General features: G+C 52.5%; 1 protein-coding gene and 1 long non-coding RNA gene across 4 annotated transcripts; both read left to right on the top strand.

Moving 5' to 3' along the window:
* The first annotated feature begins 13222 nt into the window (after positions 1–13222).
* On the top strand, positions 13223–18259 carry LOC132246453 (uncharacterized). 3 transcript variants are annotated; one of them, XR_009457743.1, is made up of 3 exons: positions 13223–13286; positions 14420–14570; positions 16033–18259. It is a non-coding gene; the product is annotated as an uncharacterized LOC132246453 (long non-coding RNA). The 3 variants fall into 3 exon arrangements; XR_009457741.1 differs by having other exon boundaries at positions 13241–13326; XR_009457742.1 differs by lacking the exon at positions 13223–13286 and adding an exon at positions 13380–13442.
* Positions 18260–20422: 2163 nt separating this feature from the next.
* On the top strand, positions 20423–31985 carry LOC132246444 (maestro heat-like repeat family member 5). Its single transcript, XM_059719571.1, has 13 exons — positions 20423–20544; positions 21168–22116; positions 22653–23152; positions 23552–23661; positions 24003–24125; positions 24503–24585; positions 24962–25067; positions 25169–25264; positions 25782–25889; positions 26326–26461; positions 26800–26900; positions 27634–27786; positions 28020–31985. The coding sequence occupies exons 3-13, from the start codon at positions 22654–22656 to the stop codon at positions 28161–28163; spliced, it is 1659 nt and encodes a 552-aa protein (XP_059575554.1). The 5' UTR covers positions 20423–20544; positions 21168–22116; position 22653; the 3' UTR covers positions 28164–31985.
* Positions 31986–70350: the final 38365 nt, after the last annotated feature.

The following is a 70350-nucleotide window of genomic DNA, read 5'->3' on the forward strand; positions in this document are numbered from 1 at the left end:
CAAACACTTGCCCTTATCTGTTCTACTGCACAGAGCCAGCAATTCTACACAAAGCGGTTATGTCATCTTATAACTAAAATAATCAAAGTTTAAGGCATATATTTTTTCTGATTCCACAGTGTCAACTTCTAGGGCTTTATCCCCAGTGCAGTGAAGCATGACTGCAATTTTATAATCCTCTGCCTCTTCCGCAGCCTTTGTGACTGCGAGGTGTAATCGAAGCCTCTGTTCCCATCTCCTCCAATCTCCCCAAGATTTCCAGTGAAGGAGGATGCTGGTGGAAGTTTGAAATGCTCCATTTTTTTCTTTGAATGAACGCTGCAACCCCCTTAATCAGGATGCCCGTGACTCGACCGAGAGACGGGTCACTTGTGACACCGTACAGTGTTTGCTGTATGCCACCGGATCCCAGGGACGGGGGACTCGCTCAGACCTCTGCGCCTTTGGGGCCCCATCCTCCAGTCACCATTCAGCAGAGACCGGTGGAGTGGTAGACAGCTTTATCTTGATTAGGAACAGGATTCATCAACTCACATGCTCACATCGTGCAGGGAGAACTACAACTCCCACCACCACAAACCGCACCTGCAGGGCATCACGGGGAAAGACTGGGTGGTCCATCTATTGGCCCCTTGAAGGTACATATCATATACCACAAACAATGCTCGCATCCAAAGGGGTGTGATGGTGAAGCCTAAAGAGCTTGACCAGGTTTCCCCAGCAGAGACGGGGAGGCCTGGCCAGGGACAGAGGAGTGCACATGCCCTCTAATCTGTCCCAGCCTCCCCTGGCACACTACCTCTATGCAAATCCCAATTCGATGCTGCTCAAGGACCTGCCCGGGGGTGCTGGGGACCACGGCCCCAGGAGCTGAGCTTCCACGCTGGGCTCTGGGCTCCCTTCCTGCAGCACCATGACCACCCTAGTCAGGGCCCTGCTCGTCCCACACGAGTGCTTGGGGCAGGCCTGGGGCTGGCAGCAAGGGTAGAGTCAGGAACCCTGGTGCCCAGTGCCAGGTGCCCCAGAGCCAGGTTGGGGCAGCTGAGGGGGGCTCCTGGAGGCTGTGGGGAGAGACCCGCATCCCATGGACATCCCCCTGCTCCCCACAAGCAGTCCAACCCTAGCCCTGACCCTCCAGCCTCAGTTCAGGCCACACCAGCCCTCTGGGCCACCTCTAGCCCCAGCTCCTTCTCCTACAGCCCAGCCCCTGCAGCTTCCCTGCCACCAGCACCCTCTGCCACTGAGGCTCTTTCCTGGGCCTGTCTCCAGGAGTGGGAGGTGCTGGACTGTGAGGGGACCGTGTGAAGGTCAAGTGAGGCAAATTCAGAGCCACAAACACCTGATATCTGCTGGCATCTTCTGGCCCCGCCAAGGCTGGGGCTGGCAGGGGGTATCCAGGGGTTTGGGCCCCCACCAGCCCTGTGGACCAGCACTGTGCAGTCCTGGGGGAAGCTGCTCTTGCTTCTCACCGCCCTGCCAGGTAAGTCCACGTCTCAATGCCCTGAAATATCCCGAAGTGTTGAGATCCCAGAGACCTTGGCACAGGGTGAGCCTGAGCAGGGGATCCTCAGGGTCCCTCAGCATCTTCCCAGGTGCCCAGGCAAGGACTGGCACGATGCTTATTCTTACCCTTTCTTTGTTATAGAAACCTGATCTCGGATCTGGAGGGGGAGTTCAGATGCCTGGCATTGGGTTAGGGTTTGGGGCCGGGGGTGGAGGTGGTCTCTGCACCTCTCTGCAAAGCCTCTGGATTCACCTTTGGCAGCAACTCCAGAAACCAGCTCCAGCAGGTGCCTGGGGAGCGGCTGGACATGAGTGGCCTGAGAGCGGTGGACAGAGGGTCTTCCCAGCTGCCATCAGGAGGTCATCACAACTCAACACTAGCCCTGCTCCCCAGATCGGGGTATTTTGGGAGTGCCAGGCACATCTACACGAGACGTTTACTGCGCACTTGCCTAATGAACCGCACAGCCTGTCCGTGCGTCGTTGAAAGAGCACCAAACTAATCAACTCTGCTGCAGGGTAGGACTTGTAAATACACAGCTGCAGAGTTTTTTTGTGCACAGCAGCACACAAGTAGACCTGTCCAGCTGGCTGTGGCACGAGGGTGCTTCTGTGCTGGGGCTGTCTGCCAGCGAGCCCCGCGCCGAAGCATCCTCATGCCCCAGCCAACCCCTCTGAGCACATTGAGCCCAGTCGACCCCCTGGCTCCCCTGCCCCCTAGCGCTGCTGTGACTTGGCTCAGTGTGCTGTGATCTGGGTGCACTTGCAGACGCGCACCCAGGAGCTTTGCCCCCTAAAGGCCTGGGTAGACGCTCCCACTGAATCTCCTATGCTGTAGACAAGACCTCCTGTCCCGGGTCTAGGGGAGTCCTTGGAAGCAGCACATTCATTTACTAAAGCCTTGATATTGCTCTGCCTTACACCAAGGCTAGGGAAAGGACCTGTATGGCTCCATGATACAAGGAACACAGTAAGAGAGGAAATGAGACTCGGGCTGCCTGCCTTCTCCAGGACAAATCCATTTTAATATTTTAAGGTTGGTGGCCTGTAGAGATTTGGACAGTTCTCCAGCACCTTGGCTCCCTGGCCTCAGGCCTAATTTAGGATGGAGATGTGGTCCATGTCTTTACAGAGCAGAAAGATCCCAACAAAAATGGCAAGAAGCCTTTTGCATGAGACGAGCCATTGCAGCGCTGGCTAGCTGTGACAACAAGCCTTGAAAGGGAAACCGCTTTAGCATTCTTCAAGGCACATTTTGTTTCTTAAGGACATTTTTCACGTTCCAAGCCAAATCAGCCCAATGAAGTCCAAATCAGTGAGTCAGTTCAGACCCATCAGTGGCCCTACAACCAGCAGGCCCAAGCACGGAGGCTTGGGGTTCGATGCCCCCAAGTTTTGCCTGTCCTCAGCCATATGGCTGTAGAAGCAAGCGAGGGAGGAGCCTCCCATGTCCATAAAGTGGGCTTTAAGCTGCAACACGTTGGCGGGTACTAAACCACGCCAGAAGAACAGTTATCCCCCAGGAACGCTTAAGGAAAACTGCCTGCATGGACCCAGATCCATGGTGTTTCCCCTGCCAGGAGCAGCCTCTCTGCAGCCTGCTGGAGCACCCCATGTGCTCCCCCTTCCTGGGATCTCTGCCGGTATCAGGCCGGGGAGCTGCACCTCAGAGGGCAAAGCTCCCACATGGACAGTACCTGCGTAGAAAGAGGAATGGGATCTGCCATCTGAAACCTGAGCCTGTTCCAGCCTCAGGAAGGGCTCAGCCTCCTCTGGCAAGTAGAGGGGAAAAACCCTCGGGGAAAATGGAAAGCAATGACTAGGTAAATGGGCAGAAGGAAGTGCTAAACCAAACCCAAGCAGCTTCTTTGCAGTGAAGGCCTTAGGTGAGTCCACAGCAAGTTTCAGAAGAATTTGCAGCACTAATAAATTCTCCCGTCTTTTTATTACATGTTACACACCTACTCAATGGTGGCTTTTACTAACACGCACGTAGCGGGAGATACATTCTTCCCCTATGTGTGCAAAACTGTCCATGTGGCAGGGGCCGCCGAGTGACTGATCTGTACTGAAGGTCACGAAAGTGGGCACTTCTGTTTGGAGCTGACGTCACTGTGTGCTCTGTCCATTTGGAAGGCAAGCATTTCCCAATCATTCTCACTGAACCAGTCCTGAGGTTTCTTTGTGAGGAAGCCTTGACATTTTTGGCACGCCTCACGGATGCCTTTCTCAAAGCTCTTCCTCGAGCGGTCAGTGGCATCAAGGGCTTCGGGGCAGTTGGCACGATTCTCTCGGAGGCGCTGCTGGAGGGCATGTTCCTTAGCAGGGCTTTACAGCACTTGAGATTGAACCTCTTCCTTGGTTGCGTCTTTTGTTGACATGGTTTTGTGGCCGTACGGATGGAGACGATGGAACTGCTCAAACAAGGATCTATCCAGCTCCTTTGGGGCTGGTCTTCTCCTTGTCTTCTTCTCATGCCCCACCTGAGAGGGCTGACGACAGGGATTCAGCAGAACCGGAGGATTGTTCAAATTGGAGTGGGCTGCGACTTTTTCAGCCTCCGCAAGAGAAGGTTGAGAGGCGAGCTTGTGGCTGCCTATAAGTTCATCACGGGGGCACAGAAGGGAATTAGTGAGGTTTTATTCACCAAGGCGCCCCCAGGGGTTACAAGAAACAATGGCCACAAATCTAACAGAGAGCAGATTTAGATTGGACATTAGGAAGAACTTCTTCACAGTTCGAGTGGCCAAGGTCTGGAACGGGCTCCCAAGGGAGGTGGTGCTCTCCCCTACCCTGGGGGTCTTCAAGAGGAGGTTGGATATGCATCTAGCTGGGGTCATCTAGACCCAGCACTCTTTCCTGCCTATGCAAGGGTTCGGACTCAATGATCTATTGAGGTCCCTTCCGACCCTAACATCTATGAACCTATGAAGCTATGGATTTACAAAGCAGCTAGTTGTCCACCCTGTTCAATGTAGTCTAGCTCTGCCTTAGTTAAGGAGACCCAGGAGGTTTATATGTGGGGCCTGTGATAACAAATGTATTAATGAGGTCAATTGTCTTGCATTGCTGAGTCCATTTGCCTTGATATCAAAGCTTTCGTGTTTCAATTCCTTTCCCACGCTTTTCAGTTCTTTTCCCACACTCCGAAATGGCCTTCTTGGACATAAGCCTTGGCCTGGGGTGGGTTCATCAAGTTCCTTAAACATTGGTAGTGAATTGAATATAGGCAGTATTCTGTAGACTCTTTCTTTAGCCCTTTGATGTCGAGGCTGAGGAGGAGGGGTATGAGATAGAAGAGACAGCCAAGGAACATGAGTGTGTCTGCAAGTACCTGTCATCATTCTCAACGCTTCATTCAGTTGCTTTGTGACGATTAGATCACGTTGTGCATGCTTGTTCAGGAAAAGAAATCCATGCAGCTCTGCGCACAAGTGCTGTCCTTCAATCGAGTTGGGCGCTGTTTGTGCTGTGCGCTAGGGTGTGGACAGTCCAGGTTGCCAACCTCAGTTCTGGATTCGGACAGATCCCAGGCAGGTGACAAGACACAGGCTCTTTATTGTGCCTTTTCTAGTGCCCTCCACACACAGGAGAGGACAGTTCATCTGAAATAGGCTTGCTCGGGCATAATTGCAGCTGCCTAATCACACTCCTGTCTCAGTTCCAAGTACAAAATAACCATCGTACGGTCATTGTCTCGGTATGCAAAGGTCCGTGACGAGAGGCAGGTCCGTGACTAGGGGCTTCGGGTAATTGCTAGAGTGTGCCCCCGTTGCCACTCACCCATCACTGTGGGACTTGCTATTGAAGCAAGAGGCTTGTGCACGCCTTCTCTTAACGTGGGGATGAAATGGCACAACAGCAACCAGACAGTACTTCTCAGGAGGGAAACCTGAATCCCATGCCAAGGAAAACCAAGAGCACTGAGGATATCTTCTGCTGATGCCTACATCTGCCTCTGCCACCATCGTGAAATAGTCTTGCTTCGTCGGCATGCTCCACCATCAGTCACTTTTATCTTGATTTTTGGATCACTCTTAGCCTGGCAAGCTCACTCTTCACTTTGCGAACACGGGTGACCCTAGTAGAAGTACAGAACCGCAGACAGCATCGCTCTTGATGTCAACGATAGCAGACAAGCCTCTCTCCATCACATCACAGTTGCGATCCTTGTGAGGATGCCTTGGCAGGACAGACCTCTGCCTATAATCAAGAAAAAGAAAGCAGAACAAAAAGCCCGCATGAGTGAAATCCCCTGCGATTTCCACATCAGGACAATGAAGCCCTTTCTGCAAGGCACTTGGGTGGGCTCATTCTGTGCAGCTTTCTTCATGTCGCCATTGTTAGTAGCCAACGTATTGCAGACTACATGGACACAGACACTTTGCCCATCACTCTAAGCTTTGGGAAAGGCTCTTGTGGGGTTGGTGCTTGCAGGAGGAGAGGCCAGAACTGGAGCAGGATACTCAGCAAAAGAGAAAAAGTGAAAAACACAAGCTCCTCTCCCATGCCAGCCACAGCCTTCCCACTGTAAGCTTTGGTCACAGCTTAAACAGTGCCCCAGTGTCCCTCCCCAGCCCACTTGAGGGATGAATGCATGCCCGTGTGCAGGGTGGGACTGGCGGTGGCAGGGCTAACTGCCCTGCCCAAAGTCTGGCGCCTTGAGTTGCAGCACCCCACTATGACTGGGATTTCCTCAAACTGCCCATGCAGCAAAGTGCATGTGAGGGGAGAGCAAAACTGACAGAGGATCAGCCTAGACCCGCTGTGCTGCTTCAAGCTCTCCAGCCTACTTGGGAAGACCTGAGACACTGGGCAACACTCCCTCTCCCCAGCAGGTCCTGTCCTCCATGGTCACGTCCATGTTAGTATGTCAGCCTAGCAAGTACTGTATTTTTCAAAATACAACATACCCGCTTTCCAAACAAAAAACAAAAAACCAACACTGCTGGCAATCCCACTGCTTGTTACGTGCAAGCCAGAGGGTGAGAACAGTTCCTGCCAAAAGCAAAAGTCCACTCTTCATGTGATCTCCGGGGTGCGGAGCAATGAGTGGGCTCAGGCTCCGTACCGTGCTCCCCACTTAGGTACTACAAGTCACGATTTTTATTTGCACCATCCTGCCTGACTTGAATGTCACTCATTCTGTACGTGAACCTTTCCAGATGAAAAGACCAGTGTCGTTGAAACACACGCAGCATACTTTTGGGTCAGGTCAGCAGAAGCTTTTATTCAAAAGAAACTACAGCTGTAGGGGGGATTCCAAAGTGACATGGATTTCCCAAGCACTTGGAAGGGGTTCTCCCCCAAGAGCAAAATCAGGAGGCTTATATACTTTTTAACAGTCGCTTACAACTCACATGATCATATAGTGAAATTAACATGAAAAGCGGCTATGACATTACTTCATTACTTCTTTGCTGTAATCAGGATGGGAACTTATGGGGGAGGCGAGGTTAGTTCACAAACCTCCTTCTTGCACCTGGAAATCAGAGTTGTACATCCTTTTTGCTATCTTCAAGGCCGCGGTGAGTGAAGCAGTTGCAGAGGAGTGACAAAGAAAAACACTTTCCCTTATCTGTTCTACTGTACAGAGCCAGCAATTCTCCACAAAGCCGTTATGTCATCTTATAACTCAAATGATCAAAGTTTAAGGCATTTATTTTTTTCTGATTCCAGTCCCCACTTTGTGACTCTTTAGTCTCACTTTAGCCTTAAACTTCCATTCTCATGAGCCCCTCTATTTCCTCATGCAGCCTTTCATGTTTTCTTTCAATCTGCTCGCACTTTTGTAACACCATTATTCTAGACTCTGCTGTGGGTTTTCTTGCCTTGCTAAAGCTTCTGTTGTGGCTGAAATGTTAATTATGGCTAATTCCAATTCTCTTACTCCAAGCCACGGTATGAAGGCTCTCACAAATTGATGGAACCCAGAGTTTCTGGTAGCTAAGGGGTGTAGTGAGCATGTTTGTTATTACCCTGAAATAGAATAGTTTTCTGATAGCATACTGTTAGGTTTACAATAATTTGGATTATTAAGAACTATTAGCTTTACACCTGAATACAAGGCATGACCTGTGGCCTAGCAATGCGGCTGACCACAAGGCAGAATGATAGCTAGGCCTTTGCTTGTGTCATGTAATCATTTTAACTGTACCAAGCATTTTCTGAGTTAAAAAGTGGATCTGTGTCTGTGTGCTAAAAAAATCAGCTACAGCAAGAAATAAGATAAGACAGAGAAACCATTGTTCTGGGTATACTAGTTGCGTCCTTAAAAAGTATCTACTACTGTGTAAGGTTTTGCTAACACGTTATAATGTTACTGTTACTTAACTTTTAGCTTTTAATAAGTGCTAGTTCAGCTTAATAAAAATATGCTGTTACAAAGATTACAAAGCACCGCCCAAGTATTGCTTTTTGTTAACCATATAGTCTTGCTTTGTTATAAAAAATATAAAAGATCACCTCACCCTTGAGGGGGGGGCATTTTGCCTTTTGCTGGCTTTATGGTCTTTGCTCGAGCAAATAAACAGCTGTCTTTCTTTACCCGCGTTGTCTGTCAATCAAATTACAGCTAGACAACGGACCTTAGGGAGGTTTCTCCCACCACAATGAGGGTCCCCATCCTCAGGATTTGGAAGTAAAGTGGCTGGATTTAGAACTGTACATCGCTGAAGTTACACATTTTTTGCTGCTAACAGCAGTACTTCGTATCTGTTCAGACGCTGGTTAGAAAAATGTTGGGTGTTGTGTTGTAATAGGAGAGCTTTTATCGCAGGAGGCACTTGAACCACAGGAGGGTGTCCTAGCACTCTGACACAGAGAACGGCTGCCCTCGCTACAGGATCTAGCTGAGCAGAGCAGTATGCTATGGGACGGTTGGAAATTCCCCACGGCTGAGCTAAGACACCTGAAGCAATGCCTCGATTCTCATGAGTGAATAAGGTAAAGGGTCCCATCTGCACTTGCGTCTCAGCGCCACGGGGCACTCGCATAGATTTCCCAGTTACTCCCATCATTTTTTTTTCAGTTCCTGAGACCGCAATTCCCGCCCTTTTTGGAGAGTCTCCCAGTGAGGATAAATCTGCTCCCGTATCTGTAAGACACTTATACATTTTTCCTGCTACTTGAAGTGGGACATAAGGGGATGAAGGGGCACAGGTATACTCAAAAGATGAAGATTCCCCCAGATGCATCATGTGGAAGAGTCCCCCCTCATTTCATTGGGAGTCATCTATGTCCTGTTGCAAGCCTTGGATCCAGGGGTCTGTAGGATCGGTGCTTGCAGCCCAGTTATTTCCCAGGGTTCCCCCCTTTTTTCCTCCATAACTCTTCTTCAACCTGCGGTCGTAAACTCCAATCACAATACAATTTACCAAATAAGACACAGGTCTGCCGTTAAGCTTATTGATCATGCTTAGTTACTATGGGGGAAGTTGTGGGCACCTGAAGGTGCAAGCTGTGCTTCCTGTGTTGCTAGAGAAGGAAACCCTCTTCTCTGCGCACAATTTCTAACAGTGTGCAGATATAAGGACCAAGGCAGCTCCTATTTGGAACAGCTGAGAAAGGCGTAGGCCAGCGATCAGTGGAGAGGAAAGAGAGAGTGAGGGGTTTCAGCTCCTATCCAGGCTCTGCTGCTGGCTTGCTGCTTTTCTTCCCAGCTTTTCCACCTGCAAAGTGTGCTGGCTTGCAGGGCTGGAGGGGGCTTGATATTGGTGCAGCTCTTCAAAGACAAGAACGATCATGAGAATGATGCAGCGTCCTCGGACGTGTTTCTTCTCTGTCTTTTCAGTGTGCCACGTGGCGTTGATGCACTTGCATTCAACCGTCGGTCCTGCTGGATTGCTTTGCCCAGTTGAACATTAGGCTTTTGTACATCTCAGAAAATAAATGGAGTTTGCTGTTAGACAGCGCTGCTACAGACTTCTGAGTGGAGTCATTATCTGCCACCTATATCCCTTGTGAGGACTGAGCTCTCCTCCTTCCTCCGCGCTTGGACACAAGGCCATTTTTCATCCACCCTTGATCCTCCCGATCTCGTCTCATCCAAAATGTGGAAGAAGCAGCCATGCTAGACTTGTGAGCTTTCTCCTACAAACTTGCTCTGCCACGGCTGTGATTCACCTCAGATGGGATGAGAAGCTCAACAGTCTGCGTTGCAATTTGCTTTCCAAGGCCTGGAACAGCCTTGCCACGAGGCAGCTCCTGAAGAGGCTGGAGCGCTCCTCTGGTCTGTACGTGGCAGAGGGGAGGTGGGCCTGGGCTCCGTCTGGCTCCCGGTTCTCTGTTCCTACCATTAGTATTGCCAGAATTGGGGCTTTTGGTCTTTCTGTCCGTTCTGGCTGCGAAGACTGACTGGGTGCAGCCCCAGCCTGGCTCCCGGCCACGCTAGGCTCTAGTCCCTTCCTCCCCTCCTCCTCCTCCTCCTTTCCTGGGGCAGACAGCAGAAGCGAGTGGTGCTGGGAAGGCAGCAGGGCAGGTGGGCGGGCAGGAGGCAGGGGCGAGGAGGAGGCAGGGGGAGCGGGGCCAGGGCACTGGTATCTTGCGTGGTGGGGGAGCCAGGCTGGGGAGCTGGACCCTGGTGCAACTGCTTGCAGCATCCTGGCTGCCTGCCACAGCCGGCTCAGGTCCTGGGCGGGCCCCTGCTGCCCATCACAGAGCCCGGGCTGCTCTGAGCAGGCAGCAGGGAGGCTGCAAGCAGGTGCCCCAGGGCCCCTGCAACCTCGGCCTGGCTTGTTGCCAGCAGCGGGCACATGCAGGGCTCAGGGCGGATGGCGGGGAAGGGACTGCCTCTGCAGTCGCACTGCTGCAACAAGCATCGGGCCCTGTGCTGTTCCCCACCATCTGCTCCGGGCATGCCGACATCTTACAAGGTGAGGGAAGGGCCTGCATTGAGGAAGGGCCAAGGGGCTCACCCCAGCAGCCCCGCGGACAGCACCCTCACATCCAGGAGGAATTGCAGGCTAGAAAGGTTTATGCGGGTGGGTGGGACCTTCCCCAGCAGCCCATCAGCTCGGTGCCACAGACCCGGGGACCACATTACCTGCTGCCTCACTCCCAGTTGGGCACCGGGACCCATGCAGGATGTTTGTCCCACGGTGCAAAGTCTTCCGCGGGCCTGGCCCAGGCTGCCCTCTCCCTCGAAGGTGCCCGTGGAGATTTCTGCCATGAGCAGGATCGGGAGGCACATGCAGTAAGGGAGGATGCTCCATCATCAGCCCTTTCCCTCCTGCAGGTGACTGCTTGCCACCTTGTGCCAACGTGTGCCAGGGGGAAGGGTGGAGAGCATTCCCCAGAGAGGGTCTGGGGGTTACGGTTTGCCCAGAGCAGCTGAGGAAAGGGCATGGAGAGCGTGTCTCCTAGGACATGCCTTCTGGCACAGTCGGGCCAATGCGCGCCAAGGATGGAGGGGTCATTTGTGGCGTTTATAGTCTCCTTCTGGGCGCGCTGCTCGAGAAAGGCCATTGGCACTCTTCTTCCGCTGAAGTCCCGCTGTGCGTCGGGAAGGCAGGAGATGCGGCAGCTCCACCGCGCGGTGCCTCCCAGACTTTGCTCTGTGTCTGTGCAGGACAGTCTCTGTTTTCTCACCCTTCACCTCTGCAAGACCCCGGCAGGAGGCGCGGGAAAGCTCATCTCAATGGGTGTGTGAATGTGCAAAGCAGGTGTAACGCCCCCACGCACGCTGCGTTGTGCGTTGTGTGTGTGTGTGGGCAAGACGGCCCGGTTGTTCTGGCCACGTGCTCAGCACACGGCAGCCCGGGCCCTGCATCTGGGAAAATATGTAAAACCCTCTGGCCTCACTGGCAGATGAGTGAGAGAGAGGCTGGACTGCGGCACTCCTCATTGGACGAGGCTTGGGTGATGTCACACCAGGTACGGCATGCACGAACAGCTCAAGGTTTCTACCAAGGTTGCCACGTCCTCTTCTAATAAGCAGAAAACTGGGCTTGTTTTTTTTAGAAGTCACTTGACATTTTTGAGAGTCGTGTGTTGCGGTTTTTCTGGTTTGTTTGATTTGGAGGGTGCTTATTTGGGGCTTTGTTTTGTAATAGGTGCTAGTTTAAAACCGGTTGTAGGAGTGGTTGTGGTGACTGATCGGTGTCGATGTATATGCATGGCATTAACATTTTAGACTCATCCTATCACCCTTCGTGCTGTTGTGAAAACACCCCCCAATGCGAGGACTTTTCTGGCTCGCCCACTTGCCGCTTCGCAGGCCCATGGTCCGCGCTAGACGCCGTCTCGAGGCAGGGAAGGGGGATGTAGCAGCGCAGGTAAACGTGCAGAGGTCCCCGGGGGGTCGGACGTCGGCAGGTTGTGGCGTGTCACAGTTGCACCGTCCATGATGAGTGCACGAGTCTCCTCACCACAACTGAAGCCGACTTCCTACAGCTCCAAACACAAAACCTGCCACCACTGGCCAGTGCCCCCACCCTGCTCACCCGGGTCTAGCAGACGAGCGTGCCCAAGCACCTGTGGGGCACGTGCCTCACAAAACCTCTGTCTCCAGTCTCTCCAGCCTGATCCTGAGAGGGAACAACTGACAAACTCCCTGCAGAGCTGGCGCAGTCGCCTCCCCTGGGAATCTCAGTCGGAGACTGGGCGGTCACCTGGCCGGGCCCCCCTGAGCCCAGTGCAGGGGCTGGACCCGAAGACCTTGCCAGGTCCCTTCCGGCCCCTGACAACCGATGACACTAGGAGGTGGCAGTGCCCTGTGGTGTCCTGCCCAGAGGTCGAGCCAGGAGGAGGGTGCGCAGCTCTGGTGCAGCACGGGGTGTGAAGTGCCCCACCCCTGTGGAGGGGCATCAGGGGCAGGAGATGGAGGGGCAGGAAAGCAGGGCAGGGGAAGAGAGCTCTTGGCAGGGCAGGAGGGACCTGGGGGAGGTTTGTGGCCAGGGGTGTATTGCAGGGAGACGGGCACTGAGGGGTCAGGACGCGTGAGCACAGCTGGGACCCTTGCTTGCTGTGCTGCCGCCGGATCCCCCGTGCTGCACGCGCCACAGGTCCCTGGTGTCCTGAGCACCCTTTTCCCCTGGCACCCCTCCCCTTTGCCTGTGCAAAGCGCCCACATGGCTGCAGGGTCCCCGGGGCCGGTGCTGGCTGTGGGAAGGGCATGTTTCCCAGTGGGGAAGGGCAATGGGCCCCACGTTCAGGGGTGCAGGCAAGCCTGCTGCCGTGCTGCTGGGGCCGAGACACCTCCCAGGCCGGCCCGGGGGACGTGCTCGTGGTCGCGGGCGGCGGCGGCTGTGGCCAGGGGGGGAGGGGAGCCGGTGGGGCCAGCGCTCCCTGCGGCAGTGCCGGGCGGGCGGGCGGGCGGGGCGCGGTGTCGGCACTGCTGTGGATCAAAGCAGCTTTTGCCCCTGGCCCCGCACGCCCTGCCCCTCCTCCTGGAGCCCCGAGGAGCGAGGCCGGGCGGGGGTGGCCGGGGGGAAACTGAGGCAGGGTCCGGCAGGACGGGAGCCGTGTGTGGGGCGGGGGCGGAGTAAACGGAGGCAGGGGAGGCCGAGCAGGACGCTGCAGGGTCCGGGGCAGCCGGGGCCCTGCCTCAGTTTCCCCGCGGAACAGCCCCGCCCCCCGGGTCCTGCGGCAGCTGCTGCCACCAAAGGGTTAACGCGGGGCGGGGCGGCAGCAGGAGTGACGATGAGTGCCGTCCAATGACGTCACGTGTGTGACGCCATGGGCGGAGGCGGGACGCTGCAGCGGGGGGGGGGGGGGGAGGCGGGGCAGTGCACGGCTCAGGGGCTGCGGGGCAAGAGCTGGGGGTTGCGGTGCAGCAGCTTTGGGTGCAGAGTGAGGCGCATCGGCCTGCCTGGGCGGGCAGGGGTGCGGTGAAGGGGCGGGGCTGCGAGTGAAGGGGCGGGGCTCCGGCATGGGCGGGGCTGCGGGTCGGGAGCGCGGGGCACCGCGGGGCTGTGCGGGACGGGGCCTGCAGGCCCGGGGTTGGTTGGGGAGACTGAGGCTGGAGCTGGGGCGGGAGCACTGCTGGGAGCTGTGGGGGGTCTCCCCGGGAGCGGGTGCAGGGCTGCGGGGTTCAGGGGAAACTGAGGCAGGCACTGGAGGGGTGTCTCCTGGCCTTGGAGCAGCTCCGCCCCCTCTGTGGGTCCTGCAGCGGTTACTGCCACCAAAGGGTTAATGCGGGGCGGGGCGGCAGCAGGAGTGACTCCCACCTGAGGGTCTCTGATGTCACCTGGTGAAAGGAGCCAGGGCACCTGTGGGTGGGCAGTGCGGGGCACCAGTAGGGCTGGGGGGCAGGGGCTGCGGGTGGGGCGTGCGGGGCAGCGCGTGGCCTGGCGGGACATGGACTGCGGGTGGGGAGTGAGGGGCTCGGGGCGGGGGGGCTCTGGCAGGGCTGGGGGGCAGGGGCTGCTGATGGAGACTGGCAGGGGCACAGCTGGGGGAGCAGGGGTCGAGGGTGAGGGGCAGTGGCAAGGTTTGGTGGGGCAGGGGCTGCGGGCGGGAGTGGAGAGGTGCCGGGCGGGAGGCCCCACTGGTGTCTGGGGCTGTTGGGCCACGCTGCACAGGCCAGCCCTGCCTGGCCGTGGGTGGGGGCTGTGGGGTGCGGGGCCCAGAGCAGGGCACTGTGGGGGGCGGTGGGGGGGCTGTCCCCTGTGGGTGCCGTGGGGGAGGGGAGTGGGGGCAGTGGAGGCACCTAAGGGCAGGGCCCTGGGCTGTGCTGGGTGCAGGCGGGGGCTGCAGGGCCTGGCAGAGGCCGGGCAAGAGTGAGGAGGGGGGGTTTGGTTGGGTGTTTCTGGTCCGTGCAGCCTGTGCGGGGCAGGAGGGGAGTGAGGACGAGCCCGAGGCTGCTGTGCGTGGGGACAGTCGGGGGCACAGCTGGGCAGACCTTGGGGCAAGGGCAGGGGCATGGTCCCGTGTCTCCCATCCTGTGGTGACGTCCCTGCTGTCTCCTTGCCCGCAGGCCCCGCAGACCGGACGCTGTGGTGCGGCACCATGTGTGAGCGTAGGGGAGCGAGAGCCCAGGCCCTGGTGCGGGGAGGCCTGTCCTGGTGGCTGTGCTGGAGCCCGTGGCAGCCGTGTCCCTTCCCTTGGCAGCCCTGCTGCAGCCTGAGGTGAGGCTGGGGGATCAGGACCCAGGGGGGCATCAAGTAAGGGCTGAGGGGGCAGGAAAGGTCCCTGACATTGTCCCTCCTGGGATGGGCTTGGGGGTGTCCCCACGGTGGTCGGCACCACAGGCAGTAAAGCAGCAGCTGCAGGAGGAGCTGGTCCAACAGTGGGAGACCCGGGGACAGGAGATGATGCACACTGTGCAGCCCCCTTCCCTAGGCCGATTCCCTCAGAGACCCCCAGCTGCACCGCGGATGAGCTCCCCGCCCCAGAGACCTGGTGTCAACACTGCCAGGGCCACCGCTACCTAGAAGCCAAGGGGCCGCGGGACGTTTGGAGGCGCCTGAGGGAGCTGTGTCTGCGCTGGCTGTGGAGGCCGGGGGAGAGGGAGGAGTGCCATGTCCCAGCCAGCACAGCAGACTGCTTCCCTTCAGTTTTTCTTGTGCCGTTGCCATTCCCTTGTTCTCCCTGGGACTCTTGCTTTCCTCCTCCTGCTCCCTCCATGCCTCTTCAGTGACCTTCAGGTGCAGTGTGCCACATGGGCCACAAAACTGAAAAGCCTGTAATATCAACCCTGGGGACTCGCCCTGCTCTCCTAAGTGAAAAGGTCACATAGGTTTCCCGCTTCTGAGCCTCTCTGTAGCAAAGGGTGCTCACACTGAGCCCCTCAAAATCTATACCTTAGGACGCTAGATCCTTTCGAGGGAGCCGGGGGTACCACACCTATCAGCACCATTAGGTGGGCAAATCTGATTCGCAAGATGCACCCAGAGATTTCAAACAGAAATCCAGAGTTGTGGTCTTTTTGAGTTCTTTGCAACAGAAAACTGCTGGGTTTTTTTTTTCAGTAGTTAGAGTGAAAATGAAGAGGTGATGTTTTCTGAGGGGTTCCTCCGATTGATCCAGGTTGAGAACCACTGCATTAGCTACATCCAGTTCAATTCGCTACCTCTGTAGTGACCATTTCTGCCAGTGCTGGAGCAGGGTCTGGGCTAGATGGACCGTGGGTCTTTTCTTCTTCTGCCCCTTTCAAATCCCTGATTTTGGAGCTTCTTAATTGCTTCCATCATGTTTATTTTTTGGTTGCTGATGGCAAGCCCCTTCCCCATTTTATATGCACACCTCAGCTCCCTATTCTTGCCCCACAAACTTCCTCCCCTCCCGAGTACTGCATGCACGTGATGTCAATGTGTTAATGCATGAGGGAATGTAATCATGAACTACCAGGGCAGAGGAAGATCTTAGGTGAACAGAAATGGTATAACAAATAAAGTGAACGAATGAAAATACATACTCTGCAGTCCATATTGTTCTTCTAACTAATAATATACATGAACAAACTGCAGAAAGATCTTGGGCCAAGCAGAAGGTCTCTGAAACATCATCAGCATGAGTATATGGCAGTCATTTACTGTAAAACCCCACAAGTAGATGGCACCTTGTTTTTAATGCTTGTTCTATTTGCAGATGTACAAGACACTTAATCTTCGTATTGTTCTGCTTGGAACTGAGACGTGGACAGAAATGGACATTTACTCATTGGCTGGACCATGCTTTTCACTTTTTTACTCCATGGACTAGATAGTTCCTTAAACCCTGCATACATTTTGACCATGCACAATTACTCCTGTAAGGTACTCTTTCATTTTCATATGGCTGTAGATCAGGCTTGTCCAACACGCGGCCTGCCAAGCCATTTTATCTGGCCTGTGGCAGCAGCACTGCTGCCGCAGAGCACAGCCGCAGTGGCAGCGCACATTCCTCCACTTTTATGAAAGCTTTAAAAGGCATTTTAATTTATGTAACCAAACTTGCTGTTTCCAATATTGGGATGTTGTGGTTTTGCATCTGAAACGAGGAGAGTTCAGACTTTCTGTGCCTGCAGAGCTGGCTTTGTTTCTTTGAAGGAATATAAGAACTGCCCCACCACGCTATACAAGCCGTCTCTCTAATCCAGGGCTGTCAAAAATACAGCAGCATGGGTCCAGCCTTCGGAGCCATGTGGTCTGGCCTGCGGGTCTGGGTCCTGGGTGGTGGGGTGAGCAGTGGCAGCATTAATATCCACAGCTTCGGGAGTTGCCGCTCGTCCCACTGCCAGATTCCCAGCCTCGTGGGCTGGATCCAGAGCGCAGCGCTGTGTCGCGTGGCCTGCAGGGCTGCTTGTGGACCAAACGTGATGTCAGGACAAGCAGCGGCCAACGTGGCTCTAGGAACCAGAGCAATTAATGCTGCTTGACCCACCACCACACTTCTGCCCTGCGAGCAGCCCTACAGGCCAGATGACGCGTCTCCACTCTGGATCCAACCTACTCCGGCACCCCTGGGGCAAGGTGAACGCGATACCCCTGCTTTAATCCAACACTGAAGATCACTGGACATTTCTGAGGAAAGGGCAGGACCTGTGCAGTTATGAGTGGCTTCTTCCTAAGGAAATGGTTACTTTTTAATCCCCACTTAGATAACCTTGGGTTATACCCTAAAGCAGGCTTGTCCAACATATGGCCCAAAGGGGGCCGCTTCTCGTGTGCTGCTGGGGATGAGAGGAGGAGTCTGGCCGGGTCTGCACCGGCCAGCAGAAGCGGCGGTGGAGCCGTGTGCCGCTCGGGACGGGACAAGCCTGCACCGGTCAGTCCCGAGCGGCACGCGGCTCTGCCGTTGCTTCTGCTGGCTGGTGCAGACCTGGCCGGCTTCCTCCTGTCCCCGGCAGCACATGGGACGCTGGCTTCAGCTGCATGCTGCTTTTCCTGGCCGGTGCCGACCCGGTTCTGCCCAGGCGGGTCCTGCAGCACCGTGTCAACCCAGGCATGCATGCCTGTCAACGAGCACTTTCTGTCTGAGCACTTTCGTCCCTTCGGTGGGCTCATTCAATGCTCTCCCTTTGCATGACATGACAGTCATTGTCATTAGTTCTCCCCTTTGTACATTGAATGAAGTTGCCAAGCTGCTGGGGACAAAGAGGGACAAGACATAGCAAAGACAAGATGTAACCAAGAAACCCCCAGAGCAATATCTCACTGCTTGGTCACATCCAGGTCCCTGATGGCTTCAACTAACACGACCACACTCACCGCTCCACACGCTAAATAGTTACAACAGATTGTTATTGCACCATCGACCATGTGTTAATATTACTAATTTCACTAAGGTACGAAAATCCACTAACCAAAGCAGTAAGGCAAGCGGTAATAATGTCATGTCATGTCATGTCATGTCATATACTTCCCTGAATGCCTGTGCTGAAATGTCTAGAGGTAAAAACAATGTTACTATATAGCCAACCTCTTGAGCACCTCAGTCTTCAGGAAACAACAATCTATCTCCTAACTGCTAAAAGATTTAAAGTGGCCTTCGGTATACGTATAACTGACTAATGACACCTAATTAAAGACTCCTTGTACAATTAAAGTAAAGAAACCCTGGATTTGGCTTCTTAGGTAATTAGCCCAAGAGTCCTCCTCTTCAGTAACAGCGGTTGTGAAGGCTTAGCAGCTGCCTGCTAAGCGGCCTCACAAAATGGAGGGGACGCTGCCTCTCGGCATTGCACAAAATGGAGGGGACGCTGCCTCTCAGCAGCCTCACAAAATGGAGGGGAAGCTGTCCCTTCAGTGCCTCTGGACTCCAGCAGCTGTATCTCACTACCACAATACGGCACAACTAATTAAAGAAATAATAAATAAATAGACACAGAAACATCTTCTTCAAGAAATCGTCACTCTCTCCCTTCATGTTAGATCAGGACAAGATTGTCATTCCATGTGTCTGAAGGACAAATGAAGCGTTTCTCCTTTCCCTCCAACTTTACGGGAAAAGTTGTGCAGTATTTCAGATCATATTTGACACCTGATATATGAAGCACTTCCCTTAATTCTTTGCTGCTCAGCTGTTTCAAGAAAGCTGGAAATAGTGAGATCTTATGAAGGGGAGGAGGGAGGAACCAGGAAACTATAGGTCAGTTCGTGTCAACACTATCCTTGGGAAAACTCTAGAAAAAGTCATTAAGGATCACATTTATGGGAGCCCAGCAGGGGACATGATGCTGAAAGGAAATCATCATGGATTCATTGCAGGCAGATCCTGCCTGAATAACCTGGTTTCTTTTTATGACCAGGTCGCAATATGCTTAGACGCAGGAGTCGAGGTAGATGTCATCTACCTAGGCTTTAAGAAGGCCTCTGACACCGTATCTCATTCTGTTCTCGTAAATAAACTGAGCGGCTGTGATGGAGATGACTACACGGTCAGGCGGGTGGCAAATTGGCTGAGGGGTCGCACCCAGAGAGTGGTGGTGGACGGGTCGATATCGACCTGGAAAGATGTGGTCGGTGGAGTCCCGCAAGGCTTGGTCCCTGGACCGGTGCTATTCCATGTCTTCATCATTGACTTGGACGAGGGCGTGGAGAGCACCCTGTCCAAGTTCACAGATGATACCAAATAACGGGGCAAAGTTAACACACCAGAGGGTAGGGAACGGATCCAGGCAGATCTGGACAGGCTGGAAAAACGAGCAGAAAGAAATAGGATGCAGTTCAACAAAGACAGGTACAGAGTGCTGCACCTGGGCAAAGAGATCCACCAACCCACGTACAGGCTGGGGGATGACCTTCTCTGCAGCACAGTGCCGGAAAGGGAGTTGACTCCAAGACGGACATGAGTCGTCAATGTGACGAAGTGATCAACAAGGCTAACCACACTTCATTATGCATTAGGAGGTGCATGACGAACAGGTCCAGGGAGGCGATGCTTCCCCTCTGTGCCGCACTGGTCAGACTACAGTTGGAGTACTGCGTCCAGTTTTGGGCGCCGCACTTCAGAAGGGATGTGGACAACCTCGAGAGGGTTCAGAGGAGGCCGCTCGTATGGTCAGAGGCCTGCAGGCAAGGCCCTACGAGGAGAGACTGAGGGACCTAGATCTCTTCAGTCTTCGCAAGAGAAGGCTGAGAGGTGATCCTGTGGCTGCCTATACGTTCATCAGGGGAGGGCAGCAGGGAAGAGGACACGCTCTATTTACGAGGGCACCCCCTGGAGTAACTAGGAACAATGGCCACAAATTGACGGGGAGTAGATGTAGGTTTCAACTCGGGGTTTCAAAACAACAGGATTGTTAAACAGACAACACACTACACAGCCCCATGAAGTTATTGGTTCACACTCTCTCTCTCTCTCTCTCTCAAAATGGCAGCAGGAGAAAGACTCAGTGGAAGGGCTGGAGTCCAGGTGGGGAAGAGAAGCAGAGTGCAAGTCCCTGGTGGAAGAGGGGGCAGGGGGGATAGCTGCCTCTCCAGGCTGGGAAGGGGTCCTTGTCTAGTAGGTGTTGTCCAGAGCAGGGTTGCTACTAAAATGAAATGCTGAAGCTTATCCTATGTCTTAGCTCACTTATACATATCTATAGGGAATAGAGAGGGGGGGGAAATGTCAGAAACGGTTAGGGAAGGGGAGGGAATGCATTTTAGAAGAAAAAAAGAAAATCTGGGGGGTTTGCTACATATTAAAATAAACAGACACGTAAAAATGTTGTTCAAGGAATTGTGATTCTCTTTCTTCGTGTTAGATCAGGAGAGGATTTTTCCAGCTCCTTCCACGTGTCCGAGGGAGAAAAGAAACATTTCTCCTTTCCCTCCAACTTCACGGAAAAAGTTGTGGAGTATTTCATATCATATTTGACACCTGATATATGAAGCACTTCCCTTAATTCTTTCCGGCTCAGCTCTCTATCCCTTAGAAGTAATTCACTTGGGGGTCAACTGATGTGCTCGCAGGACCGCGGGCCACCGGGGAGCGTGCAGCGTGGGCGAAGGAGGAAATGGGTGTGGACCTGGGGGCGGGGGAGCCTGGCGGGAGGGGGAGGGGCCTGGCGGAACTCATCCCCGGGCGTTGCCGCGGCAGCGTTCGTATCATCGCGCCGGCGCCGGGGAACGGCAGTCAGTTGCAGTCGGCGGCCGGAGCGGTGCTGACGGCTGTTCTCCATCTGGAGAGGAGCGGGTAAGTGAGGGATGGGGAAAGCTGCCCCCTCTTCTGCCACAACATGAGGTGAGCAAGGCTTGCAGACAGGACTCAGCAACCCCTTCCTCAGGCAGCATCAGCCCTGTTCAGACCATCCCATACACACCATTAGCCGAGCCCTGTACCAGCCTGCTCTCAACCCTGCCACAACACACACCTAACACCCGAACCTTGACAGAGGTGAAAGAGGGGAAGCACGGCAGTCAGTGTCCTGCCTCTACGAAATGTTGTCAACGTACGCTCAAGAGGTCTGACGTAGAGGGCCATGCCCCCCGTGGTTAAATAGGGCAGCCAAACATGAGCGCCACGTTAGGATCACACCTCAGATTACCAGGTTGTGGCTCCAAAGGATGCAGTTTCGTCTAGGAAATGTTTGTCTTCCTTCCTCCTTCTGCCTGTCACATCCTCAAACTCACCCATGAAACTATTAGCTAACAGCGTAGACAGCTCCTAACATTGCAACCCACAGAGGTGTCGCTCAATCCCCACCCTTCTTCACTGATCGCACTGAAGGATTCACTTCCTTTGTTGCCCCACAGTCAACAGATGCAACTATTTCAGACAAATCCATGAGAATGAAAGACACTTTTTGTTGTTGTTAGTGATTTTCTTGGTGACCGTCGCCGAGTCCCAGGAGAGCCTGTTCCAGAGGAGGATTTCTTTCCTGTCACCTTTCCCCTGCACAAGCAGCTGAGGATCAGGTAATGAGACAATGCACCCTGAGGCGCAGGTGGTTGTGAAGCTGGCATTGAAGCAATGGTCTTTTCTGACTTCAGGTTGGGGATTACTAATGTTTTCTCCCAAGCGCATGAGCAGTGCAGAGGAGCCCAAGTCACTCTGGAGGCCAAGCCCTGAATAGCACATGATAGGAATTGCTTGTGCTTTAACCTTGTCTGTGTATTTTATTTTTGATTCAGACCATCTCTGCCTGCCCTGGTGACTCCAGGCTGCCAAATCCTTCCTGCTCCAGGTCCCCCTATCCAGCCAGGACGGATGGCATCTGGCACCCCACCAGCATAGAGGCAACAACAGTTGTTGGTTAAGGAGATATCATGCTAGATGTACTTAGGGTGCAGAACATGGGTACAGGCCTAGTCGGGAAAAAAGGAACTGGGTAAGAAAAGGTAGAGGGAGCGCGCCTTTTGAGAAGAGAGGCCAAGAGCAGACATGAGGGGCAATGGACCTGTACAACTTTATCCAGTTTTGCCACCGAGGGCTGTAAGGGGAAATCAGGGAGGGGCAGTTATGCCTGGGAGAGAGCAATGGAAGGGGGAAGGGGGAGGGATGCAGGAGAAAGGGAAGTGTTTAATGTGTTTGTAGGGGAAGGGGAAGCGCACGACGGCATATTCCAACAAGTCTCCTAATACATGGCAGAGTCCCCTTCCAGGTACAAGACACATCCACCTAGCTGCATCTACTGAGGCGCCCAGCAGCTTCAGAGACTCCTGGGAGGCAGGACCCGTTGAGGCCAAGGACCACAGAAGAAGGCGAGGAACCCAGCCAGAGGGACTGCGAGACTCTACCTAGCAGTCCGCCAGCCCTCCAGGGCAAGTGAGTGGTCCGCAGCCTGTCCCAGCCGCCTTCCCATTTCTGGCCAGGGAGGAGCAGCTGTGGGCGGGAAACCATATCCCCAGAAGTGATGACATCTCCTCTGGGGCTCTCCAGCACCATCATCAGTGTGTTTGCAAACATCCCCAAGGAGTGGAGGTTCCAACACTTTCCTTGCCAGGGGCCATTCCCCCAGCCACGTGTCCCAGGGGGCCCAAATCTGTGGAGTTTCTGAGTGCTCACAGCTCCCAGAAAAGGTGCCCTACTTCCCAGGATGTATCCTGAGTCCCAACGTTCAGTCCCCCTGACTTGAATGAGGAGAGCAGGCAAGGGCAGGAGGAGGGAGTTGTTAGTCCAAACTAACTGAAGGTCTCTGGTCCTGAGCCAACAGCTTGCAAACCTCTGACAGCCAATAGCTGGCACCCAGTATTTAGGGGAAAGCATGGGATGTGGGGGAGTCACCCAGCTCGGGGAAGGGGCAGACAGACAAGTAGGGAGAGACAGCTTTGAACCCACACTCCTAACTGTTTCTGTGTCAGGATGGAGAGGCTGAGGCAGATCCTCAGAAAGAGGACGGCAAGAATGGCCCCGGGACAGGAGAAGGACAGGAAGAAGCCTGAGGAGGAGGAGCAGGGCGGCCACCACCAGGCAGAGGCTGCATCAAGGAAGGGCAGGTGGTGGCACTGTCTCGTGGGCTGGAAAAGAAGGGCACCTCCAGCAGCCACGGAAGAGCAGGGAGAGGAGCCAGTCAGGCCCCGATGGAGGTGGCCCAGGATACAGCTGGGCAGGCAGGGCCCAGCACTGCCAGAGAGCCAGGCACAGCCCCCGCGCAGCTCCAGCCCCAAACACAGCAGCCAGGACCCCAGCGCTGAAGCCCAGCCGAAGGCCACTCCTCACGTGGCTTGGGAGGAGAAGCCAGGCTCCCCAGGGCAGGAGCTGCACAGGCCCTGGTTCAAGCTGGGCTCCAGCTCCTCCAGGGAGGACAGCGACAGCTCCCAGGAGGCTGTGGGCCTCCAGCAACATGCTGCCACCGCCAGAGGTGAGGTGACACCCAGACGTCCTGTGCAAACAGGGCAGTGACCCCTGAGTGCGGTGAGTCGCTCTGTGATGGGGCCGGGGGATCCCAGGCAGAGCAACAGCCTGAGTGACAGGAGGCCTCGCACCCCCAGTGTGGGCCACAGACATGGTCCTGGGTGGGGAGCGGGAAGAGGGAGCCTTGTACGTGAGGGTCCCCAAATCTCCCAGAGGGGCAGGCACCTCCCTGGGGTGCTGGGACAGGTGGGGCCTGAGGCAGTGCATGGAGAGGGGCCATATAGCACTTGGGCAGCCATGGGGCCATTTCCTGGGCTGCAGGAACGTGGACACACCTCTCCTCTGCATTGCCCCTCTGTTTCCCCTCAGCAGCAGCAGGCATCACAGTCTCTCCCTCTCCCTGCAGATACAGTCCTGCCCTTCTACAAGGCAGAGGAAGAGCAGAGGGAGGACTTCACCTACCTGGAGGAAGCCGCCCTCTCAGTCATCCTACGGCACCTCCAGAGCACGGACCAGGTAGGAACATCCCAGAGCTGGACCAGCACCAGCACCAGCCCGTCCACTCTCCCACCATGTGGCCCTCTGGGAAGGAGGAACCGAGTGAGCCACAGCCTTTGATGGGCACGTGCAGCCCACGTGGGCTGGGACCCTCGTCGGGGGTGCTTTTGTCCCAAACAACGTGGGGACCCCTCCCCACAGAGACCCCATCCCTGTGCCAGACCCCATTTGCCCAGGAGGAGATGTGGATTGAGAACGGGGGATACCACCAGATCTGAGCCCCACGCTCCCCTTGGGAGGGCAGGCAGGTTCCTGGCTATGAGCCGGCCTTTTCCCATTGTAACTTATGGTGTATGCAGACTGTGAATGAAGGGCTCACTTTCCTCCGTGCCGTCCCCACACTGTGCCTGGCTACAATGAAGAGGGGCGAGGACACCCTAGAGCCGCCCTGCTGCAAAGCGGCACTTGTGGAGAGGATTGTGGTGAGTTCAAAAGAGCACTGGCTGCTTCGTGTCAGACGTTAAGCAGCCAGGAGAGGATGTGTGAATGGGGACTGGAGTGAAGAGGAGAGGGCAGGTGTTGCTAGGTGTGTGGATAGGGGGTAGAGAAGCGGGACATTGTGGGGTGAATGAGTACAGGGTGGTAGGGGAATGAGAGGGCTGGAGGACAGATGTGGGAGCGGGTGGGGAAACCGGGTGACCAACAGGTTGTTCATGAGCATGTCGGAGGGAAGAGGAGAGCCGTGTTCAGTGAGGGCGGAGGAGAGAACTGGTAGGGGGGGCCCAGGTTGGCGGTGGCATCCAGGTGCCCCAGGAGCACTGTGAGGTCTCCTTCTCACGCTCCCCCATGCGTCTCTCAGGTGCTGATTGACAAGCTGTCCGACTGTGAAGAAGAGCCCAGCACCATCCTTCCTTACAGCATGGCTGTTGTTTGCATCCTCAGGTACTTGTTCACTTGCCCAGCTGCACTAACTGCAGCACTGCTCAGCTCCAGAGATTTCCCCTGGTTTGCCGACGAGGTGGGAATATGTCCTTTCCCCTGGTTAGGTACTGAGTTTCCCTGTAATGATGACACAAGGGCCTTCAGCAAAGGGCCGACAGTGTGGATACTGTAGGAGGGTCAAGGATCAGTGGGACGGGCAACAGAGGGGTCAGTGGGCCAACCCTGACCCTTGGGTGCTGGCACACTTCAGCCTTCCTTGAGGTTTCAATTCATATTGTCGCCTCTGGGTGCCTATTTCCCTGTCGAGACCTGCCCACATCAGAGCCAATGCCAGCCCCACAGAGCTCCATCCAGACAGGCTCCTCTTTCCTGACAGCAAACTGAAGCCAGCCCTGGAGCCAGCCCTGGAATCGCGCCTCCTCTACACCGCCCTCCACAAGACCTTCCTGATGGCCACAGGGCACAACAGCCAGCACATCCAGGTACCTCTTTCTCTCACTGCACAGTCCCACCAGCCATCCCCTGGCAGACATGGCACAGGACTTTCCAGCACTGACCCTCTTGGCTCTCTGTCTTCTTCCAGGGCATGCAGCGGATCAGCGTGGAGTACCTGGAGGCCACGCTGAGGTGTCTGCTGGCAACTGCCCCCAGCCTGGCCAGGCTGCAGTTCATCGGGCAGGTGAGCACCATGGGGAGAGGCTGGGTTTAGGATGGGGGCAGCTTCAATGACCTGTGCACTGCAGGAGCCGGTCCTCAGAGAAGAATCCCTGGCTCCTTCCTTGAGACAAGAGTCTGGTGCAAGTTCACCATGCTGATCCCTCAGGGATTACCCACAGAGTGGAGGATGCCCCTTTGGATTTGGGCTTTGGAGCCTGGCACAGATACAGGATTTTTTCTCCTTCCTGTCATGCTGTCTATGTTCAGGGAGGAGAGAAGCAGCCCTGAGACAGAGTCTGGTCCCAGCTTTAAGAGACAAAAACCATCCCTGAGATGCAGAGGGAGGGGTCGGGGCTGGGAAAGGGCGTTTGGGGGCAGGGCCGTGCTGGATGCAACAATCCCTTCTTACAGAGTTTGGCCCCCTGAGGCTGATGTTTTACCCTGGGCTTAAAGGGTCAGCACTCAGGAGGGGGTGGGGGTGGGGATCATTGGTACAACAGGAGCACGTGTCCACTGCCATGAACTTCTTCCACCCACAGCACTTGACCTTGTGGCTCCAGTTGGAAGATAAGAGGGACAGAGCCACAGCCATCAAGATCACCACCAGCCTGCTCTGCTTTGCAGTCTCCCTCCTCCCACAGTTTGAGGTAAATGAGCCTTGTGTCAGGTCCTGACTTTAGGCAGAGGCAGGGCTGGTGAAAAAGCCTGTGGGATAGCAGTGGCAGCGGTAAGCGCGGGATAGGAGAGAGGATCCCTGCATGGCAGAGTGAGGGCTGGGAACTGGCTGTGCTTGATTCAAGGGCTTGTGCTCCTGGCTAAGAGCCCCTGTCTCAGGAGAGGGCAGCAGCTGCCATAGAGTGCTCCAGGCAGATTCATGCCTGTCTCAGGAGCCCTGCTGCTCCTCCTGGAGCAACAAATGCAGGGAGTCCTCAGGGGGGCCCGCTCCTAGACCCTGGGCTCCCTGCTGTATGGCAGGCAGAGATATTTATTTCTCAGGCTTCAGGAGATGCACACGGCCCAGAGAGCCTGAGGTGATTGCTGGTCAGACATAGATGGACTCCCCTGTCCTCTGCCTTTCCTTAGGACTCGCCCAAGGTGCCCCTGGTGGGTGACCTGGTGGCCCTGCTGGGTCTGTGCATCAGCGACCCAGTGGAGGAGATCAGCCGCCAGGCCAAGGAGGGCCTCTCCCACCTCTACAAGATCTTGATGCATCAGAAGGGTATGGAAACCTTGAGTCCAGCTGTGGGAATCACCTAAGAAAATCAGCCTGTCCAGGGTCTGCAAGCGGGGAAGTTGACATAGGGGGAGAGTTCACGGAGACATGAGGGCAAAGTGGCCTCAGGGAGGGCAGGAGCAGTAGCCTTGAACTCAGGGGAGGGACTGTAGGGTGTTACGTAACCCTTGGGCTACAGCCTGGCTTCAGTGAGATCGGGAGGTTCCCCTCTTAGACATCATCTGTACCATGGCACCAATCCCAGGGTCTGCAGTTCAGAGCGCTCACATGTTTTCAGTTCTGAAGCCAGAACAGCAGCTCTGACCAGCCTCTCTCTGTCCTAGGGCAAGACATCCAAGAGGCACAGGAGCTGTGGCCCATCAGCCAGCACCAGCACCACCTACACCGAATCCTCCTCTACATCGATCTGGCCACAATGGGAGAGGTAAGGATGCTCTGCCCATTCTGTACACCAGCTCAGGGGATGGGGCTGTGTTCCCCTGGAATACCTGCCTCCTGCCTTCAGGAGGAAGGCTCTACCTTCAGCCCACAGCACCCTCTGTCAGGCTTAGAGCGAGGAGCAAGGGTGCATGGTTGTAAGTCCGAGTCCTAGCCACGTCCATGGTTTGTATGTCTTGCATGGTGTCACGCTGATGTGGCCCAAGGACAATCCCCTGGGAGGGAAGTTACTGCAGGACCCCACTGTCCCTCCCTGACTGACACTGGAGGTCCTGAGCTGGGCAGCTCTGACCTGGGGCTGGCAAGCAGCCAGCACACACCCACCATTGCTCCAACAGATCCTTGCAGGAAGTCCCATTCTGTGCAGAAGCGCAGACATGCTGTGCTCTTCTCTCCACAGTTAAAAAGCAGAACCACCCTCCCCTTGGGTTTCAGTAGGCAGCACTGTGAGCTTCCATCCCAGGCTACTTGACAGCCCCATGTGAAAGGCAGGGAGAAGGCCAGGGCAGGAGAGGGGAACAAGACCTGAGTCCTCCTCTCCTTATCTGGACTTTGCATCCGCTGAGAGATTTGAAAGGCTGTCGAGCAGAGTGACCTGCAATGGCTCCAGCCAGGCTCTCATCCTCCCCACAGCCCATCAAAAGGGCAACGCATTCCAGTTCCTTGACGGGGAGCCTGGCTCTGGGATGCAACAATGCCTTGTGTCCTGTGGGTTTCAGGCCTTCAGGAAGATCCTCTCCGAAGACCAGAGGAGAGCGTTTGCACAGAGGGCACTGCTGGGGATCCACCATGTCATGCTGCACGTGAGCCAGGCCGGGGTGGTTCTGCTCTATGCCATCCTGGGGCAATCTGGTCACCTGATGGGGGCAGAGGTGAGCAGCATGGTTGGATTCAGGAAATGAGTGGCAGGACACACTCTCTCACTTCTAGCCAAGGAGAGGGTGATTTCTGGGTAGGGAAGCTAAAGACGGTGTGTGTTTGGTGGGGGACAACGCGTCTGGTAGACATGTCTTTGGGCTGGTTTGGGATTGTGCTGGCTCCAATGTCATTACCTGACTGTCCCTGGTGGCCCTGGAGTCCCTGACTGGTTTCTGTACCCTTGCAGGAGAAGGAAATTCCCGTCAGGGTACTGAGGAAGCTCCTGATCCTGAAATGCTTCCATCAGCTGCCCAAAGAGCTGCAGAGGCACAGTCATCTGGAGAGTGCCTCAAGGATCCCCATCTCTCCGCAGCAGCGCCATCCATCCTGATGCAAGCAAAGGCTGGGTGTGAGGCCACGGATGCCAACTGCGAGGCATGGGACACGGTGTAGGGGAGGTCGGAGCCGTGTATATAAGCCCTAGGTATCAGCGTGTGGCAGGGCACTGCTAGTGCCTGCCACTTTAAGGGCTGGGTCAGGCATCCAGCAAGTGCCTGATGGCAGCAGTCATTTTGACAACTTTGTATATAAAGGCTGCAGTCTGCTGCTGCCAGCCGAGGCAGAAACATTGCCTCGCTGAGCTGCAGCAGGAACAACCAGGCGGTAAGGGAAAGAGCTTATGGGGATGGCTAGGAGGCTCTTGGTCCTGGGCACGACCGAAAACTGCACCCTGCCGGGAATGGGTGGCCTGGTGGGGCTCCTAGTGGCGTGGGAGCCCCCAGGAAATGCCAGGCCAGTTACCACCCCGGTGAAAGGCGGGTCGGGGCGCCTTAATAACCCCAGCTCCCACAACCAGGTGGGTAACCCCATAGTAGGCCTGAGACGGCGGACCCCTGTGAGAGAGCGGACTAGATGCTCACAATCCTGACTTGAGGCACCCTCAACTGGTCAGTGCTGGGGCCAGGACCAGAAGGGTCAAAAGGGCCAGGGGCCCACTGTGAGGGATGCCCAGAGCCAAGGGCCTGGGGTTTCTAACTGGCCTTGGAGGGGAGGCCAGGGCCTGTGTGGCCAAAGGTCCCGGGGTGTGGGGCACACCTGAGAGGGGGAAGAGTGCAGGGAGGTAGACAGCCCAGAATGAGGGCGGAGTAGGCCGCCTGATTGGAAGGAGCCAGTTGGGGTCCAGACTGGAGGATTATGGGGCCCAGGATGGGGCAAAGATGCTAAGAACTGGGATGCCAGCTGTGAGACATGAACTGCAGCATAGGGGAGGATTTGGAGCTGCAGATAACATCCCCAGGCATTCGGGCAAGAAATGGACAGCCTACCGCTTAATTAAGAGCATCCTTTTATATTGCCACGGTGTGGCAGGAAAGAGAGGTGGGCGCTTAGCCCAGAAAAACTTGGGCAGGAAGGGCCTCCTGTTACACAGTGCAAGTAAATGGGCAGCTTCCTGCCATGTTCTCATCTTTCACCTGTATCATCAAGGTTGTGGCAGGTGAGGGAGGCGGGCAGTTAGCCCTGAGACAAGTGGGTGGGTCAACGATTTGACCGGCCCCAGGATGCCCACTTGTTACCAGTGGACAGGAGGATTAAGGTTCAACCAGACTAACCAGCAGCACTGGTGTTGCAGGGGACTCCTGCTTTGGACACCCCTCTGAATTTGGTTGGTGTTTGTGAGAGACGCACTGAAATTAGATTAAGGGTTCAAAAACATTAAAGGGATTGCTTTAGGACTAAGAGGAACATGAGAATAAAGAGGATAAAGAGTGATAATGGCAAAGCAGGTAAACAATGGGAAGCACACACAATAATACCGATGTGGTACTTTACTAAATATCACAATCAGCTGGAAGGCCCAAATGAAATAACAGGAAAATGGAAAATGGCATCAAGGAAGCAGACAGTTAAGAACAGGGCAGATAATTATGGCATCCAGAGGATGAAACCAGTCTGTCAATCCAAGGTGGTTCAAATAGGTTGGAAGGTCACCTGGGACTGGGTTGTTCAGCACTATTGCCTCTCACCCTCCATGTGGAGCAGAGATTACACTCACCAGTCTCTTAGAATCGGATGCAGCCAGGCACAGCTCTCCCACAACTCCAATCATAGCACCTTTGCCAGTGTAGTGAGAGAACAGCTGCTGATGAGTCAGGCAGTTGTGTGAACTACCCGAGGCCAAAGTACCCTTTATAGAAATTACCTGTACGGCATGTATCAAGAATGGAATCACCTTACTACGTCTTAGAGCTCATCATGTTGTGAGAAACTGGTTATCAACTTTCAATATTGAGATTGGGCGGTAGGCTCCACATGTTAAACCTTTCTTTCACTTCTTGAGTAGACAAATAGATAAAGCTGTTCTTGCTTCTCTAGACAGAATTCCATTTTCAACTATTTCACTGTACATAGTTTATAATAATTGTTGCCAGACTTTTCCGGAAAGTTTTCTAAAATTCAGATGGAAAACTGCCAGAGCTTTCCCCTCTCTAAGAAATGCAGCACCTCCGTAACTTTCTGTAACGTGATCTCCTTCTCTAGTTCAATTGCTTGACATATTCAAGTCTACTTCATATAGCTTCTAATCTAATACTGTATTATCATTGGAGGTAATTATTGCAGAGATCTGCTATTTGATGCCTCTGCCTAAAGTCTTCTAGCCAATAACTTACCTGCCTTGTCACGCCACTCATAGTCATGTTAACTCTCTTGACCTGACATGCAATCCCATGTCAAAATGTTTATGTATCATCACAAGAGACTTATTCTGTCTGTCTGGAGCACTCTGATTAGTTGTCTTGGCAGCCAATCGCAATGCTGAAACTGAAACAACCAAAAGTGCAGACAGAATAAGACCATTTCAGACAGATATGTAGACAACTTAGAGGTAGAACGAAGCACTGGGGCGCTCTGCTGTGGAGTGGGTAGGGTCCGACGAGGGCACGGGGGTGAGGGGGCAGGGTTGAGAGGTGGGGAAATAAAGCAGTGAGGGGCCCGTTCCCCATTTTTCCCCTCCAGAACCTGCCTGCCTCTCCTGCAGCCAGAGGGTGAGCTGCCAGTGGGATCTGAGCTGCTGGGGGCCTCCAGTGCTTCCCTGCATGGTGATGGTGCCCCACAGGACTGCCGGGCTGGGTGTCAGCGGGTGGGTGCTGCCCATGCAGTGCTGCCACCACAGCGGGAAGCACTGGAGTTCCCTGCAGCTCAGGGGCTGCATGAACCACTGGCAGCTCACTCCTCAGCCACGGGAGATGCAGGCAGGTACCGGGAGGAAAAAAAATGAAGATCAGGCCCCTCACTGTTTTTGTGGGGATTTTTACTTGGCAGAGCCTGCCTGCATGAGTTGCCACTGGGTCTTACAGCCCCTGAGCTGTAGGAGGGCCTTGTACTTCCCGCAGCGGTGGCAGACCCCCACTGGGCCGGCTGGGCAGGGTGCTAGCTGCTCGGGTGCAGCCCCAGCTCTCAGGCAGTATCTGCCAGAACCAACGGTGCATGCGGCACTGGAAGCCTGGGTGTTTTCAGGGAAACTCAGGCTTGGTGGGCTTCCAGCACCCCGTGCACCGTCCCTGCCACCTTCCCACCACCTGGAACCACCCGGGAATGGGCTGGCTGCCCCGGGATGGTAGTGGGATGGCAGCTGGGTGTGATGGCAGCCAGAGAAGGTGTCAGGGATGGGGTACGGGGCAGTGAATACCCACCAAGCCCAAGCTTCCTCCAGCACCCTCAGGCTGCCAGCACCCCCAGGCTGCCAGCACCCCATGTACCATCCCCATCGCCTCCTCCAGATAGGGCCCTTGTACATGTGAGGAATAGCGCTGTAATATGTTATGAAGAAAACTAATACACATGGGATGTGTTTTACTTTGCTATGTAAAAACTCATTGAAATCTTAACATGCCACCGAACCTGTACATCATTACACATTTAAATGGTTAAAAATGGGCAACGAAGCCACTTAAATGGGCTATTTCCTCACATATCCAAGAGCTGTTAGTCACGTATACAAGGGCCCTCTTATTCTATGAGTGTAACCAAGTCACAAGGTCAAACTTTTGACAAAATATGTGCTTGTATTCCTAAGCCTGTGTTTACACATGGACAGCTTTACGTAGCCATTTGAAGGGTGAGAATTTTTGATTCTGTTAAAGTATTCGGTCAATCACTATCCTAAAATCCTGTATTTAAAGTAATAATTTTGCAATAAAAATGTAATCACAAATGTTTTGTTGGTTTCATCTAGTTTTGAATTATTGTTATTTTAATTTACATCCTTGGGGATCTTACTGCAATATTTAAACAGAAGTAAAACTCTAGATTCCTTTCATGTCATCACAGAAATACACCAAAGAAACCACACCAAAGCAAGTAACACATGCGCTGCGGGGGCCCAGGTGCTTCCCTCGGCAGCAGCGATTCCCCTGCAGCCACCCGGCTGAGAGCTAGGCGCACTGGTGCAGCCCCAGCTCACAAGCAGCACCCACTGGATCCAAGGGTGCACGGGGCGCCGGAAGCCTAGCCATGCTCAGGGAAGCTCGGCTTTGGTGGTATTCCAGTGCCCCATGCACCGTCCCCGCCAGTAATAGATTGCAGTAGACTATCGATTCTTGGCAGTCAGTCACAATGGTTAATGACAGGCAGAATAAGCAGGGCATTATAATAGAAAATTTTAAAATGATGGAATAAGAAGATTTCAGGAAAGAAAATTTAAGTCTGGAAGACTTCGAAGTCCATCTAGTGAACATGAATATGACAGAATGCGAAACAGGCAAGCAAGAGAAAAAGGAATTGGCTGAAGAAAGAAAACAACCTTTCGAAGCTGACTGAAGAAATCATTTAGCAGTACTTGGTCAAAGGATTACTAAAAATCCTGTATTTAAAGAAATACTTTTGCAATAAAAATTTAAGTGTGAATGTTTTGCGGTTTTCAGCTAGTTGGAGTTCTATTGTGCTTTTCTGAGGGATCTAAATATATTTTCATTTTGTGGAACTAGTTTACGTGCTCTTTCATGATGTGAAATATCTTGCTCTGCTGCAAATAACATTTGAGACCTGTCTTTTGCCCTTTCATTAGCACACTTTATCTATTTCCCCCTAAAAAGTAGCTTTTCAAGGTTCCCTAACCAGTCACAGCAGATGACATGTAATGCCTGTTGTCTTCAGTAAACTATGCGATTGATTTCTCCATTGCTGACAGAATTTAGTATCTTTAAGCAATGAAGTATGAAGCTTCCAGCTTCCCTTGTTCTTAATACAATGATTTAAATCCATTGCTATTATAATGGGAGCTGGGTCAGAAATTAAGATGTGTTGTGTTTCTGCACCTAAACAAGCAGAAACCAGAGACCGGGTATGAGAAAATAATCAATCCTGAAGTACGACAAGTGAACTGGTGAGAAACAGGTCTAGCCTCTCACCTCTGGGTTGGTGAAGCCTCCAGATATCTACCAATCCTAGGTCTTTTTAATAAATAAGAGGGCTTGTTTTCAGTTTTCTGATAGACTCTGTTAACAGTAACTGAGTTTTCAAGCACCGTATCCAATACGCAGTTCCAATCACCACCCAAAAGATTGGACTTTGTTGCTGACATATTGGTACTGTATGACAAAAAGATAGCATCTCCACTACTCTTACCTCCCCTCAGAGTCGCCCCATTTGTTAATGAATGTGAAAGCAATTAGTTTGTGAACGAATATAGCTGTACCTCTGCTTCAAGAATTGCGTGAAGAGTGGGATACAGCTTTTCAAAGCATTTCTAGTAAGAAAAGCAATCCGACTGTCCAGAGATGGTAATGGTCTGAGCATTTTCATCCCTTCGGTGGGCTCATTCAATGCTCTCCCATTGCATGACATGACAGTCATTGTCATTAGTTCTCCCCTTTGTACATTGAATGAAGTTGCCAAACTGCTGGGGACAAAGAGGGACAAGACATAAGAAAGACAAGACGTAACAAAGAAACCCCCAGAGCAATCTCTCACTGCTTGGTCACATCCAGGTCCCTGATGGCTTCAACTAACACGACCACACTCACCGCTCCACACGCTAAATAGTTACAACAGATTGTTATTGCACCATCGACCATGTGTTAATATTACCTATTTCACTAAGGTACGAAAATCCACTAACCAAAGCAGTAAGGCAAGCGGTAATAATGTCATGTCATGTCATGTCATATACTTCCCTGAATGCCTGTGCTGAAATGTCTAGAGGTAAAAACAATGTTACTATATAGCCAACCTCTTGAGCACCTCAGCCTTCAGGAAACAACAATCTATCTCCTAACTGCTAAAAGATTTAAAGTGGCCTTCTCTATACGTATAACTGACTAATGACAACTAATTAAAGAGTCCTTGTATAATTAAAATGAAGATATTCTGGATTTGGCTTCTTCTCAGGTAATTAGCCCAAGAGTTGTCCTGTTCAGTAACAGGGGTTGTGAAGGCTTCCCAGACGGAGGGGCAGCTGCCTGCTCTGCGGCCTCACAAAACGGAGGGGACGCTGCCTCTCAGCATCGCACAAAATGGAGGGGAAGCTGTCCCTCACAAGCCAGGGAGGCTTGCCTGGTCCACGCGGCAGTGTGACGGGAATGCAGCGCAGGAGCCCAACAACTTTGCTGCCTGGGACACGCAGGGGAGAACGGTGATGATGATGCCATCGAGGAGCGCTCTGCAGAGGGGTCGGCAAAACGTCCCTGCGGGCGACGGGGTTGAGGAGTACCAACCCTCTCTCAGTGAGTATGGACTCCCCCTGGGAAAGGGTAAACCCCAGGTACTTACCTGGGGCTTGCATGGAGGCGCAGACCAGCTGCTGGTGTTTCCTGTGGTAAGTCTGAGCTGCGGTGCGAATGGAAGGACGCTGCTTGATCTTTGATTCGACCAACTAAATAGTTGGAAAACCTGTTCTTTGCAAGCTTTCGGGCACAAACACCCTTCTTCAGGCATAGGGACAATCTGCTGGCGCTTTGTGTTCTCCATGGTGGAAAAGAAGTCAATATGCAAACTGCAGGTCTGTGAATATGCGAATATGTGGCAGCGAGGATCAGAAGGGATGGGGGACAATAAGTGTGAGACAAATAGGTGGCGGGGGGGATGGGAAATGGTGAACTGGTGCTCAGTTGTAGCTGGCAAAATGCAAGTTTCCCCAAGTAGCTTGTGCACAGGGAAAAGAGGGATTAATTGTGTTTCGAACCAGCGCTGTAGAGATACGCCTAGGTGTTCGGTAGGTAACGGGCCTGCAAGCAACAAGGAGCTCATTTGCCAATGCTGCCACATCAAGTGGACTTCAGCCACCACCTAACTGCACGTAAGAGTCTTCCCACCAGGGATCCTGATTTTCTCGGATTTAAAAAAATCCCAATTTTCAGCTAAAAAAAAGTAACTCCAAATCTACATTTTTCCATGATTAAAATGCAACACCACTGTGTACACATCTCTATATTAGTGGTGTTTCATTTAAATGATGGAAAAATGTGGATTTGGAGTTCCTTTTTTTAAACTGAAAATTGGGGATGTTTTGTAAATCAGAGAAAACTAGGATCCCTGCTCCTCGCTGTTTCTTGTGCCTGGGAGGCACCTGAGAGAAGGGCAGGGCAGTGAAAAAAGACCCTTTTGAAAATGGAGATGCTAGAGGCAAACGGAGACTGAGAGAGAAAGGCAGCAGGGGAGGAAGCTGAGAGCACAAGTGAGAAGCCAGCAGGGATGTTTCCTGAAAGAGACTGCCTGCAAGGTAGCCAGGTGTTTGGGGCCCAAGGGTTCACCCGGTGTATTGTAGCTGACCAGTACACACTGCTTTCTCTTTAAAGAAAAGAAGAAGAAGAGCCGCTTGCTTTGGGTGCGCTCCGTCCCCTTGAAGAGGGAAAGTCCCCTCCCAGAGTTAAGCCAGAAGGTACGGGAGCCAGAGAGAAGAAATTGGGGGGGTTCAGGACCCAAAAGGCGAGGGTGCCAAAAAAAGGAATGGACTGGTAGCACCAAGCAGAGGGTTGTTTCTGGTCTTGAATCACTGAGGGGACAAAGACCCCTTGGGAAAATTAGGTGATTTGTTTTAAAGGAGCCCTGAGGATTTCATCCCAGAGGTTAGCTCTTAGGGGTGTACGAAGCAGGCCGTATTTGATTTGGATTTGCATTCGGCCTGATTCAGGGGACACTGATTCGATTTGTTGATTCGGATCATTGTCCCGATTTGATTTGGCTGAATCCAAATCTGCAGATTCAGTGCTGATTTGGAGAATCAGCGATTCAGCCATAGACACAGCTTTAAATGTTTTTTCTACATAGCTCGAGGTACCAGGCACGGCTTGTGAACGCCGAGATGGTGGGGCAGATGGGGCGTCCCACAGGAGCGTGGGGGAGGGTGGCCCGCGTGCTCAGCGGCGGACCTGGAAGTGGACCAGAAGTATTTCCGGGTCCGCCGCCAAGCACGTGGGGGACCCCTCTCCCCCGCATCTCCCAGTTCGGTGAGCAGCTGCAAGTAGACCCCGGGTGCCCCCCCAACCCAGGAGGCACTCGTTGTCAAGCCAGGGGGTAGGGGGGGTCACTTGCACGCTCCGCGGCAGACCTGGAAGTGAACCGAAAGTGCTTCTTGTCCACTTCCGGGTGCACCGCTGAGCGTGCTGGGGACCCCCCTGCGCTCCCGTGGGATGCTCCGTCAGCCCCACCATCCCGATGTTCACGAGCCACCTGGTACCTTGAGGTATGTAGAAAAAATATATAAAGCTGTGTCTATGTCCGAATCATCGACTCTCACCTGCCCCCACCCTGCACACAAATCTGGGAGTATGTGTCCCCCATACCCCTCTGGGAGTGCGCACAGATGTGGGGAGCCAGCTCCACCCTGCCTCCTGGATGAGCTGCCTGCAGCCCCAGCCCGCTCCCCACCCCGGCCCCGGAGCCACGCGGTCCAGTCCCAAACCCTGCATACCACCTGGGCTGGGCTGGAGCTCTCCAGAAAAGTTCGAGGGTGGAGGGAGGCTCCGCAAGTTATTTTCCCTCCATGTTATCCAGGGAATCTCCAGTGTATAATACTCGACCACTCCTTGGAACAGGCAAAAACCTTTGTCTCTCCATTCTGCAAGACGTGTGCTCAACACTGGGCTTCTGATGAGTGCTCTCTACACTGTGACCCCTTCCCATCCTGTCATTCATGAATTCTTTTCTGCGCATGTCATATTGAATGAAATAGTTTGAATGTTTGTAAAGGTTGCCCATTAGCCAGTTTCAGGAAGAAGATAAGATTTATCTCCTTATCTAGTTCATTGTTTTGGGACTACGTGCAAAAGATCCTGACTTCGCTTAAAGTCTTAATTTAAATTTCATCTTTTAGAAATCTTTTACAAAGAGGGCAAAAATCCTGAATTCCAAGAGATCAAACCCTGAGGCCTTTTGACCAGGTTGGTAAGAAAAGGGCATTTGCAGTGATATGGAAGTTTCCCAAAGGTAATTTAAAATGCTCAACAAAGGTAAAACAATCTGTTGAGTAAGATCCGAGCCCAAATTTGGGAGCAACCATATATTGAGTAGGAGGAGCCCGCTGACGGCAACTCGCTCAATAAAAACGGTAACTTGCTGTCCCAATTTGAAGGTGACTATACTTGTAGAACAACGAAGGAAAAATCGCAAGTATAGCCCGGTTCAGACTGATCACCTGAAACTACCCTCTCCGTGAACACGAATTTCTTAGTTCACGCTGAAGCTGCGGAGCCCCTGAAAAGGACTGAACGAAGGGGACTTAGTCCTATCACTGCTGAGGCCAGCCCATTGAATTGTATTGCTGAGCCCATTTCATTGAACTGTACTACTGAGGCCAACCCATTGAATCGTACTACTGAGGAATGAAACCATATTTTGGTATTTGGCTTCTTGGAATTCTAGGATTGTAAGTATATTATGAAAATAATAGTATTGATTCAAATTTAACTTTTAGTTGTAATTGTAGTTATTTTTGTAACACTAATTCTTATAGTATTGTTTAGGAAGGAAGTGCATTCAGAGCATTGTTTCTGATATATGTAATTATTGTGTTTTTAATGTTTGTGGTGTTTCTTAAAGCTAAGCAGTGTTATATACGTAGCAAAGAGTTTTAAAATAAAATTGTGTTGTATAAATTAAGTGTGTAATCATTGTGAAATCGTGCAATCAGTTAACTACTTCCCCAGCCAGTGCATCAAAACGAATCAGTAAATTGTGTGGGATTTTCTCTATTCCATAACCCACTAGAGACAGCGCATTGGCCACATTCGGGAGATGTTGAGGGTGTCGCCAATCTCCCATCCCAGCCTTGCCTACAGCTTGGTGGTCAGGGCTTAGCTCACTGTTGTGGGAAGTAGGAAATGGAGGGTGCAATCTTTCCAGTCTGAGGGGGACCTCGAGTTCAGGCTTCCAACTTCCTGACAGAGTGCTCTAACCACTAAGCTTATGCAAAAGGTGGACATGACTGCAGCTTCCCCTCAGAGGTAGGCTCCTTTTAGTGCCAGACGTACCACCCTGAGTCAGGCACCTGGGCTCTGAGGAGGAGCAGGATTACAGAGACAACCCTCTGGTTCCTGTTGTCTAGGTCTAGGCACCTTTATGCCCAGGTGTCCTCAGACAGAAAGTTGGGTTATTTTGAAGGCAGCATCCTGCTTCCCAGCGTTTGGGCAGAGAGATGGGAACGCTTGCCACATTTGTAGAATTTTCCCGAGATCTCTACCTGATTGATGAAGGAAGGAGGAGATTTTACTCATGTGCACAGCAAGAAGGTCAGCTACCTGTGCAACAGTATGTCCCCCTTCCCTGTGCTCAGGGAAAGGCCAGGGTGGGGATGGGGATGATGGTGAAGGAGAAGGTCTCCGGGTAGCTGTCGATATGGTGAGTGACTACAAAACTTCATAAACCTGAGGGTTTATCCAGTTACTTCTGTTGCCAATTTTCAGTGTACATGAAAGCACCCCTTCTTTAAAGCAGTGCTGATGTGATTATATTGGAGGAGTAATGCCAGGATGTGAGGGAAGGCATAACATTGGGTTTTCTATAAGAAAGGCTCCAGGGAGCCAGAAAATAGGATTGCAGCTCACTCACTGTGGGAAATGTCTCCAGCCACATTCTGTATGAACAGGGGCATCAACTTGGCCACCTGATTTACTCAGACTTTCCTCAGTTTAAAACACATGGAAACAAGAACACGTAATGGAGTCAAAATGATTTCAAATTTAGGAGATAGCTGCTTTGGTTACATTATAATAACCAATATAAAGACAATAAGTTCTAAGCAATATAAAGGCAAAAGACAATAACATCATAGAAGAGGGGCCAGCAACATATTCAGATTCAGTCTGCAGAACCACTGGCGGTGGAGAGCTCTGCCTGTGCCTGCACCTGCCCCCATGTCAAGGTCAGGCAGCAAGGGGTTGTGCAAGAGCTGGGCAGTTTCTAGCTGCACCCGGGCCTCTGCCACTTATCGCCACCACCGTCCCTCAGTTGTAGCATAGGCAAAGCTTTCAGCCAGTGGGAAGCTGCACTCTCCCCCCCAGCCAGAGGGTAGGGGGCTGAGAGAAGCAGTGGCAGTGGCACAGGCACAGCTCCTAGATGCCTGACCCTGGCTTGGGCTCAGGAAAAACTCCCCACTGCCAACGTGCTGCTAAAGGCACTCGGTCCACACCAGACTGGAGCCGTATGGTTGCGGCCACTGTATTAGGAGACTTTTCTTAGAAGCCATTGCATTCAAAAATCTCTCATTTCAAATTTGCAAAATTTCAAAAAACTTGAGAAATATTATCTTTTATCCTCACTACAACAAGGTTGTAGGTCTTCCTATATTGTTTCAAAGTGCCCTCCAGTTAAGGAGAGGTACATTGGCCATAAAAGAGAACGCTGTTGGTTACATTGTTTTTGATAAGGTAGAGGAAGGGGTGGTCAGCCTTAAACTCATAAGGCATCCCAGGACTTGTATAAATTATTTCAACCCCTGTAGCAGCAGCTGCTTCAGTGCCCTCTTCATTAACATCCACGTAAGATTTATGGATGGCTTTGGACACAGCCAGATCACGGTTTCCGTTCATTCCTGATAAATCAGCCTTTGAAGTGTCAAACAAATCGAGCATCCCCATAGCCTGCAGAGTTTTCCCAAGGTCATAGCTTTCCTGAATCTTGAATCGGGGCAGGTACACATTCACGTTTTGTTTATGCATCTCCGTCATTGTGGTCCACTCTACAAATTTTTTATAGGTGAGTGCGCTGTCAAGCTACAGGGGCAAAAACAGGAGAATAGAAAACTTAGGATGAAAAAACAAAGAGACCAAAGAGCTGAATTTGTGCAAGTGGAGTGAATCTGGTTTTCAATTTCATGTTTAGTATGCTTATTTAATTACAAAAAACAAATGGATTACCAGAACACAGCTCATAATCAAATGAAGAATGGGAAGTAGGACCATTTCCAAATATATTTTAATCTTTTCCTGTGTCTTTTGAGATAAAGATATCAAATTGTATTTGAAATGTGGGAAATATCTAACCAGCACAATTGATGCTCAATCCTGCCGCGCTCCCAAAGTAACATTTTTTAGATTGTCACTAAAAAGTCATATTTTCAGGATTCATTGTTGAATTTTTTTTTAAATCCCCAAAGTTTTATTCATTAGCAATTTACCATGTATATTTTGTCTAAGGAAATGAAATAGAATGTTCTCGGTCTAATAACGGGCATCTTCAAAATCCACAGTAAATGGGAGAAAATATAAAGAACCTTTACTATTGCCTTTTCTTCTGTCTGTACTGCCCAGGTAATTGAAGATGAGCAAAGATATCAGTGCATTCATAGGCAGCATATATAAGCCTTTTATACACACCCTCAGAGATCAGAGGATTTACCTGTTCCAGGCCAGCGGAGTTATCCTTGATATCTTTTGGTAAAAAAATGAACATACTCAGTTCTCCTTCTCCTTTTTTACCGTAGGGGAGTTTGAGCACTTGAATCTCAGGTTCCTCTATGATGGCCAGATTGTAGTAGCCATTCTGAAACATCATCTGCACATTCTTGGTCCGATTCTGTAATATGAAGAACAGACACGAAGAGAAGCAGAAAGCACAGACATTCCCCTATCCAGAATCTGTGTACTGGAAGTCACACAGTCAAACTGGGTCTAGGATCTGTTTCTGGCCCAGGATGAAATTCTCCACAGGTAGCCAGCCCCTGTTCTATCTGTCGGCTTTCTGGACCTGAACAGTGGCATGTTGTGTTCCTCCCTTTCAGCCCCTCTCACATCAAGTTCATTATAACTCTCCTTTTCATTCTACAGAGGACAATATCGACTTTTTTCCGACTTATGGGTTAGGATAGAATTTCCCTCAACCCCATCATGCATTTGTTTTGACATCTCAAATGAGGACATTTTGTTTTAAAGAACACCAGAGAAAAACATCCATTTGTTAAGGAGAAGAATTAAGTTAAAATCCCCTGGATATAGTTACGTTCCTCATTTTGGAACCCAACATTATAAAAGCCAGAATAGCGCCATGCCAGAATCCTGTTTTATAGATTTGGATTGCTTCAGGCTCAAGAACAGAACATGAACGCAACTTCTTATCAGGTGTGTCCTGATACCTCTAGGACACATTTTATGCGGACTGAGATAAGAAGTCATTAAACACGTTGCCTTTTCCACATTGAGCAATTTTAATTCCCTTTCCCCAATCAGTAATGGACCTACACTTCCTTTGGTCCTTGACATCTAACTTCAAAGGGTGCTTGTGTGTCTCGTAGTAGCTGTATTACAGTGCCTTGGTCTGCCCGGGTTTTTCCTTTATTGCCATCTGTAGTATTGTAGCTACGCTTCCACATTTTGAGAGATTCCTTGTTAAGTTTCAAGTCACAAAAGCATTTGCTGTTTAGCCAAGCCAGTCCATTGACGTGATTCTTAACCTTCCTCACACAGGGATGACGTATCCTCGTGCCCTTAATATTCCCTCAAAGGTACAACCAAATTCCCCGATTCCTTTTTTCTTTAAATGTACTGTCCCTGGGATCCTGGCCACCAGTTGTTTGAGGTTTTGCATGCCCGTGCTAACCTTTACTATTTATTTGTACTCTTGTCATGCCTAAAGCCATACTTATGGTCAAAGACCCTACTGGGGAAAGCACTGTATAAATCCCGAGCATTCCCCACAGAACAGCTTCACCTTCACAGAGGGCTACTGGATTGTAGGCATTGCACTTGAAGTGTTTGGCAAGCGCTAAACCTGCTGGGTATCTTGAGTCTACCATCAATCCCTGACCATTGCAAGGTCAAACTATCATCACCATCAAATCAGCAGCAGTATCAGGCCCTGCCCTGGGTTTACCAGCCCTCTTTCAGAGCCAGTGAAGAGAGGGAAGATGCAAAGGGAGGGGAGAAAGCCAGGCTGAGCAGGCTTCTTTCTGCTCACCTCTGGCACCCAGCAACCCAACATCTCAGTGTCCCCCCTCCCCACACACGCACCTCTTTGGAAAACAGCTGTCTCCCATTGCTAGCAGACAGGTATCTGTGAGCTCAGGGAGCAGCAATCTCCTCTGCTGCCAAAAGGCAAAGTTCAACCCCTGCTCTTGGTGCATGAGGAGGTAAAGGTGTTGTCTCAGCTGAATGGAAAGGAATTTGCCTTGACCTTTTTGTTGAATAAAGAACCCAACACATGCAAGCTGTAGAAAACCACACATGGAAATGATGCATTAAGGAAACAAATCAAATGGTTGCCTTTCAACCTAAATGTACAGCCCTGTGTGTATACATCGTGCTACTGTCTGTAGTCAATGATCTCCGAGCCAGAAAACTGTTTCATTTAGTGCACAGGTAAGTTTGGTGTTCTCAGACTTCCAGAAGCATGACTTTGGATGGTCCAACATCTTCTCATACTTTTGCTGTTGGTGGGAAAGGAGGTGTTATAACTAGTAAAAACCAAATGAAAGAACCTTATTTAGACTTCAAAGTGGTACGTGTCCAGCCAGCATGCACCTCTGAATGCTCACCAGTTTTCTACGCTTGCTTGCAGTGCTACTATCCAGAGTAAATCACTCGACGCTTCTTTGCTTTTCTCTTTCTGCAGAGCTAGTCTTCCCACAGGGAGCAAACGTGTTCTCTGAAATGAACAGCCAGGGCAATGCAGACTTCAGTATAAGAAGAAAACCAGCTTTTGTTGTCACCCCAGGGCCTGCTGAAATCAAGAAAAAGAGGAGGCGCCTACCTCGCCTCTTTAGAGGCAGCAGGCTCAGACCTGAATGGAAGCTTTTTAAAAGGGAGCTGACATAAATAACACCGTCAGGCTGGGGGACACTGGGAACCTGTGGGGGGTTGGGGTGCAGGCATGGGAGGGATGGGGTCAGGTGGGAATGGGGAGCAGAAGGAAATATAATTTATGTTCAGGAGGGATGTTGGGCACAAGGAGTGGGAGGGATAGGGGGAAAATGGGAGGGAGGTTTGTTTCAAGGCAGGGATGGGGGTAGGGTTTTGCAATTGCAAAGAAGCAGACACCCGGGTGGGGGAAGGGGTATATACCCTTCCCCCTGCCCCCCCAGCACTGCCGGTGCCCCTCACTCCCATCCCACAGCCCCTTTCCGTCCCACCCCCACATACCTCCTGGTGCTCCTCCCTTATCCAGGAGAATGAAAGTAACCATCAATCCCTTCTTCAATTGCCCTGATGCCCCTCAGCCTGCTCACCTCTGCATGGAGTCCCCTCTCCTGCCCCTCCAGGGCCTCAATCCGGGCACAGGTGGCACAGGCAAGAGACTCCCGGCCCCGACGCTACCCCCAGGCTTCAGAGGTCCCGCCCAGCAACCTCCGCAGACAGGGCTCAGGGCACTGCCGACCCACCCAAGGGGCCTGTCTCGGTGGAGGCCTCCCAGGAGCTGCGGGCCGGAGGCAGCAGCAGGGCAGGGGCCTTGGCTGCGCTCCGTGTCACCCCATAGTAGCACCCCTCCTCCTTCACTTCCCTGAATCTCTGGCATAAGCCCCCACGTGCTCCTGCCCACGACTGGCCTGTGAACTGCCGCAAACTGCTCCACTGTTGGCAGTCCCTGTTCACTGGCTGCCTGGTCCCAGCCTGATCCCCAGCAGTTTGTGATGCACTCTTGGGAGACGAGGTTAGTTATATGCTCAAGACCTTTCCCAGCTTGCAGTGGCATGCATAGTTTTCAAACTTTTTTTAGGAAGGCTTCTAGATCACCTCCATGTTTGTTGTGAGGGAAGATTGGGGTGTTCAGCCTGAGGGGAGCAGCTGGGGCTTGCTACGCGCCTGCAACTCCAGGGTTTGACTGCATCCTGAGTACTGCACGGTGGTGTTTGCACTTGAACCTGGCCTCTTGGGCACCATGCTCATGATGGCGCTGGACCTCTTCGTGCTGGCACTGGCCCTCCTTGTGCTGGCACTGGGTCTCCTCCTCCACCATCTCCATTCGCTTCAGCTCTAGCTTATGCTTGACCTTGCACTCCTCAGCTTCCAGCTGCAGTTGGTATTTGCACAAGTCCCACTCAGAGGATGGCCCCCGGGTTCTGCATGCACGTGTGGAGGTGATCTTGCAGCCTGGTCATCATCACACAGGATCTTAATCAGGTCTTCTCTCTTCTGCTCCCTCCTCTCTCTTTCATCACCTCTTTCAAGTTGACCACAGTCATGTGGTCATACTCGTCAGCCACCCCAGCTATCTACACTGACCACTTGACCCGATGCCAAATTAGAGATTGTTTGCTCAAGGGTTTCCAGTGACTCTGTTTCCTTCCCCAAATAATGCCTTCAAGACACAGGTTGTCGGATCCCACAGCTACCATGACACGTGGTGGGCCAGTAGCTAGTGCTCCTGCGTTGAGCCACCCACCTCACTGAGCCTGACCACCTTCCAAGCTCTAAGTGCCCCCCTGGGGGCACCTCAAGACCAGGCACCCCCACTCCTGGACCATGCCTGCAAGGCTGGGGAAAATGAAACCACCAATCTCGATCTGGACTGATCTTGGCCCTATGCCCCATGGGAAACAAAGGCCTAGTAGTCTTTGAGGGTATTTGATCCACTGCTACAACTTGGGGTGCCTCCCTGTCTGAAGCAGAAATAGTGGTCCCCCTTACTAAGCCAAACCAAGGGGATCCCAAGGCACCATCTACACCCTCTCCCAATGAGTCTCCCATGCTACGTACACAGGAGAAACGTACTAGTTACAAGAAGTAGGTTTGGAATATGGCACAGGATAGAGCAATATCAGAGAAATCCCTTAGTGCAAACGGTGGCATGATGGCCTTTGATCACGCATCTGAGTTCATGCAGGCTATCTATTTAGTTAGTGAGGCTGTGCAAAATTTTGCCTTGTGTTTCATTTCAAAGCTGTTTCAAAGTGTTTCAGGCTCAAAACAGTGACATTGAAACAGAACAAAAGGATTTGATACAGCTTCGAAATGAAACGAGGGCACTCAGAACATTTTGAAAGTTTCAAACTATTTTGCGTTTCGAAGCTGGGCTTATTCGGGTTCAGCACCAGTCACAGGTGACAGGGCAGCCTCCTTTCATCCAGCTCACAGGTCTGGGGCTCGCATCCCTGGAAGGAGTCCAGCACAGCCTGGCAGCCTTCCCGGGGGTACAGGCTGCACCCAGCATTGGAGATAAATGCTGGTGCTGCCTGTCCCAGGCAGCAGCTGCAGCCTCCCCTCATCCGGCACAGACACGGGAGCTTGGTCCCAGACAGCAGCTGCAGCCTCCCCTCATCTGATACACTGATCTGGGGGCTCACACCCCTGGCAGGGCTGCTGCGCTGTGCCAGACTCCTCCCAGGTGTGCAAGCCCCCAGATCTGTGAGCCGGATATGACAAGGCTGCCGCTGCTGTCGGGGACAACAAGTAAGCCCTGTTTCAAAATTCAAAATGGTTTCAAGCTTTTGAAATGTTACAAGTGCCCTTCTTTCATTTTGACTCCTTTTGTTGTGTTTCAGTTTCACTGTTTTGAGCCTGAAACACTTTGAAACAGCTTTGAAATGAAACACCCGGCAAAATTTTGCACAGCCTCACTAACTAAATAGATAGCCTGCATGAACTCAGATGCGTGATCAAAGGCTATCATGCCACCGTTTGCACTAAGGGATTTCTCTGATATTGCTCTATCCTGTGCCATATTCCAAACCTACTTCTTGTAACCAATACGTTTCTCCTGTGTACCTAGCATGGGAGACTCATTGGGAAAGGGTGTAGATGATGCCTTGGGATCCCCTTGGTTCGGCTGAGTAAGGGAAACCACTATATCAGCTTCAGACAGGGAAGCACCCCAAGTTTGTGCAGTGGATTAAATACCATCAAGGACTACTAGGCCTGTCTTTCCCATGGGGCACAGGACCAAGATCAGACCAGATTGTGGATGGTGGCTTCATTACCCCAGGCTTGCAGGTGTGCTCCAGGAGTGGGGGCGGCTGGACGTGAGGTGCCCCCACGGAGGCACTTGGAGCCTGGAAGGTGGTTGGGTGCAGTGAGACACATGGCTCAATGCTGGAGCACCCCCTACTGGCCCACCACGTGTGTTGGTATCTGTGGGATCCGACAACCTGTGTCTTGAAGGCATCATTTGGGGAAGGAAGCAGAGTCATTGGAAACCCTTGAGCAAACAATCTCTAATTTGGCATCGGGTCAAGTGGTCAGTGTAGATAGCTGGGGTGGCTGACGAGTATGACCACATGACTGCGGTCAACTTGAAAGAGGTGATGAAAGAGAGAGGAGGGAGCAGAAGAGAGAAGACCTGATTAAGATCCTGTGTGATGATGACTAGGCTGCAAGATCACCTGCGTGTGTCCATGCAGAACCCGAGGGGCCGTCCTCTGAGTGGGACTTGGGCAAATCCCAGCTGCAGCTGGAAGCTGAGGAGTGCAAGCTCAAGCATGACCTGGAGCTGATGCAGATGCAGATTATGGAGAAGGAGGCCCAGCACCAGCACAAGGAGGTCCAGCACCAGCGCGAGCATGAAGCTCAAGAGGCCGGGCTCAAGTGCGAACATGATCTCTTAGGAGTCCAGCACAGCCCAGTTGCCCTCCCGGTAGTTCGAGCCCCTGGATCTGTGCCCTGGATGAGAGGAGGCTGCCCTGTCGCCTGGGACCAGCACTGGGCACGGGGTGCGCCCAGCACCAGAGATAATTGCTGCTGCCGTCTGTCCCGGGCAGAACCTGCAGCCTCCCCTCTGTGATCCCTACCAGGTCATATTGCCCAGTAGAGAGCCGGCAGGCTAGCTCGTCTTGCTTGTTCCCCATGCTCCTGGCATTGCTGTACAGGCAGCTGAGGTCCCAGCTGACCCCCTTGATGTCCTGAGATGCTGTGTGAGAACCGCTGCATTAGTTTTTGAAAAACAGTTGTTTTTGTGTCCTGCACAAGGGAGCTTTCCTGTGCGCAAGTCCCCGGGCACGCTCCACTTGACCTTTCCCCGGCCCCTGCAAAGTCAGGTTAAAGCTCTGTGCATAGATCAGCCATCAGCTGCTCTTCAGGCCTCTGGGCTCAGGCCGCTTGCTCGGCCCAGCCCTCTGGGCACCTTCTGCACGCCCCTCTGCACGAACTCCCGTGCAAACCGCTGCTCCCTAGTTGGGCTGCACCTGCTTGTGCTCTCTGTTCACAGGGGTCCCGGGGGGCTCAACTAAGTAGGGACCTGGGCAGGGGGGGTTTCCCTCCCGGGCTCCACTCAGCTGACATATCCTGCCCAGCATGGCCCCACACGCACACATGCACACACATGCTCGCACTTCCTCAGCCCCCTACAAGCGCCCCTGTGCTCACTCGCCCTCTCTCTCAGCCCAGCTCCTACCTCCTGGCTCTTCACTGGGGGGTCCGGGTCTTTGGCTCCCAGGAACACAATGGGCTTGAACCCACGTGTCTCCCCCGGGGAGCATTCCCAAGAACAATTTTGACTAACGTGGCCCCTTTCCCACCCCCCAGCGCTGCTGGTGCTCCTCATTCCCAACCCACAGCTCCCTGCTCCCCCTGGTAACCCTAGATAGGGGGGCATCGGCAGAGGGGCAGGGGGCAGGGGGTGTCTGCAGGGGGGTGGCGGTGGGGGGGCAGGTGCAGTCCATGGGGGGTTGGGTGGGGAATGGGTTGGCACAATTTGTGGGAAGATGGGGGCAAGCACGATCCATGGGAGGGATTATGGGGATGCAGGATCTGCAGGGGATTTCTGGGGTCCAGGAAGGTTTGGCAGGATCAGGTTTTTAGCCCCCAGCCTGGGTCAGTTCCAGTTTTCATCTAAACGTGGCAAAAGCACGGACGTGCACCCGGACAGTGTCTACAGAATGGCTGTACAACCTCCATTCCTGAGATGACAAATTGTATATAGGTAAAACATTTATGTTCCTATTATTTAAGACAATTAAATATTTATTAGTTAAAAAGTCCTGTTAAAGGTCATCTTTTTAAACAGTTGTACTCTCCTGAACAAGATGTCTTTTCAAAAGGCAGAATGCTTCTTCAATTCAACATTTATTAATATTTTACTGAAATTATGATAACATTAAAAGACAACAAGAAATTGTTTTTTAGATATATAGGGAGTAAAAGGAACGCCCAGGGAGGAATAGGACCCCTACTAAATGGGCAGAAGCAACTGGTGACAGACAAGGGGGACAAGGCTGAACTCCTCAACAAGTTCTTTGCCTCAGTGTTCCTAAGTGAGGGGCACGACAAGTCTCTCACTGGGGTTGTAGAGAGGCAGCAGCAAGGCACCAGACTGCCATGCATAGACCCTGAGATGGTGCAGAGTCACTTGGAGGAACTGGATGCCTTTAAGTCGGCAGGCCCGGATAAGCTCCATCCGAGGGTGCTGAAGGCACTGGCCGACATCATTGCAGAGCCAGTGGCGGGAATATTTGAGCACTCGTGGAGCACAGGACAAGTCCCGGAGGACTGGAAAAGGGCCAATGTGATCCCCATTTTCAAGAAGGGGAGGAAGGAGGACCCGGGCAACTATAGGCCAGTCAGTCTCACCTCCATCAAAGGCAAAATCTTTGAAAAAATTATCAAGGCTCACATTTGCAAGAGCCCAGCAGGACAAATTATGCTGAGGGGAAACCAGCACGGGTTCGTGGCAGGCAGATCGTGCCTGACTAATCTAGTCTCTTTTTATGACCAGGTTACAAAACACCTGGACGCAGGAGGAGGGGGTGGATGTCGTATACTTAGACTTAAGGAAGGCCTTTGATACAGTATCCCACCCCATACTGGTGAACAAGTTAAGAGGCTGTGACTTGGATGACTGCACAGTCCGGTGGGTGGCGAATTGGCTAGAGGGTCACACCCAGAGAGTCGTGGTGGATGGGTCGGGCTCGACCTGGAAGGGTGTGGGCAGTGGGGTCCCGCAGGGCTCGGTCCTTGGACCGATACTCTTTAATGTCTTCATCAGTGACTTGGACGAGGGAGTCAAATGTACTCTGTCCAAGTTTGGAGATGACACAAAGCTATGGGGAGAAGTGGACACGCCGGAGGGCAGAGAACAGCTGCAAGCAGTCCTGGACAGGTTGGACAAGTGGGCAGAAAACAACAGAATGCAGTTCAACAAGGAGAAATGCAAAGTGCTGCACCTAGGGAGGAAAAATGTCCAGCACACCTATAGCCTAGGGAATGACCTGCTGGGTGGCACGGAAGTGGAGAGGGATCTTGGAGTCCTAGTGGACTCCAAGATGAACATGAGCCGGCAGTGTGACGAAGCCATGAGAAAAGCCAATGGCACTTTATCATGCATCAGCAGATGCATGACGAACAGATCCAAGGAGGTGATACTTCCCCTCTCTCAGGCGCTGGTCAGACCGCAGTTGGAGTACTGCGTGCTATTCTGGGCACTGCACTTCAAGAGGGATGCGGATAACCTGGAGAGGGTCCAGAGAAGAGCCACTCGTATGGTTAAGGGCTTGGGTACGACGAGAGACTAGAGAACCTAGACCTTATCAGCCTCCGCAAGAGAAGGTTGAGAGGTGACCTTGTGGCTGCCTATAAGTTCATCACGGGGGCACAGAAGGGAATTGGTGAGGTTTTATTCACCAAAGCGCCCCCGGGGGTTACAAGAAATAGTGGCCACAAGCTAGCAGAGGGCAGATTTAGACTGTACATTAGGAAGAACTTCTTCACAGTTCGAGTGGCCAAGGTCTGGAACGGGCTCCCAAGGGAGGTCGTGCTCTCCCCTACCCTGGGGGTCTTCAAGAGGAGGTTAGATAGGCATCTAGCTGGGGTCATCTAGACCCAGCACTCTTTCCTGCCTATGCAGGGGGTCAGACTTGATGATCTATTGAGGTCCCTTCCGACCCTAACATCTATGAATCTATGAATTAGGAATTAGATGGTGTTTTTTTACATGACTGGCCCTGGGATGCTCAAGTAGCCATCAGGTGTTTAGACATCCCACAGGAAAGTGAAAAGAATTGCTATGAAAAGAATTGCTCTGAAAGCAGACAGTTAGCTCTTGAATGACTCCAGCGACAGGACCCCAACCCGCTGCTCAGAAAACTGCAGTAGGAAATGAAGAAAATAGAGAACCTTTTTTACAATGTGTTCCTATTCAGATTTTTTTCAGAGATAACACTTGTTATTTGGGAAACAAGTCCAGCAGAAAGCGGGCATGGAGAACGAGCAGCCTACTTATGAGACTTCAGAGAAACGAATGCCCAACGATTTCCAATTCGTTTGCGTTTTCTCCACAATTCTTTGGGCCATTATGGAGGATATAGATATAGCTACAGATACAGATATAGATATACTCAAGGTTGAGTAGGGTAGGGACTCCTAGCAGAAATACAGCTTTACAAAGTAAGGCCTAGTTTTGGAATGAGTAAAATCGTCACCTTCCCTTTCTTCTGTCCCCACCACCCCGTGGCCCTTTCTCATCTATGAAGTGTCTGGAGTGGACATGTTGAACTCTTAAGTCATCTCAAAGTTCAGCTGACCTCTAAAGTGTGGCCTGGTTGCTGCACCCACCCACAATTTCCAAATCCATGTACTCTTACCTGCAAAAAGGCTCATCCTTGATGAACTTTGGTGCTTACATGAAGGTCTCTAATGACCAGAACCACAGGTCCAGGCCCAAAAGACTTGCTTATACCAGATATTACGGGGTGGTATCTTCTATTAGACCAAGTAAATAGTTGTAAAAAAAACTTCTTTATTTGTAAGCTACTGGGCTCCCTCACCCTTCCTCAGGCAAAGGAGAAGGCACAGATTGTCCCACTTCTCCCAGGTAGAAATGTCCCTGTCCTGCATCCTGGCACTTCATCATCTCTGGAGATGTCCTTGTTCCCACTCAGCTAGTAGATGAACTAGGGAGAAGTATGGGAAGAATTGGTGCCGTTCTGCAGGGAGAGGTGGAGACGCACTGCAGGATTTCCCTAATCAAATTTCCACAGAGTAAGTGCTTTTCTGTGTTAAATTATACAAGGTTAGATCTTTCATTTCCTGGCATTAAACAGTCCCATGTCCTTCCCATCCTTGTAATGGGAATAGAGAACAGACGTTTCTCAGGGATCATTAAAAGTTCTGTTTTTAGGAAGGCACGACTGCTGCAAGAGCTGAAACACGACTAACAGCTATAATTTTATGCTTACTAAGACTCCTCCTCACCCATCTAACAGCTTGGTCTTCATCTATCTCATGTTATCCCACCTCGGTCCCCTTCTCCACATGAAGTGTTTTACATGCAAAGATGGGTGCACCGCGTAACCTAAGTTTTAAAATGTGACTTGCCAAACCAGAGGCCTCCCATTCTCCAGCACGTTGAGCAGACCATGGTGGGAAACCTCTGCCTTGACAGAGAGCAGGGAGCTCAGTCGTGCTCCAGAGGTTATTGCGTGTGCTGTGTGTGTGAGTGTGTAAGGCAGGCACTTACATCATGGCCAAGAAATGATCAGGCAGTTTTCTCTGGTCACTCAAGTGTATTTAGCACAGCCCACACAGCGATTTTCCTGTCTCACTGAGAGCCTCGTCTTGCTGGCCTGACTCAGGCCAATTCCCACTGCGGGTGAGCTCTGGCATCAAGCCTTCAAAGGGGCACGAATCACTGTCCTACATCCACGCACAACAGCAGACATCCTTGCGGAGCTCGTCTCCTGCTGTGCAGGGCCTGGGGGACCGACTACGTGTGCATCATGAAACCTGCCCCTGGGGTCTTGGTGTTCAGGACAGGGGTTGGCAGCCTCCAGCCCGCTCCGCGCTGGGATCCAGCCTGCAGGACCGGGGGGCATTGGCAGCACATGGCAGCAGGGGCTGCTGAGGTGGCACCCCGGGGTCCATCTCCTGCTGGGTGCCATTCATTGCAGTACATGCCTGTGCCATGCTTCATCTCTTGCCTGCGCAGCCCCTGCGGATGCCCCAGCCCTGCCTGCCTGTCTCTCAAGCCCACCAGAGAGTGGATCAAACTGCGGGAAGCTCTGCCAGCCCCAATGCAGAATGAGAAAAGGGAAAGGTGAACTGAAAAATACTGAAGGTTGACAGTGGTCGTTCCAAACATTGGGAAATAAGTGCACATAGCTTAGTGTCCACTGGTTGCAAAGCAGTATCTGTATGTGCACTGTACCACGGCATACGATTTGTTCAAGCCTTCATCATAAACCATTCAACCTGGGGCTATGGCTGCATGGCACTTCAGGCCTGAGCTATCATCAAACACAATGAGAGAAGGTAAGTGGCTAGGGAAGGAATAAGAGTTACGTTGGACTCATACGTACTCACAACAGCAACTGCTATATTCAGAGGAAGTGCAGCTTATCTTAGAGCAATGGTTCCCCAGACATGATCCACAAATGCAAAAGACATCCTTCCCTGCAATTAAAAGTTTCATGATGAAAGGGAAAGGTGAACTGAAAACTACTGAAGGCTGACAGTGGTCGTGGCAAAGAAGTTGGAAATAAGTGTCCTAGAGAGCGGTGGGGAGAGCACTACGTCTCTGTTTTCTTGACTGTCCTCAAGAAGGGGACATGCCAGCCCTGAACATGTACAGGGGCGATGTGTTGAACCTACAGTGTGTCCTAGCCTTTGTTCCCACCAAGGGCAGCTTGACCTCTGCAACCAAAGGGAACGGAGATGGTCCCAATGGAAAAGGTGCTGATCTCAAGATTTCCATACTTGTCCTGTGCAAAGCCACCTGCATTGAAAGGGCATCCCATTTCTGAGGGAAAACTGAAATTAAGTGAAATATTTGTCATGCCATCTTCATACCTACAACTCTACGCAAAAAAGCTGAGTTCTGCATTGCTTTCCCCCGTTTTTGCGGCTATGATCCCGCCCCCTAGTTTCAGCTCCCGTTCGGGCTCCCACCTGACATTCTGGTTCAACGCTGCTAAAGAGTGGCTGGCACAAACATGCCTCCATCGTCTCGTCCTGGAGACCACATTAAAATTCCTCCTGATCTCATGCAGGCCCTTTCTCATGATTAGCAAGACTACTCACTTCAATTTAAGTTTTTGAATACATTTTCATGCTTTTTGGGTTCTCTAACATGCTACAAGGCAAGCAGTTTACTATTGAACGCTGACACCCGCTCCCTGCCCCGGCTGGAGATGCAGTTGATGCAAGCACAGCTGGCTGGAAAACCGAGCCCTGATTGTGGCGCTGGAGTTTTTCCCAGGGGGAACCCCCTGCCTCTCCAAAATCATGGACTATGGCCCGGGGAAGACCCCCGCCCCTTCTGCCCCGTGCCAGCAATTCTCAGCCAAGGTGCCAGGAGATCCTGGGAGGGGTCTGGAGGGTGACTCACTATTCCCACTCTTAGTTGTGTACACACCTGCACAGGAGAAACCCAGATTTCATATAGGAAATAACGGTGACAAGAGCATTCTGGCCTGCTGTGGTCTGCCTGAGGTCTTTACAAGAGATTTGCTCAATTTTTCCATAGTCAAAACATAAGCTGAGATTTTCCATGGGGTGACTTGAGTCTGAAAAGGTGGATTAGACCGCGTAAGACAGTGGCAGATGTGGAAGTCCGCAGCATAGGGACTGGGCACGGTGTGTGACCTGGATGCAGACAAAATCAACCCCATCCTGGGACTGGCTTCCCTGGAAAGTCCAGTACAAGTTTCCCTTCCCTGCAGCGAGAGCTCGCATATGCTCCAAAATGCTTCCCTGCCATTTGTGAGCACTCCTTTTGTTGAGAGATGCCGTAGTTAAATGCTGCACAGGGGTTGGGCCCAGACCAGCGTGGGGAATTCAATCCTTGGTCGGTCCCCACTCAGAGGAAACCACGCTGGCGTTCAAGTATCCGAGCCCATGCCACGCAAACCCAGACGACACACAGCCAAACACCTTGCATCTGAGATCTAGGTATTATCAGACCTGCTGAGAGGAGGAAATATGTCTTCTTTAGGAAAGAGCACAACATTATCAGCGATTATTAAAAAGTCCCACAAAATAAAAAGTCACCACACACTCAAGTGTACCGATCACCCTGCAGCTGACATGGTCTAAAGTCATTTAAAACCAGGAGGTTTTTTCCCTCAGCTCTTCATGTTGCACAGAAAAAGACCTAATCTATCATCAGCTAAAGCAAAGTTATATAGTCTATAATCATCTGAATTATGGGATCACTTTATAAACTAGAAGATTTACCATGCTGACATGTTAGCCAATACTGAGCATAGAAGAACTCATCCCAAAACGTATAAGCTTGCTCCTCAGACGTAAAAATACAGCACCGCCCAGTTGCCTTGTTGTCCGGTGTGACACACTTCTCATGAGGCTCAAACAACGCCCTGCAGAGCTGACACGTCACATTTGCATCTTTTTTCCCTTTCAATGAACACTGTCAAGTTGGTTAAGCTCCAAATGCATAGAAATATTTTTTTATGATTTATACATGTGAGTGAAAGCTTTTTTTTTCTTTTTTCTCTTTTTTTGGTTTTTGGTTTTGTTTTGTCTGTTTGTTAGGTAAATGTACTAATTGGGAAGGAACTGCAAGAAACAAGAAGTAAATCGGATTGATTTTGCTTCACTCTTCAACAAGCAAATGCCATAAGAGGCGACAAGCACGCTGGATCTTGAACTAGCTTTCAGTGCTAGTAAGCCAAGGCGTCGGCTCTCAAGCTAAGGCCTTGGCTCCAGAGCCCGTACACGTGTTTCAGGGTTTTCAAGCACCCTCCTCCTCCCCTGGGCCCGTGGGATTCAGCAATGTCTACTTTGACAGAAAAGAAAACCTGAACTCGGGCAGGGCACATCACAGACAAGGCTGAGAAGTGCTGGTGTTGACACAGAGGTGGCCACTTGGGAAAGACACGTTCATCTGGACTCTGATCCTTTCAAAGGGAAAAAGAAAGGACCCCCACTCCCTTGCATGCGCGCACACACGACAGCTGCAGCTTCTTTCAGGGATAGGGGCACAAACCCCCCAACCTACAAGAGTCAGTGCTTCGCAGCAGCATGGTGACAACACTGGGGAAAGGTGCTACGCTTGTCCATGCACAGCCCCTATATATTAATCTTTACAAATACAGTCTTCGACACGAGGAACGGCAGATACTCGTCATTCAAGGAATTGCTGCAATTATTCCTGCAAAGGAAGCGTGCGTGGAACCAGGTCCCTGCCCCACAGGAGTGTGGACAGCACAAGCCCACGTGAGGATGGACTGCAGTTTGCCTTATGCTTTTGGAGACATCTCTGCTCTTCTGCCAGCCGGGAACATTTTGGCTCAACTCCAGACCCAGAAAGAGGAGACCAGGCCCCACTCCACTTGCTTTTGCATTCAAGACGGTAAGAAGGAGACCATGGGAACAGCTCTCGAAGCGTCTAGGAGAAACCTCAAGGCTGAGGCCAGAGCAGCGGTGGTTAGAGTCACCCAGCAAGGTAGGAGTCCTAGCTCGTCCTGCGAGGAAGACGTGTCCAGAGATGATTGCGGTGGCGAGGCATCTTTGTTGTGGGCATCGCTGTGGATCTGGCCCTCCTGCCGGGACTCCCAGGAGCGTGTGCCGTCCCTGCTGGCGGACACCGTCTCAGCATCCCAGATAACGGAGGTTTCTGCGTCACGGAGCTGACCTGGCCGCCCCTTTTAGAAGGCTGGAAAAACAAGCAACAGCTCTGCCGACAAGGCTTTCAAGTCTCTGGGCTTGTAGTTCTCCGTGCACTTTATTCTGAAGAGGAGAAAACAGTATTGCTAGCAGAAACAACACGCGCGTGGCACCACTGCACTCTCTCTGCCTTTCCTGGCTCACGAGTCGGTCCACCGAGCACTGCCAGGCCGGGCGCCTTACCTTCTTCTCGCAGGACCTGGGCAAGTCATTTAAGACTGAAGTGTACAGAAAGGTAGGAACACAATTATCACTCCTGGAAAAAATGATCTTTCCGTGATCAGATGAGGACAACCCTGCACGGAGACACCAACATCCCCGTCCGCTAAGAGCCACCCCTCTCTGGAGGGGGACACGGCCTCTGTTTCCACGGTCTGGGCGATGTGCCACCAGCTGGAAGCAAAGCTGATGATCGGCTCCCTTTGGAGAAGGGTTTCTGGCAATGGAGACCCCTGGGGCAGTGCAAGTTGGGAAAGCCTTGGGGCATGCAGGTTGGCTTCTGAATCTTTCAGCTACGTTCCCAAATGACCTGTGTCTCGGATTTTTAACAGAAATGTTTCCACTGAAGTAAACCGAGTCTCCCAGGGCTGAGATGGAGACCAATGACTTCAGGGGAAACCGAGAAAGGCCGTCCCTGACTGCTTTGGGAAAATCCCCTTGGAGAAAGCAGACCGAAAAGGCTAGAGCAGTACTGATGGGGTTAAATTCACCTCCCGCTACTCCCAGCCCTTCTCACACAGCACGCACCTCTCCTTCTCCATCCTGGGGTGGGGAGACAATACCGATTTAAGGGGAGGCGCCAGCCAATCCCTGGGCTCGACTTCTCCCCGGCTCCCAAACTGCCTTTTGAGCCCGGCATCCCCTTGCCGGGGACCAGACTGAACTGCAAATAGGGTGTCGCGTCTGGGACAGCCTCCCTCCAGGGCTCAGGCAGAGCCCAATGCAGCACATGCAGAAGGCGAGTTCCCCTTCACCGGCCTCTTGCAGAAGAAGACCCCTTTTGCAGCTGAAGCAGGAACATGGTGGCACCGCTGGGAGGGAGGGGATGGTGGGAGCACGAAACAAAGATGATGCTGACCGTGGTCCCTGCCTTTGGGGTGAGAAGGGAAGGGAAACAAGTGGAGGCGCCCAAAGTGAAACCCCAGCATGGCCATGTTGAACCAGAGACGGCAGGAAGACCTCTGTGCCCAGGCACAGGTCCTCAGGGGGAGACGCAGTGGGCCCCGCTCAGATGCAGAGGAGAGCAGCAAAGAGCCGTATGCAGCAGGGGGATGTTGGAGGCCTTCTGGAGGGGTGAACCCCAAGGGTCGGGGTGGAGGTAATGGTGACAGGGATGAGGACAGAGCCCTGTCAGGCCCCCCAGAGCTGGGCACGGGGAAGGAGCTGACATACGAGGCAGCTCTGGAAGAGCTGAGAGAAACGGAGACGTGCTCGGCCGTGTCTGCACGGGCAGTGCCCAGGACCCTGCTCCACTCAACCCCCGCCTGGGTCCCTCCCCTGGTGCTGCTGCGCTTGGACACCCGCGGGCAGGCGGGCACAGGCGCTTCCCTGCCAGGACCCAAATCCTGCTGCAAGCTGAGCGCTGATGGGGGATGAAGAGAAAGTGCAGATGGAGGTGAGGTGTGCAGGACAGGGCCAAGAGCAGTAGGAGCTGCATTTTGACTTAGCGGCCAGCACATGCCTCGGCCAGGACAGCCCCAGGCTTGGTCGGAGCAGGCGCCTGCTCTGGCTCCCAGCAGCTCTATCACCGGCACTGGCGGATGGCTCTCATAGCGGCAGGTGGGACTAGTCCCCAGGTGCCTGGGCAGTGCCCCTGGGCCGCGGGCGCTGTGCTCTCGTGGGCACAGAGCTGCTGGCCTGTCCCAGAGAGCTGGAGGAGCAGGAGGGGGCGAGCAGCGCAGGGGAGGACATTCCTGATGAGGAGCAGACACCGACTCCTTTGGCTCAGGCAGGAGCCAAGCTGTGCAGCAGCCCAGAGCCCAGGCTGAGGGAGGGAGGGAGGGAGGGCAAGAGAGGCTTTTTCCTCACTTTGCATCCAGCCGCGGCACTGCGACACTGCCCACTGCACCACACAGCACCGCAGCAGTCGCCTCGGCCTCAGCTTGGACCCCCGGGGCCCCTGGTTAAGGTGAACTTGTGGCCAGATCTGGACCCCGAGAACTGGGTGGGGATCCCTGAGCATCTCTTCGCTTCACAAGTAAGCATCTGAGGGACAGAGCCAGGTTTCTGCTGGTCCCAGGACAGACACTTGCTGCTGGGGATGGCTCCAGTGCTCAGGCCGCAGGACAGAGTGACAGCCCCTCCTGGGGACACTGGAGACACAGAGGGCTTCGTGATCACCACGGGCTGAGACCAGACCCCTGAAGGCAACATTATAGACACACACGTCCGCACGCTGACTCCGGAGAAGCCTTCTCACCTCACATTTAAAATGCTTTCTTCCACGTTATCACATGACCCAGTCACCACAGGAAGAGCAGAGCCGGGGAGAGTCTAGCCCAATAGGAGTGGATGGGAAATCTCCCGGGGACTTCATTGGAGCCAAATGTGGCCCTAACTGTGCAAGGACTGAGAAATCCTAGAAACCACCAGACCGGGGGACTGCAAGAGCAAGCAATGGAGACACAAGACATCACCCTGGTGGGCACGCGGCACGGGCACAGACTGAACTCAAGCAGAGCACAGGCGGAGGAAGGGCAGAGCAAGTTTTTGGTCAAGTCCTGCATCTCAGGTTCGCGCTGTGCTGCTGTACATCACTGCCTTGGGCAGCACAGTACCAATCAGCCTCATCCTCCACCTGGACATTGGTGATGGTTAAGTAGCCAGAGTAAGGTCCGCGCAGCCTGTTCACCGCTGCTTCCCCAGGGGTGGGAAGGACAACTGAGGCTGTGAAAGGAGTTGAGCTTCCATCTGCAGGTACTTAGCTCCTTGCCCGAGTCGGGGGCAGTTGGGGGCAGCGCGGATCGACCCCCCACCCCGCACTGGGCAGCACCCACTGAGTACAGGCTTTTTTTTCAAAGAGCTGGGAGCTGGGGCGGGTGAGCATCTATTGCCAGGGCTGGGAGAGCAGGCGGGGGATGGGGCCTATGTGACTTGGCGATTTGGCTCTTTTGGCAGCAGCCGAATCGATTCGGGACGGTGATTCGAATCACTCTATCGAATCACCGCCCCCCGAATTGGCCCAGTCTGAATCCGAAGCGAACACTAGCAGCTTCGCACAGGCCTTGTGTCAATCAGGAATTATGTACCTTAAAGAATGCAGGTTGAACAGCACAGGGAGTGGTGCCCTCTCGTGTTTAAAATGTTTAACATTACACTTAAAGGTTGGTTTAAAAACCTGGAGACCCATCTGAGAGCAGGGCCCTGTGGTGCTGACTGAAATGAGATCGAGAAATATTCAGTCTGGATAGATATCATTACAATCAGTCTATCAATGGACAAAAGACTCAGTTTATCAAAGGACAAAAAAGGTGACAAAGGAAAAGGACTAGGCTGAGCCTAGAACAGTTCAGGTTTTCATTCTGTATTGCAGCTGTGGAGCTGGCCAGCACTTGCACATGCATGCTCCACTGCATGCTAGCCCTCTTAATGTGCACCCGAGCACGGATCTGATTTAAAGGTCTCCCTTGACTGCACTGGGCTTTTAATCCAGCCCTTAGTGAGATAAGAATTGGGCTCAGCATCCCTTTCCTGAAGGTTATGAGCAGTCTGAAGAATGGGCCTCAGGAAATCTCAAAGCGAATGTGTTCTCTGTAAGCAAGGGTTGTCTACATATCCAGTTGTACTGGTTCAGCTAAAACAGATTGATCTGGGGCATCCCTGCCTTGCCCCTGCACTGTGTCTGCACCCTCAAACACATCCCTCCCTCCCACTCGCTTCAGCACATCTCATGCCACATCCCAAAATGCCAGGGCAGGGGCTTGAAAGGGAACACCAAATGTCAGGAGACTGGCCATAAATTCCCATCTTGACAACATCATTTCACTCTCCAGTGGTTAAGCTGTGTCACTAGACAGACATGTGCTCCTTTCAGGTTAGAGTCCTTTGAAGGAGCGGTGCTCAGGAGATACTAGGGGAGCGTTTCTGGGGACATGCACTAAAGCTGGGGCCTAGAAATATACTGTGAATAGACCTTCCTGCAGCAGTCTGGATCTCCACCAAATCAAATCAAGGACTGAAGCTTTGCACAGTCCTACTTCTCAGCCTTGCAGACGGGCGACGGTTACATCTCTTCCCCCGGTGCAGTGGGGAGTGTGGAGGTCTCTGTCCATCCCACAAATAATATTGGCATCCCCTGCACCCCACTGATCCCTCTCCACCTTCTGATGCTGCCTCAGTTTCCATGTCCAGCCACTGGGGGAACTTAAACGAAAAAAGGTTGAAAACCCCTGGAGGAGTAGGTTGCAGTACCAGGAAAGCATGAGCAGATCCTCCTGCCTTGATATCCGCCTAGGCCCCTCATAGGTGGAGCAAGTGCTGGACCTGACTGCTTACAGACTCCTTTTCCAGGTCCATGCACACAGTGATGTGCAAAGCTTCAGGACACAACAAGGGCAGTATTTTATGTTCCCTCTCAGCTGTCGCTGTGAAGAGCAACAGCATCACCTTGCCTGTTAGCTGAGAACCAGAAAGTTTCCTTTCTGCACTCAATTGCCTCTCAGACTCATCTGCTAGGATGAGATCAGCCCAGGCAGGCGGGTCACAAAGCCTCGACTTGGACGTTGCACCAGCTAACTCCAGGGGCTGCACCAGAAACCTCACAGACAGCAGTGTCATCACATCTGCAGCACAAGGGAGAAGAGCTTAGGTGTGATCATGGCAAAGCTCTGTCCCCGTGGGGTTGTTACAGCACACTAAAGCTTCCTAACAAGCAACCTCACACAGCACTCTGCAGGCAGCAGCTTCTTGGACCTTAGCCTCACAATGCCTGCAATCCTTTAATCCAATGGGCAATGGGATAATTTCTGCTGAAGGATCTGGCTCTGGCCCTGGAATAAAAGAATGAGGGTTCTTCTAGGGAAACAGGGCCTGAGCCCAGGGCAGAGCATGTGGGTCCTAAAGGGGACTGATGTGCCTCACTCCTTTTTACGGACAGAGAATACTGTTCTCCATCAGCTCCAAACTCAAAGTGACGGGGAACCATGAAATCACAGCATGTCCAAGCACCACCCATGAGCCCAAGTGGAGACCAACACAACGAGTCAAAGACACACCTGGATATGCACTTAAATAAATTTTTATTATTTATTAATTAAACTTAATTCTCTTAATTACAGAACTACAGCATTATGGAGGATGGCCCAGGGCATGGAGGCGGAGGGCAGACCCGCCACAGCAGGAGAAGTTCAAGTGGCTACATGGGCCATTCCTGGAGGACGAGCACAAGACAGCGAATGTCCTGGTTTCTTGCCACAAGCAGCGGTGCTGTGGGAATACTGCATTGCCCCATTTCAGAGACGCAGCAGAGGCAGCGAATGTCCCGGTGTCTCACCACAAATACAGGATCGCCTCATTTCAGAGAAAGCCGCAGCAGTGCTGGAGACCCACTGGATCCCCCTGTTTCAGGGAAGGAGCAGCAGCGCTGTGGAGACACTGGATCTCCCTGTTCCTGAGGACAAGCAGCGGTGCTGTGGAGTCACTGATCTCCTGGAGGAGGAAGAGGAGGAGATGACATGGGATCCCCGGACTTGTCCTCCTCCCCTATGCTGCCAACACCTCTGTTCGGTTGCTGCAGAGTCAAGATGGAAGAATCCTTCTGGGACAGCCGCAGTGATGGCCTCCCACGATGCATTCTGCCTGCCACCATTTGCAACAGCTTCCACTTCTGTTTTGCCTCCAACAGCCTCTTGCCATGAGCGGACAAGCTCCTGACGGCCACCACGCCCCAGCAGTGGGAGCACCCCATGTCTGGGAGCAGCTTCCCACTCGGGTCACTAGCCAGAGCTTCAGCTGGCCCTATTTATAGAGGAGCTGCTGACTGCAGCCGACCAATCACATAGGCTCTATCCATATATGGCCATCAAACTGTCCTATAGCCATCCAAACGTCCATATATGGCCATCAGTATGGTGACCATGGATTGTTCACATTTGGACAACTCCTCCCCAATTAATGCAGGTGAGAAAATGGGGAAAGCCCAGGTGAATCCCACACCCGTCTTTCACCCTTGCAAAATCAGGACTCTGGCTGCAACCAACACTTGTAATCATAAATGTCCTTGTCTTTGGCTTTCTCCTCTTTGGGGTTTCCTGCTGTGCTCCAGACACGTGGGGCACAGCCCCCACTCCTCATTGGCAGCGCGGTTCTGCCACAATCACAGGCCTCCAGGAGCTGGGGCTTGAAAGGAAACACCCACTCCCAGGAGAGTCACGCTAAAATCCCACTTGGCCGTATTCATTTCATCCTCCCCCTCAGCTTGTGGGGACATCCCTTCCCTCTGGGATCACGCCTGGGCCCACGAGCTCTTCTTTCCCTAAACCCCCTCCTCTCTGGGCACAAACCGACTTGGGACTGAGCACGAAGCTCCAACTCTTTGGTCTCTCTCAAGTCAAGGGGAGAGCTGGCATTGAGCCATCACTGCCTCCCTCCTCTTCCTGCCCCTATATGTCAGTGACATGTGAGCTTTTTTACTGAGACTTATACTTGAATGTAGTTACGAGAGTCCTGAGGAAATCAGTCCGTCCATCAGTCCTTAGTGAGACATCTCACAAGTTCGTCTATTATGAGATCACCCTGGCAGTTTCCTCACAAAGCCTACTCTGACATCAGACCCCTAAGTCAAGACACAGGGCCAGTGACTTCATAGACACTTGGGTCTTCGGGCCAGCTGAGTACAACAGAGGAGCTCACTTATGTACGTCACAAAGCATCCCAGCTCAGTAAAGCAACCTCACACAGCCCTCTGCAGTGACCTCCCTCAAGGGCTTTTCCCTCACAACCCCTCTTAGCATTTGTTCTTCCAAGAGACACTTGGCCAACTTCTCAAGTCAGATTTGGGAATCAGGCTGAGCCTGAGAAGAGCACAACATGGCATGTCTAGGGAGACAGGGACAAGCAGAGGGTAGTAGTGTGGATTTGCTAAGGTGGGGTTGGCGGCTGCCACGTTGTGGCAGGGGGACGTCCTGTGCTTCCGGTAAGGACAGACCTCGGCGTGAGATAGGGGTAAAGGGAGAGCTCAGATGCAAGCAAGAGATGAGCGCGTAGGTGAACCACACTTGGTGACAACAGGGAACGTCATTTCGGTTTTTTTGTGACGGGGATCATTTAAGTGGCAGCAGGCTTCTTGCCCGTGAGAAGTCAGCACTGACCATGGCCACAGAAAGCGTGTGGATTTGCTGAAATCAGAATGGAGAGGAGTGATGACTGAACAGAAGAGGACATCTCAGGGGATCCACTGACTCCCCCACTTCTCCGATTCAGGAGGCTGAATGCAGTGCTCCTCCAGTGAAAGGAGGGGATCTGATATTTCTCCAGAGCACCAGATCCACTGTCTCCACTGCTCCCATGTCCTAGTCCCAGGCATCCACATGGCTTTTGGCCATCTTTGGCCATATAAGAAAACACATATACGTGGCCAAACATGGCCATAAAAACCACTCAGGAGTCCCGTGCCCATGTAAGGGCAATGCCCACAGTCATAATAGCTGTGTGTTCCCTATATGGGTGCTTGGACTGGATGGGGACCCTTCTGATGGCCATATATGGACAAGCCAAGTCTGGTTGGCCCCCGGTGAGTGATGACATGGGACCGGGCTAGCCAGCAGCTCCCTTATAAAAGGGCCCAAGCGCTGAGCCCCTCTCTGAAGCCAAGCACTTCCCATCACAGCGAGAAGCTCCTCGACAGTAGAGTTGTCATGAGAGAAACCACATGCAAATGGCTCGGGGGAAACGAGGCAGAAGGACTGGTGCAGAGAGGGGCCGCCACAGCTGTGGAGGGCAGAGCATAGGCTTGGAGAGAAGAAATGGCGAAGAAGGATCTGGCTGGAGAAGAGGCCAAGGCAGGCACTCCTAAAGGAGGAGGTGGTGGAAGAGAGGCCGGACCACTGTGTTTGGGACATAGATGAGGGGGCCTGTGGAGACAACGAAGCTCCTGCTTGGGCAGAAGCTGAATATCCTAATGAGGCACACCCCCGAATAATGACCTGGAGGTTACTGCAGCTATGAGAGTCTATCAGATGGACTGTGTGTGCTGCGGGAGGAGAAGGGGAGGAGACATTGCCTTTACACTCAGGGTCCATGGAAAATAGGAAAACGCTAGAAAGAAAGAAGCCTCTGCATGCTCAGGGCAGGGAGCCAAACGGCGATACATCCTGCTGAGACAGGGCAATCAGGAACGGACCGAAGAGCTTGGAAAAGTCCCTGGCACTAAATCTAACAGCAGAAACCCTCTTCCTGCTACCACGCAGCCACAAGAAGAATGGCTTAAGACCAAGGCAGCACACCCAGGCTGCGTTTCCCGAGGCAAAGTGGTCTTTGGTGGAAACTCAGAGTCTCCTAGACCTCCAAAGAAAAGATCAGATCCTTCTTGCAAATGTGTTCCCTGTCTGATCCTGCCAGCAGCTCCTGGTCCTTTCTGACCGATATCCCCAGAGCCTTTTCGTTTCATTAAATAAAGAGCATTTTCTCAGGATTGTGATCTTCTCCTTATCTTGTGTGATCAGTCCTTGTTTTAATAAGAGAAATACAAATCAATAGATGAACTGTTCAGTTCCACTGTTTGGAGCAAGTCTAGATAAGAGAGTGTCCTCCCGTGTGTCAGGCACAACTCGTGACATGGGTGCTTGTGCAATCGTGTCTGTCTTGTGGCACGGGGTGGGGGGACTACTGCAGTCCTGGCTGCTAACCTACTGCCTTACCAGTTACCAATCAATCATGATTCACTCAGGGACCAGCTCAATACACAGGACCTGGCTACTAGTAGCTACTAGATAATTAGTCAGTTAGCAACCATTAACACCTACAAACCCGCAGACTAAGGAGAGGGAATAATCAATACAATCAACTGCCCCTAGACTGAGACAGTCAGTCCCACAAGCACCCACGGCATGAGTTTTGCCTGTCCGCAGCTGGGGGTGCAGGGTCCCAGAAGCCCCTGCCCCTACCTCCTCCACAGCTGGCAGACGTTGTGGCCGCAGCAGGGGCTCGCAGGCCTGCAGCTATCGCCCTGCTGCGCCTTCACACACACACTGTCACCCATGGCATGAGTTTGGCTTGTCTGCAGCTCGAGGTGCAGTTCCCCCAAACCCCCACACCGATCTTCTTGAAACTTGGCAGGCTTTGTGGCCTCCCCAGGGGCCACCACCCCTGCACTTTTCACTGCCCTGTGGTGCAACACGTGCACATGACAGGAGTTTGCTTTCATGAATTTGGGGTGCAGTTCCCCTCAAACCCCTGCACCTACCTCCTTGAAACGTAGCAGGCTTTATGGTCCTAGCAGAGGCTACTGTCCCTGCACATTACATCCAAATCAGACAAAAAACAACAGCGTTATAGATATTTCATTGATTCCCCATGATACCCTATGGCCGGATCTCCAAAGCTTTTCCGAAGCGCTTTGGAAAGCCTAACAAAGCCAGCGCTTCGATCCGGACATGCTGCTTCGGATGCCGAAGCGTCCAAAGCTTCTCCAGATCTGAAGCATGGTCCGAAGCCTCACACAGCCCTAAGCCAACTTGTAACACAAGTGTCCCACTTGGAGGCAAGGCCCTACGAGGAGAGCTGGAGACTGAATCTCGTCGGCCGGCACCAGAGCAGTCTGAGAGGTGATCTTGTGGCTGCCTATCATTTCATCAGGGAAGCACAGCAGGGACTAGGAGATGCTCTATTCACTAGGGCACCCCCTTCAGTAACTAGGAACAACGGCCACAAATCGATGGAGAGCAGGTTTAGGTTGGACATTAGAAAGAGCTTCTTCATGGTGAGGGTTGCCAGAATCTGGAAAGGGCTCCCAAGGGAGGTGATGCTCTCCCCTACCCTGGGGGGCTTCAAGCGGAGACAGGACCAGACTGGATATGTGCAGTGAAATCCTCTGCAAGGCCCTGGCGATCCCTCCACTCCTGTGACATGATTTCGTCTGCTCCAGTGTATTCCAGGCTCAGCCCATACCTGAAAGGTCTTCCCTTGGCAATAAAATCCTCAGTAAGGGCCTGGCGGTGGTTTTTAGAAGCCATTTACCATGTTGCACATAAGAGAGGATGTTCCCGGCAGGATCCCAGGTACCATCCCTGTCCCACATGACGTGATGTCCAGGAATCAGAGGGATCTTCAGGCCCCAAGGCTGCAGCAAGAATGATTATAACAAACCTGGCGGCTGCCCTGTCCGCATCACAAAGAGGACTTCCAGCCCCAGCCCCTTTCCCTCAGGGCACCTGGAAAGAGCTCCACATTTAAGGCCTGTGCAGGGGCATGTTTAACTCCATGGCTGTCTCTGGAGCAGCCAGCAGGGCCCTTTCTCACCATAAGAGTCACTTTACCGCCTCCAGAAATCTTCTTGTGGCAGATCGAGTGACTTCAGCCACAATCCTGGAACAGACACCCCCAAAACAGACTGAGTAGCATCCTCCCTTCTCTGTGCTCTCCCCCCATGATGACCACCCAGCTGAGCAGCACATCACCCCCATGCCTACAGCAATGCCCAGGGGGGGTTTATTTAACAGACAGCAGCTGCACTCTGGGCAGAGAAGAAATCTGTCTGACGCCAGTGATATCTACTGGCCTCGGTTGGGTGTAAATGGTGTGTTGACCCCGTAGCTTTCTCAGACCATGGACTGGGGAGGACAAGGAAACATGGGACTGGAAGGGACCTCGTTGTTCTTGGCCATATCCTTGCCAGTGCAGGCAATCCCACTATATGATCCCAGGCTCAAATCCGTCAATCTGTATTTTAAAACTACTTTTCCCTCCCACGGGGAACCTGCTCCAGAGCCTCCTGCTCTGATGGTTACAATCCTTCTGAGCTTCAGCCTATTTGTATGTGTGACCCCTATTTCCCCACTTCTCCTGGGGCTGGCATTGTCTTGTCTCTTGTGTGGCTCTTCTCCCTCTCAGCAGTATTTCCAGAGAGCGGTCAGCTCCCTTCTCAGCCTGCCTCTCACTAGGATGAACAAGCCGCTTCATCCCAGGAAGTCTCTGCTGCTCTTGTTCCACTTCTGGCACGTGGGGGCTCCAATCGCACACGGCCGACTTTCTTCCACAAACAGATGTCTTACATCTGCCTGCACTGCTGCCTCTGCTTTTGTGCGCCTGCTTTTCAGCTGTACATTCCCAATGCTGGGGACTCAGGCCTATGCTGTGTGTGAAGGGGAGCTATCACATCACTTGCATGTATATGTAGCATGTACATACAGCAGGTACATCGAGCTAGCACATCACTTGCAGGCAATGGGGGTTTTCCAAGAGACTGGAGGCAAAGCGGAGAGGAGATTGCTCACAGACACCAGCTCTGATCTCTCCCTCAGCTACTGAGGAGGTTGCGTGGAGCCACAGCCCCCAGAAGACCGGGGTGGCAGAGCCACGCTGACAGCCCGCTCTGCCTCTCCCCCCAGTCCCTGCATCGGGCAGAGCTGGAGGTCGCTGCATCCCACAATTGCATCCTGGTCCAGAAAGCAAGTCACTGCAGGGAGACTGAGCGACTTCAAACTCTCCAGCTGGGAGGCACAACAGGGCTCATACCTCTGTTCACTTCAGAAACACCCTGGTTTTGAAGGCCTTCAGTGTACACATGTACGGGGAAATGCTTCAAATGCTACATCTGCCTGCACCCACAATGTGATGGCTGGAGAGCACTATCTATAAGACAAAGCCAGGACAGCAAGAAACTCTTCATGAACGACAGCCAGCATTGACTTTGGCAGCACAGGACATCTCTGTCTGAACTACCAGTCCCTTCCATTTTACATCACCTGGGGTGGAAGCATGACGGATGAGCAATGATCCTCCTTATACCCAGTAGTCTCACGCTGGGATCTTTTTGTGCTCACTGATGGGTCCCTGAGTTCCAGCTCTTGGCACGCAAGCAGAGCTTACATTTTACATCAAGGGAACACATGTCTCTGGGAAGAAGAGCAAAGAAGGTTTTGGCAAGGTTTGGTCCAAGCAGAGATGACTCTTGAATCTGAGCTGTGTCTCTCTGTATCACAAACCCATCTGTGGCTTGTTGATAAAAGTATTCCTGATCCTGCTCACTGGCTGCTGCAGCCAGTCCCTCCCGCTCTGACTCCTAAATATGCACAAACAATTCAAGAAGTCTGTAAAAGCAGGAGAAGCTCATGTATCAGTGACATAGGCCGTGCAAACACCAGCCAGGTAGCTAGAGACATACTAGATCTGTAGTACATCTTCTGTGGAAGGTGGTGATTCGCAACCAGGTGCACAGACAGGCTCTGAAGCGTGCCCTCAGGGCACCTGGAAAGAGCTGCATATTTAATGGCTATGGAGAGGGAGGTTTAACTCTGCTGGTGTCAGTGAGGCAACCAGCAGGACCCTTTCCCATCGTCATAGGTGGTGGAAGGCCGGGGCTAACATAGCTTAGGTCTCACAAACATGGCTCCAGCTGTGCCACCGCCACGTCCCACCACCACAGCACTGAGCCCAGTGGCATTGGCCTTTCACTTGCATGGCTCGCCTCCCTCTCAGATGGCTTTACAGAGAGCAGTCAGCTCCCTTCTCAGCCTGCCTCTCACTAGGATGAACAAGCCAGTACCTTCACTCTCTTCCGTTCAGCAAGCTCCACATTTCCCTGATCAGCCCAGGAAGTCTTGTCTGGACTCGTTCCACTTCTGGCACACGGGGGGCTCCAGTCGCACACGGCTGCCATCCTTCCAGAAGTGGATGCCTCCTGTCCCCTGGTCTCCTAGATCTGGCAATGGGGGTTTCCCAAGACAGTGGAGGCAAAGCGGATAGGAGACTGCTCACAGACATCAGCTCTATGATCCCCCTCAGCCACTGAGGAGGCCGCACAGAGCCACTGTCCCCAGGACACCAGCGGTGGCAGAGCCACAACGACAGGCCACTCTGCTTCTCCCCCATTCCCTGCATTGGACAGAGCTGGAGGTCGCTCCATCCCACGGCTGCATCCCAGTGCAGACAGCAAGCCACTGCAGGGCACCTGAGACATTTTAAAGCACAGCAGGGGCTCTGCCTCTGTTCCCAGCAGAAACACCCCATTTTTGAGAGTATTTTAGAGTGCAGCTACACAGTGAAATGCTTCAAATATTACATCTACCTTCACCCCTATGTGATGGATAGAGAGCACCATAGATAAAAGCCAGTGCCAGGCCTGCAGGTAAGTCTTCTTTAGTGACAGTCAGCATTGACTTCAGCAGCACGGGACATCTCTGCCCAAACCACCAGTCCCTTCAGCGGTACCTCACCTAGTGTGGAAGCAAGATGGATGAGCAATGACCTTCTTTATACCCAGTAGTCTCGTGCTGGGATCTTTTTGTGCTCCCTGATGGGTCTCTGAGTTCCAGCTCTTGGCACACAAGCAGATCTTAACTTTTGCATCAAGGGAACTCATGTCTCAGGGAAGAAGAGTGGAGAAGGTTTTGGCAAGGTTTGGTCCAAGCAGAGATGACTCTTGAATCTGAGCTGTGTCTCTCTGTAACACAAACCCATCTGTGGCTTGTTGATACAAGTATTCCTGAGCCTCCAGATTTCTGCAGGCAAGTTGGCAGAGGACACCTCTCCGTAAGGCCCTGATAGACATCTTGGGAGACTCAAAACTAATAAGCAGCTCTGCCCACACGTAGGGAGTGCAACAGCAGACGTGGACATGATGGGCCCTGGGCGGGGTGAGAAGCTGTATGCCAGGATCCAGATACAGCTCCTTTGTGGACACTCGCAGCTCTGCCTGGAGTCCAGCTCTGATGTGAGCACAGCCGCAGGGAGGGCAGGGGAGGGGTTTCTCACAGTGGCACTGTGAAACCCAAAATTGCCACTAATGCTATCATCTACACCACACCAGTAAGTGGCCTCATCGTCTGCTTGGGCGTTGGTGATGGTTAGATAGCGAATAGCACCGGAGCTGGAGCCAGTGAATCGATCTGAGGCTCCATCCCCTTTGCTGTCTGAACCGTAGCATAGAAATCGTGGGGCCTGGTCAGGTCTCTGTTGGTACAACCAACACTGTAACTCCTGTACTGACTGCTCAGCGTGCAGGGGAGTTTAAAGGTGTTTCCCAGGGACACAGACTCTGAGGGCGCCTGTGTCAGGGTGGGCTGCGAGAAGGAACCTGGAAGGAAGATAGCCATTAATCTATTATCATAATTACACCTCTATTATGCAGCACATTACAATAGGATAAAGGCATGAAACAATGAAAATTAATTAAGCAAAGCAATGCAGACATGTGCAGAAGTGTTTTATGGATTACCCAAGCAGTACATGAGCAGCACAAGGAGGAGCGGGGCCCAGGCCATGGCAGGAATCCAGACTAGCTCGGCTTCCCCAGCCAAGCGGGTTTGTGGCTGGGACCCTCTTCTCATCTGTTCAATCCCCACCGCTGAGATCAGCCCCTTAGTGCAAATCTGCCCCTGCTCACTGGCTGCTGCTGCCAGTCCTTCCCTGCTCTTACTCCTAAAACTACCACCAATGCCTCCATGTTAC

The sequence above is a fragment of the Alligator mississippiensis genome, chromosome 16 (genome assembly GCF_030867095.1).
Source record: "Alligator mississippiensis isolate rAllMis1 chromosome 16, rAllMis1, whole genome shotgun sequence".
Classification (NCBI taxonomy): Eukaryota; Metazoa; Chordata; order Crocodylia; family Alligatoridae; genus Alligator; species Alligator mississippiensis.

Bases quoted from the DNA above. Each gene is read 5' to 3' on its own strand.
- LOC132246444 (XM_059719571.1), top strand. From the start codon at position 22,654: ATGGAGAGGCTGAGGCAGATCCTCAGAAAGAGGACGGCAAGAATGGCC. The intron at 25,265-25,781 runs GTGAGCACCATG...TTCCACCCACAG, and splicing joins GGCTGCAGTTCATCGGGCAG to CACTTGACCTTGTGGCTCCA. The intron at 26,901-27,633 runs GTAAGGATGCTC...TGTGGGTTTCAG, and splicing joins ATCTGGCCACAATGGGAGAG to GCCTTCAGGAAGATCCTCTC.